This window comes from Atractosteus spatula, chromosome 10, assembly GCF_055471065.1.
Source record: "Atractosteus spatula isolate fAtrSpa1 chromosome 10, fAtrSpa1.hap1, whole genome shotgun sequence".
NCBI classification, from domain to species: domain Eukaryota; kingdom Metazoa; phylum Chordata; class Actinopteri; order Semionotiformes; family Lepisosteidae; genus Atractosteus; species Atractosteus spatula.
This window is the reverse complement of record NC_142715.1, coordinates 19,545,874-19,616,154: the sequence shown is the minus strand read 5'-3', so window position 1 is coordinate 19,616,154 and position 70,281 is coordinate 19,545,874. Positions and strand designations below refer to the sequence as shown.

The following is a 70,281-nucleotide window of genomic DNA, read 5'->3' as shown; positions in this document are numbered from 1 at the left end:
AGCTTACAGCACCTGGTATTCCCAGGCAGCCTCCCATCCAAGTACTAACCAGGCCCGTCCCTGCTTAACTTCCGAGATCAGGCATGCTCAAGGGGGTGTGGCCGTAAGTGAGAGCAGGGCTCACTGGCACCCTTCTTATAGAGAGGACAGCTCCGTCACTTCTTTTACGACGCTGCTTTTTTTGATTGTTTTGTGATTTTTTGCGATCTACCGGGTTGATTGCATACTTGATCTTGTGGTTTTCTGTGGTAAAACTGTGATTTCGTACTTAAAAGTAATACTCTTTTAAGTTTAACGATGGTTACTAAAAGGTCTGAATTCGAGTCGCTAGTAAGCATTCTCTCTAGCAGCGACAAGTCTGACCACGATCTCCGCCATATCTCCATCAGCAGAGAAGTTAGGAGAATAAACCTCCATTCTGTGAGAGAGCTAGCAAAGGACATGTAGAGATTTGACCCTGCAGTGTCAGAGAATAATATCGAGAGTTATATTCAGGACCTAAGAGAGTTATATGGCAGTACCTGCCAAACGCCACAGAACAGGAGAAAGTGTTTCTGGTCAGAAAAACTACCAGCAGAGCTGTACATGAGTGGATGGCTAGGCAGATGAAAGAAGTCTGTAATGACTTTGAACAGCTTTGTCATGCACTTATCGAGGAATACAGTGCGTTTATTGACCCGACTGCTGCGATAGCCACCGCCCTTAACATTAAGCAATATTACGAGAGACTTAGATGAACTTATTTTGCAGGACGAAATGATGAGGGTTGCGAGGAGAACACACATCTCAAGGGTTTATTCATCGCGAATCTCCACCCATCAGTCAGAAAGATGATCTTAATGCATACAGATGCACAGACCATGAAAATGACTGATATGAAGAGATTCGTGCAGAAAGCCTGGGAGTATGATGTCCAAAGTCGCTCTGAGCAAAAAGCTGCTAAAGCGACTGTGTTCGCCGTCAGAGCCAGCAGGGTTAACTCCCTCCTGCTCGAAGGAGCACAGGCTCCTGAGCTGGCTAAGCCCCGTTCCAAAGCGGGCACACAGGACCGCACCCAGCGCCCTAAGTGCCATGAGAACACCGGGGGAGGGAAAGGGCTAGATAAAGCTGAACAAAAGGATTCAGTAGCCGCCCGCCTGGCCAGGCTTGAACAAGCTTTATTAGGACAGGGACAACCACTCCCCAAGGCTGCCGGAAGCGTGAATGAGCTGATACTCTCCACTGGAGGAGGCGGAGACCCGCCCCCTCTCCCTCCCTCAGTCAATCTGATTGAGCGGAAGGGTTCCTGCCTGGATGAAGTCAGTCACTCCCAAGCGAGTGCTGACTCCACCCCTGAAGTCACAGAGCAGGCAGTAAAACACAGAGGAAAAGCAGGAAGCTTTTACCTCAAGGCTGCCATGGGAGATGTCTTACCCAGTGAGACACTGATTGACACTGAGGTTGAAAGGTGTTTGATGTCACACGGCAAGCTCAAACGGGTAGAAAAAGAAAAGGGTATGCGACTCAGAGTGGAACCTTTGGTGGATCGCCAGAAAGGCAAAGTGTGGAAACAGGTCAAGGCTCCTAAGCCTTCTGTACAGAAGGAAAGGGGGGCCAAGAGGCAGACTGTGCTCACACAGTGCCCACCGAACACAGAAGCCTATGTGAAGATTCCTTCTGTTCCCTCTGGACAAGAAATAAAAATATTTCCTTGTTCCCCGGATATACAAGGAAGTCGTGTCCCGGCTGAGGTCACAACAGCCTCCATGCCACAGGAGCGGTGCTCCAAGCAGCCGCCTGATCCACCAGGTAAAGCAAACCCCTTTTACATCCCTAAAGAGGAGCTGATCTCCTCCCCTGTTGATGAAAAGTAGTTTTCCCTGTGCACCTTGGCACCCAAGAGGGGTCAGGACCACCACCCCGCAGTGGTGGAAGGGATCCAGATGGCAGGAGAGCAGGTTGGTGATGTAGCCCTCACCCTTAGCCCTGAGAGATCCTCTATCAGTGAGGATCTGCTTGAGCAGCTGTCACAGGGCCACCACCAGGTGCCCCTGGTGCAACATTCACAGGTTAGACAGGAGGTCCAGCTGGACGCTGAGACTACTGCGCTGTGGACACACCTGATCCCAGATGCCGATTCCCTCTGCTGTGACCCAGGGAACCTGCAGTCAGGAAACATTATTTCTCACAACTACCGGGTAGTGAGTGAGACTGACCTGATTGTTCCTGCCTCAACGGCAGGGTTTCCAACACACCCAGTCCCCAGGAAGGGACAGGGAATGAAAGCCGAGCCGGTTTTCTTACAGCCACCAGCCCAGTCTGTCGGTCTGAGTCTGACCAACAGTGGTTCAGCCAGACTGGAGCTGGATGGTCAAGCCACCCGCCTGCCAGTGCAGGACATCGCAAAGAGGGGTGTCAGAATCCCCGCCTGCACTGACATTGGCCTGGTGGGTGATAGTAAGTTCAAAGACAGTGAACTAGCTATCCCACTGCTGGGGCAGCTCCCTGAACCCCTAGCGAGGGAAGGGGGGAGCGAGCAGGTGTCCTACACCCATGCCCAGCGAATGATTGTAAACATGCCGATAGAGGGATTCCTCAATCAGGAAGTGCGCAGGGTGGACCTGAACAGTGAGAATGGGGTAACAATCCCAGATCACTCAGGTGCTCCAGATGACCACTCAGCCGAGGGTCAGGCATGCTCCACCGCTGCACCACCCCCTGCAGGGTTCCTAGAGCACAGGCATGAACAAATCAAAAAAGCAGATGCCCTGGAAACGGAGGAGCAGCATCAGCAGCTGCGTCAGATCTCCCCAGATTTCCAGGATGGTGGTGCCCAGGATGTCACACGGCATACTGAGAAAGACACCATGTACATGCTGCGCCAGCTTAGAAAGGCGACAGTCACTCAGAAGGAGATGACTGAGATCAGCCACCGTAAAAGACTTTTGGGAGGACTGATTGCTGCCACCACTGTTGTGCATTTGCTCTTTTTGGTAGGTTTGTTTGTTACTGGCACTCTCACCCTGACTGCCCCAAGAAGGCAGGTGTCAGAGATGCCAGAGGTTAGTGACAGACTGTATCAACAGCAGCAAAAGTTGGAAAGCTTAGGTAAAACCCTACAGGCAACTTCCTATGCAACAGGGTTGAATCTTATTCCCCAACCAGTGGACATGATTGTTGGTGTTATACAGTGGGTTTATGCTTGTGTGCAACAGGCCAGAATGTTGACACAAAACCTGTTAAGGGAGTTTAGTGCCACTGTAGCCAGTCTAACCATGGCACAATTCCCAAACCACTTGATTCCACTCTTCTCAGTAGAGGAGTATGTGACATTAACCCCATCGCTCATAGCTCACCTAGAAGGCAATCCAAGATTGAATTTGGTTCCAAATCTTGAGATGGGTATGGCTACCAAAGCTATCCATTGGCTGTGTCTAACTGATCCATCAATGAAGGGTGTAAAGCTACTAATGGGCAGAGGGAGGTTAACGAACCCCATGAAGAGCAGGTGGGAAGTAAATGGCTGGTCAGCACACCACATTTAACTGTCACCATGACTTGTGACAGGCATGATACAGCTACCACAATGCAGCTACCTAACCAAACAGTTCCTGTAAGTTCCTGAGGAGGCCATAGTACAGCTTGGTGACTTAACACTGTACTGTCTAGAACCAGACAATATTAGACCAAACCTGAGGTCTTGGATGCCTTCAGAGGCCACACTATTGAATTGGATGGGAATCCAAGAAACAGTAAGCCCTGAAGGGGTACAGGTAGTTAGTTTGCTGTAATGGAACAAACCTCCAAACCACCCTAGCAGGTGCCCAACACAGGTGTCGTGGTTTATCGGGGGGCTGGGAACAGGAACTGTTGTTATTGTAACACTACTGCCAGGTAGCTGGATCATGACTGACAGTGTACTCTGAATGCTGTACTCTCACATCAAGATGTACTCTGGGTAGCATGAATGAGTCAAAGGTAGCATGTCAAAAGAAAGGAAGTTACTTCTTCCCAAATATCTACTATAGAGGTATGAGATGAACAGTGAACTTCCTGATGTGTAATTCCTAGACTGAGATGATGTCTCTTACCTTGTTTATACATACAGTACTCCAGATGTTGTTCATAATGTTTGTATCCAATGCTGGTTCCTGTATGAATTCTCGAGGAGTAATGTGGACATTTAAGGTTAATGTTCTAATGACAAGGGACATCACTTAACTCTGTTTTGTTTTGAAGGCAACAACGCCTCAGGACCTCGTGACCTTCAAAAAGGGGGGATATGTAGCGGCAATGCTTGTTAATAAGACAGAATTAAGTGTTGCTGTGCTTTCCCAAATGAGGCCCCATCTCCCTCTTCATCTCTGTGGTGCAGCCACAGAGAAGCTATTCATGCAGGCTGATTTAAGGATGTTTTCTTTCGATAAGGGACAGCTCCCAAATGGGGATGCACTTAGCTAAGCCTGGCTATCATGATCAATGGTCATCCATTGGCGCCTATCTGTCTAGGGAGTGCCAGATGGACATCTGGACTGCATTCCTAGGTGTCAGGAGTAAGTGACTCATATCTCACCTTGGTCAACCAATAAGGGACTGGTAGGGCCGAGTAACCCATGTGGAATTCTGATGCCCATGAAACTTTCAGCCAATGAACGAGCTGAAGTTCCTCCAGGTAAAAACAGGCAACACAGAGAGCCTGTAGTGGACTTTTCTGAAAAAGATAATTCTGAAGAATTCCAGGGCAGGACGGCCCAGGAGCAGAAGGCTCCCAAGGGCAGGACATTCTCACAGAGCGCCTCCTGACCATCCTGAGACTCAGCCCAGACAACCACGGAACGGCCAGTGTGTCCGAGTGCCAGAACTTTCCTTTGTTCTAAGAGTCTAGAGCAGAGGTTGCCAGAGAGTAACCAGAGGATCCACCCAAGGTTAGCATCAGCAGCAAGCCTCATGAACAGGTCAAAACTGTGGACAGCTGAATCACTATTCAGAACTTGCGCTTCATCAGGAACGAACCGGTCTTCTTCCTGACCTGCTGGGACCCACAGTCATCTTTTCTCCTGTGCACAAACTTTGCTAGTTAAAGCCAACACTAACTAACCAGTCAGTGAGCATCAGCAGAGCACCGTCGCAAGCAGCACAGCACAGCCTGGCACGGAGCCAGAGAGGCCGCAGGAGATCTGAATCCCCAGAGATTGGATGAGTATTCAACTTCAATGCATTACAGCTCGAGAATTCAATTATCCCAACCAGTTGATATCAATTTAATTCCTAAGAGTTATGTACTTGTTTTGAGTATCTAATGTAGAAGTTGTAACCAAGTTCAATTACGAAATGGTCTAATTGAATGATATACTGAACGTATGTCCTCTTGATATATGTAACTCTTGGTAACTGACTGAATATATACCCTTTGTATTCTGATAATCCTCTCGATAAGATCTGTTAGGTTTATATGCATATTTATGTATTAATAAATGTATCCTCGTGTATTAGTACCTGTGTGTGTGCATTGTTTGAGTTATATCGCATGGTTGGATTCTAAAGCCATTAAAAGAATCATTTTGTGATTTACTGCTACAATTAATAATTGTCCCAGTAAATGCCCAAACCCTACAGAACTGATGCCTTCAGAGGGCACACTACATAGTGATGACATCTTTCTGTATGATCAGGACAGGAGCTGCAGGTCTACTGTGTTGTGGCTGCAGTGCAGTTTTAGCTTATTATTACAATACTTTTTAACAGCGACAGATTCTTAAGATCACGAGGTGTTTATATTATTTCAGTATTAAGCTGTTACTACATTAGGAACTGTCCCATAGGATTCAGTGTTCCATTAGTTTGGCACGAAACTGCTTAGTCCATTGCAGGAATTGTACTTAGTCCTGTCCTGTAGTGTCCTCTAGAGGGCAGCAGCTGTTTCCTTGGGCTCATTGCAATTGGGAACATTGTGATTACTGAGCAGGAGACTAAAGTCAGCAGACGAGCGCGTTGCAAATCGGTAGTAATCTGGAGTACAGAGCTGCATGCTAATCTCTGGATCATCTCCAGTTAATGCGATGCTGTTCTTACCTTGCAATTGACACAATCTGACTACTGGCACCAACCCTGTTATTACAAAGAAACTTCTTGTGTACCTACCGTGATACATAAGTTTGGTGGAGAGGTTTGGCAGCCCATATTCAGTCAAAGATGTGTGTGCAGATCACTGTGATATATAGGCATCAACAAACTGACAAATACAATATTAAATGTTTAACTGATAAAACCCTAATGAACCAAACCTGTATAAATTAGTGGTGGAAAGGAGTCTTTTTATATAGCAAAAGGTCTCTGATCCTTTGGTAAGAATGATGGGTATATAACCCATTGTCCTCAATATTAGAAATGAATCCTTGAGCATTGCCGTTGTACCAACGATCCTCAAAAGTGCTGTCATTACCACTGTTCCATAAAAGCCTAACATTACCCTTTCTTGCATAAATTGTAGAACATGCTGTCACATTTCAGTTGCTTCTCAGTAGCAGTTTAATCTATTATCACCCTACTCCCCACATCATAACTTTCGCTCTTCTAATTCTAGTCTCCTAACTGTCCCCCAAGCCCGTCTACACTGTATGGGTGACAGGGCCTTCTGCTGTTATGCCCCCAAGCTCTGGAACTCTCTCCCCAAGGATACCCTGAAGAGCCTTTACTGAACTGGTTCTATTCTTTACCCCCCTGCTTCTACTTTTCTTAGTACCTTCATCCATGGTCTCCTCAGTCTATTGGAATTGTTTTATCCTGTGTATTCTTATTGTAATTCTGTCAAGTGCTTTGCGAAGCCACCTTCAGAACCATTATATAAAATAGTTTATTCTAAATCCTTGAAGCTTTAATACAGCACTGCAGTAGGGCTAAAAATTGACAGCCTTAGTGGGCCATCATGATTTGTGCAAATTATAGGTAGTCACAAAGGAAGACTAGGATTCACTTGAAATTCATGACATGGGACACTGAAACAGTGGAGAGGCTTTGTGTAGTAAGCGTTCAGTCTCAATCTACACAGTCTGTGCTGCTGGTAGAGGTAGTTGTGAACACCTTTCTTCGGGATCAAGTGCTGGGATCTCTAGTCTCAATCCTAATACTTCTCATGACTGTCCACTACCACTGCTGTGAAACCAACACCCATAAGACAAGACCTCCGAGATTCTAACTGTACCATTATTCACTGATGTTTGTGCACCAGTATCGTTCCTCTGCTAAGGAAGGGAAGGCCTACTTTACACCAAGCCCCTGTTGACAATTCCTTCCTTGTGTTTCTTTTAGTCAGGTTGTGCAGCCTAGAATAGGACACCAGATCTCACTCTTACTGGGCACTACAGTAGCAATTCACACTCCATAACCACTACCCCTCTCGGAAACGGGAGGATTTCCAGTATATTGAACACCTCTGTCTCTCCCACAGTAAAAAAAGTCACACTGCCCTGCCCAAGGAATAGTGCAGCCATCTTCCCCCAGTACAATGCTTTATTACTCCAGCCATTTTCAGTCCTCATTGGCAGCAATACAGGAAGCATTCTTGAAAGTGGAACCCCCACAAATACAGTACTTCCATTTATCAATGGGTCTCACTCCCCTTGAATTTCTCCACCCCATTCAAACCTATAAACCATAAAGAAACAAGGGCAGGCAGAGGAGTCTTTCACAGCTTTATTGAACTGTTGCCATTACAAGGCAGGTGGAGGCAGGAGAGTCACAAGGGCCAGGCTGGAGCCTTCATTCAGGCACCTGGGGAGGAAGAAGGAGAACAATCCAGCTGAACTGCAGGACACCCACCCCTACAGGAGCTCCTCCTGCCAGACCCTACCTGTCCACTGGCCAACATCTCCAAAGTCCTCTGCTCCCTCCACATCCTCACTGGTGCTCTGAGGGTCTCCCTCCTCATCCTCAGTCCAGTCAGCTCCCACATCCAGAGGAGCTTCTACTGGTGCCACAGCCACCCGACTGCTGGTCACCAGGCTCCTGGTACCTGTGGACAAGCAGCACCCAGGAGTGAGGGATCTGCTATACCCAGAGACCCACAGTCTACTCATCTAAACAGTCCCTTTGTTCAGCATGGGATCATCACAGCGCCCCCTGCAGGCAGGAGGAGCCACTTGCTCAAGGAGCTTACAGTTGGTGATGAGCAGGACAAAGCTGTGCTTGTTCTTCAGGTCCTTGAAGAAGGTCCTTCTCCTGGCCCACGTGGGGACATAGCCAACCTTGTAGGAGTAGTGGAACCTGCAGGACAGAGGGGATGAGGGGCTTCTGGACACTTTCCCAGCAGCTTCTCAGCAGCAGCAGAGCCCTGCCTACCTGTTGTAGGAGCACTTGACCGGCACAGAGAAGGGAATGAAGCAATGCACAGGCAGACTGGAAGAGGGCGGGGCATACCGGAGAGTGTTAGAGTACACCAGGCGGCCCTGGACAACCTGCAGGGACACAGAGGAAGGGATATTCCCAGGAAAGGCAACCCCGACACTAGCCCTACAGCTCACATCGCTACACTGCCTGTAGACGAAGACCCGCTTACCGATCGCTCGGTGCCACACTCATGAAGCCCATAGATGAAGTAGAAGTAACGGCGTGTGGTTCGGCTGACGCTGCAGTTGCCCAAGGTCGCCTCCGATGGCCGACAGCTGAAGCCGAACAGGAGCCGACTGACCCTCACGTACATCCTGCTGGAGTCGCACCACACAGCCACTCCTCGGGTGCCCCTGATGGCCGGGCGAGCCGGCTGCCGCCCTCGCTGGGGAGGAAACAGGACGCTCTTGATGTAGGCGGGTAAGGGGCGGCTGCCAGCTTCGGGCTTCATCTTCTCCTTGTAGAAGTAGGGCGAGTACGCGTCTCTGGACATGGGAAGGCGGCAGAAGTTGGGAGCCAAGGATTGTGAGTCGTTCTCGCTTGCAGACAGGTCTTCGGAGGGCGCATCTGCCAGGCTCAAGTCCTCCGACTGGGCTGCGTCTTCAGGAGCCGGGAGGTCGGCCTGGAGCGCTAATTCCCGAGAATCCCAGCCAGCCGGCCCGGCGGAGATCAGTGTGGGGAGCCCGGCCCCTGCGCACAGGCACAGCACAAAGAGAAACGAGCGCATCGCCAAATTGACGTCCCGCTAAACTGCTACAGGAGTAAGACAAGTAAACCACCAAACTGTGTTGAAGCAAGAGAACATAAAGTGTGAACGCAGTGAATAGGTTTTTATACTGGCAGGACCTGCTACCACACACCTGGTCACACTACCGCTCAATCAACACAATCAATTACACACAGAGACCCGGATTGTTCTCAGCGTCTAATTAGAACCTGCTTCCAGTCTGAGGCGGGACTCCGTGAAGCCGCCTGAACGCTTTCCTGTGTGTATCTGACCTCAGCAGAGGAGTTCCATGCAATTTAGACAGAATTAAATCACCCACACGTGTAGATTTGGCTCAGATGAATTTATTGTTCAATTAGTTTCTATTTTCCGAGGACAGTGTGTTAAACTCTCTGTCAGACAGAGTACGGAACATGCGACACGTCCGTCCATACTTTCCTTTATCGAGGGGGCTGTTCCATCAACATGTACCGCAATGAAAATAATTTTACTATTTTTCATGTGTAATTGCATGTCATATTAAAATGTGTAATACAAGCATTTCTTTGCTTCCCAGTAAAGAAATACTGATCAGCTTTTGACATGATCTGATAATAATTTGTCTGATATTTCAGAGATTGCTTTTGCTTCGCAGGACTGAGAACCTATGGAAGCCCGTTTCCGCCAGGGAGTAAAAAAAAAAAACCGCGCTATGGTATCACAGAATTGTGACTGAATTCCTTCAGTCTTAGAGAATTTGAAATTCAGTTGTTGGATTCCTTCAGGTCAGGATAAAGACTGAACCGCAAAATGCATTTTGAAAGTCCAAAAGAGTAGAAATCAAAATAACACAAACTGCTCAGTCCTGTTCTGACCCCTGTAGTGTGCTCTCTGAAGGCACCAGTTCTGTAGGGTTTGGGCATTTACTGGGACAATTATTAATTGTAGTAGTAAATCATAAATTGATTCTTTTGATGGCTTTAGAATCCAACCATGCGATATAACTCAAACAACGCACACACACAGGTACTAATACACGAGGATACATTTATTAATACATAGAATATGCATATAAACCTAACAGATCTTATCGAGAGGGTTATCAGAATACAAAAGGTATATATTCAGTCAGTTACGAAGTGTTACATATATCAAGAGGACATACGTTCAGTATATCATTCATTTAGACCGTTTCATAAAGTGAACTTGGTTACAACTTCTACATTAGATACTCAAAACAAGTACATAACTCTTAGGATTTAAATTGATATCAACTGGTTGGGATAACAATTGAATTCTCGAGCAGTAATGCAGTGAAGTTGAATACTCATCCAATCTCTGGGGATTCAGATCTCCTGCGGGCACAAAGAAACAGTTGCAGGCTGTTGCTGTCCAATCCGCGCTCTCTGGCTCGGTGCCAGGCTGTGCTGTGCGGCTTGCGACGGTGTGCTGCTGATGCTCACTGACCAGCTAGTTAGTGTTGGCTTTAACTAGCAAAGTTTGCGCACAGGAGAAAAGATGACTGTGGATCCCAGCAAGTCAGGAAGAGGACCGGTTCGTTCCTGATGAAGAGCTAGTTCTGAATAGTGATTCAGCTGTCCACAGTTCTGACCTGTTCACGAGGCCTGCTGCTGGTGCTAACCTCGGGTGGATCCTCTGGTTACTCTCTGGCAACCTCTGCTTAGAACAAAGGAAAGTTCTGGCACTCGGACACACTGGCCGTTCCGTGGTTGTCCGGGCTGAGTCTCAGGATGGTCAGGAGGCGCGCTGCGAGAATGTCCTGCCCTTGGGAGCCTTCTGCTCCTGGGCCGTCCTGCCCTGGAATTCTCCTTTGAACTCCCTTTAGAAAAGTCCACAGAATTCTTCTCAGGCTCTCTGTGTTGCCTGTTTTTACCTGGAGGAACTTCAGCTCGTTGATTGGCTGAAGGTTCCATGGGCATCAGACTCCCGCGTGGGTTACTCGGCCCTACCAGTCCCTGATTGGTTGATCAAGGTGATATATGAGTCACTTACTCCTGACACTTAGGAATGCAGTCCAGATGTCCATCTGGCACTCCCTAGACAGATAGGCGCCAATGGATGACCATTGATCATGATAGCCAGGCTTAGCTAAGTGTATCCCCCTTTGGGAGCTGTCCCTTATCAAAAGAAAACATCTTTAAATCAGCCTGCATGAATAGTTTCTCTGTGGCTGCACCACAGAGATGAACAGAGAGATGAGGCCTCATTTGGGAAAGCACAGCAACACTTAATTCTGTCTTATTAACAAGCATTGCCGCTACACCCCCAATATACTGCACCGACTCTCCTCATCACCCCTGCAGTCTGTGTCCATTGGAGACAACAGGACCAGAGTGTCCGTCTCCTGTCTCCTCAGTCACCTTGACACCAGGGACCTGAGGACAGACTCCATTCTGACTACCAGTTTCTGGTTGATCTGCTGGAGGACTGATTGCTGAGCTGCTGTCATTCGGGGCATCATCTCTCCTTGTCAGTTCATAGGTCCCGTCATTCCTGATCGTCGTCCTTGATCTCCTGATCCCGACCCATACTCCCAGGATTGCCAGGATGACTCCAGCAACACCAACACCAGTGACACCAGCGATCACTCCGACAGACCTGTGACGAAGATGGTCTGATGTAGGAAACACAGAGGAGACAAAACACAGCTCGTCACACCTTCAAGAAGACATGAGGAGTCTCTTCCGATAGAGATACTGACCAGCAGACACACCTCTGATCTCTCTCCACAGGATCAAGAACAGGAGAAACTCTTTACACTCGAGAATGTCCTGCGGTTAAAAACCTCAGACTGAGAACAAGTTAAGGGTTACAAGATTTGAGGAGTTCCTCTGCACCTCAGTCTAGTCTTACCCTCCACAGTGAGAGAGACAGTGCTGACGGCCTTCTGGATGTGTGAGAGCAAAACTGTATAGATCCCCTCATCAGACGCCCTCAGGTCCTGCAGTCTCAACTCCTGATTCTCCACTGACACTCTGTCTCTGTACTGGGGGACACAGCTGGCTGTGCTGTTCTGGACAGAGCACACTGAGGTCCAGTTTCCACCTCCTGCAGGATCAAACAGCACCTCCACTGGCTCTCCAGTGAGCAGAGGGACAGACAGAGAGGCTCCAGGCTGCAGGGTGACAGTGACTCTGTGAGCTGAAAGACAATCAGGACAGAGGATGATATAAGAACACACTCTGTCAAGAATACAGAGCCCTCTAGTGACCCTACTGTAGATCTGCTCACCTCCCACAGTGACTGTCACAGTGCTGATAGTGTTTCCCTGAAGGTCCCTCACTGTGTAGCTCCCCTGATCAGCTGGAGTGAGGGAGCGCAGTGTCAGAGAGCTGTTCTGCACTGACACTCTGTGTTCATACCCGGGGTCAGGGGGCCCTGCGCTGCTCAGTAAGACTCTGGAAGACTGGGTAGATCCTGCAGGATCAAACAGCACCTCCACTGGACCAGTAGTGTGGAGAGGGAGAGACAGAGAGGCTCCAGACTGATGGGTGACATTTTCTTCATGAGCTGAAAGCAGAGAGATGAACATCAGAATGTCAGCTGGGTTTGGATTATTTTAGTTTGCAGACTTTGAAAAGAACATTGAAAACAGCCTTGGAGTCTAATAAAGATGGACAGTGTAAGAACTGGGGAGAAGATTTTCCAGATGTGAACATTATCAGACACCTCCCACAGTGGGCTCAGCTGGACGCTGTTAAAACCGAGACTCGTGAGCTGTTACCTGTGACAGTGAGATAAGTGTCCTCCAGGAACTGCAGGTGGTCTCGCTCGGCTTCCCGATAGCACTCATACAGGCCCGTGTCGGAGAACGTCACAGCAGCGATGGTCAGGGAGTAATTTCCCTGTCTGGCCATGTCTCCGGACATCTGGGCTCTGTGCTCGAACCCGGGTCCAGAATGAAGTCTTCCACCTTCGACATACAGCACAGGTCTTCCTGTAGACAACACCCATTTTACAGCAGGCTGGTCCACAGGGGCTGGATCCTTGGAGATGCAGGGCAGTGTAGCCGAGTCCAAAAATCTCACAGTGACCGGGCCAGCACAGGACTCTGGGAAACAACAGACGCGGTTTCAGAGAGGCCTGGGGATCACCAAGGGGAGACATGCTACCCCCGTCCTCCCCCCAACCTGCTGTCAGCTCCAAGAAGTTACGCACGCACACTGAAACCCCCCGCGTTTACGGTGAGTTACACTAACGGATGGTGTAATTTCAGTGTCTTCCGGTGAGGATATTATCAATTAGCCATCTCATTTGAATACCGGTATTTCTGGGCTTTTATTGTGACCAGTCAAAATAATTGTCTCCTTATTCACAGTGTAACCACAAGAGCTGCCGATGTAACCACAACTGCACTGTTAAAATAGCATTAATTGGCAGGTCCGAACTTGGTAGCTGTGAGTTGTCTTTTTTTTTTAAGAAAACTGAAATAAAGTTTCAAATAGTTCAAATAAAGAGACAAGGGAGTCTCTCATTCTCATTTTGAATAAGCAGTTCAAGAATGTTTAAAAACATCAAACCAGCCTTCGAGCCACGTATTTATAAAGAATAAAGAATAAGAAACTGCTTCGCATTAAAAAACAAACAAACTGTACTATTTTAAAAGCAAATACAATAAACATGGAAAATACACAGAGAACTGGATTAAACAGGATGTTTTGCTTTGATAACCATGTACTAAGCTGCCCTAAGTGGTTTAATAACATATCAGCAAAACACTGGACACTCACCCATCCAGCCCCCACCTGGATGATGCAATGGCAGGCATAGTCCACCAATCCTCTCCCCACAAACCAGCTCTCAGTGGGGAGGAGAGCAGAGTGGTGAAGCCAGTTCAGAGATGGGGTTTATTAGGAGGCCATGATAGGTAAAGACCAGGGGGGGAATTTGGCCAGGACGCCGGGGTTACACCCCTACTCTTTCAGAGAAATGCCCTGGGATTGTTAATGGCCACAGAGAGTCAGACCTCGGTTTTACATCTCATCCAAAGGACGGCACCTTTTTACAGTCCAGTGTCACAGTCATTATACCAGGGCATCAGGACCCACACAGACCACAGGGTGAGCACCCCCTGCTGGCCCCACTAACACCTCTTCCAGCAGCAGCCTCAGCTTTCCCAGGAGTTTCCCCTCCAGGTACTGACCAGGCTTACACTAGCTGAGTTTCAGTGGGGGGAGGGGCTGCCAGCTGGGAGCTGCAGGGTGATACACCTGCTGGCTAAATGTAAGAACTGTTCCGGCGCCTCCGGGATCGTGTCGCGACGGTGGAGGAAACTGAACTCCAGCTGGAATCTGAAGGGAACTTGAATCGAAAGCCTGGAGCGTCACCCACCCGTGGTCCAGAGCACCAGTAAAAAGGCAGCAGGGATTGTCGGGAGCGCCATCCTGCCAGGAGGATCCCGGACGAGACTCGACTCTCCCAATCTGCAGCTGAAGCGACACTGAACGGTCGCTGCAAAGACCGCGCTGGTCTGTAAGGGGGGGAGATAAGAGATGTTTCAGCAAGAAAATTGTCATTGCCCCCTCCTGCCATAAGTGAATATAAACTGGGTAGAGAATACAAATGGAAAGACAGATTAACAGCTTGGATTCCCCCCCCAAGGCAAAAACAAAAATTGTGACTGGGCAGAAGGTAACATCTCAGATAAACAATGAAACACTACAACGCTGGTTCCACCCGCTCAGAAGACAAAAACAAATCAGTTGAGTCTGTGTCTTTTGCAGGAGGCTATGCCACAGAGTCCTGGGTCTCCTGAAAAAAAGGAAAGCGACCTGAAACTGCTCGGGAGCAACTTGCAACGGCACAAACCGGCACACACGCAGAGCCGTCGAGCGCGGTGGGTTTCACTGTGTGTAGGACGGGGGCGACTTCACGGATTTCAACCTGTTCTCAGCAGCAACCAAGTGTTTTCGGGGATCCGGGGCCTGGTGGCCCACAAACACACGCCTGGTGGTTTTGGGGTCCAGTCGAGCGCTCGGCTACATGGACGTCGTAAGGAGAGGGAACGGGTAAAGGTTTATTCCGCGCTGAAAAAAAAAAGAAAAGAGACAACATTTCGGCCTCGACTGCTGGAAGGGGAAATGAAATCTCACACGTGTATCTAGAAACTATCGCAAATATCGCCGCGAAGCGACTTCTTAGGGTCCCTTAGGGAGTGAAAACCAGGTCTGTGGAGGTCACCAGGTCCAGCGCTGGGGATCCCCGGTTTGACCAAGCGGGTGGGGGAAAGGAGCCTTTCCCCGCCATCTTTCACATTCCATACACCCCGTTGTTCTCGAATATTTTTAAAAAGGTCAAAGTGCTGTTAGGATGGAATATTTATTAACTCCGAGTTTATACCGACGCCAGACTTTCGCATTTAGATGCTGAATTTTAATACCTCTCAGAAATGCGAGATGACGCGTGTGTATACGCTCGGGCACAATTCTGTGAGTTTGGTCCAACTGAAACCTTTCGGGGATTTTTAACTCATTAAAAAGCCCATACAAATCTAGAATATTTCGAAGTGTACGAGGGAGTGTACGAGTGTAGCCTGCTTGGTCTCGGGAGGGTGTTAGAAGATGCTTTCAGCTGGCAAGAAAGCTCTATTTCCGCTTGGTGGTTTATGAACTGAAAGTCAGCAGTTTAGTGTGCTTAAAAAGATTTAAAACGGAGTTATGTCGACAGAAAAAGACTATCGGAGGTGAAGGGCTCCGTTAGGCTTGATAGAGTTCACGAGCCCTCTTCATCAACCTATTTTAACACCCTCCTGTCAGAACAAGGAAGAACAAAACCCTTTTATTTGTGCCGAGGTACAGTAGCGCATCCGCAGATCCACAAAACACGAAAACTCCGGCATGTCTACTCCACTTGAAGCACTTTCCCTTTACAAAACCCGACGCGTTTTAAACTTTTAAGCAAAGAGAGACGCGTATTTAAACGGAAAAGGACTAGTCCAAAAAGATTCTAAGCGAATGACGAGACGGCTAAAAAAAACAACCACGCACTTTCTAGTCGCCAAATACGTGTGTGCATTTTCTATCTAAAACTAGCAGGGGGACTGAGCATTTGGTTCACAGAAATCGAAAAATGGAGAGCTGCTCGCCTCCTTTCTAAATCCACTCCCGTCTGTCTGGAATGATGCAGCCTGCAGCAGTTAAAATCGAGCTCTTCCCACCTGAGGATCAGTCGCACCTCCGCGCTGAGGAAGGTGCCGGGATCAGCACACAGCTCTGTCCTGCAGCAACACGCTCGCCCGAGAGATTTCAGACTCATCCCGGCTGATATGCTATTTGCCCCCCCCCCCAGCAGTGATGTCTGAGGTCCTCGGACACTCACCTGCGTGTCCAGTCCGCCGGCTCTGTACTGCGTATCAGCTATTCTGCCATCCCGGCTTGTCTGCCGAGTTTCCGACAGTTTATATGCACATTACAGCGATACAAGTACCGCCTACTACGTGAGAATAAGATCAGAACAGCGAGGCTTTAGCTTCTACCCATAACTCCGCCCATTGCCACACCGATATCCGGGGGGATACCTGCGAAACTCTTTTAAATAGCAGACCCGTGACGAATTATACATATGGCAATCCGTTGGCTTTGGGCCTAATCAGAAACCTGATTTGCACGGGTCAGGGTGGAGAATGTGCCGTCGCCTCAGAGTGTCTCCGTGACTTTTCTTAGAACGAGCGACTACAGGATAGTTTAAGGCCATGCTTTAAAAATAATCAGATCCCGTAAATGAATGAGTGAAATAAACTGGCAGAATCCTGTTAGGTAATCTGCAGAAAAATGAAATACCCGCACGCGGGATACGACGAATACACGAGTCTCCCCCCTGTCAGTTGCTAAGAAGTTGCGTTTTGGCCTGCAGTTCTGCGCTAAACTTGAGTTGAAGTTCCTACGGTACTGCCCAGGGGTCTCTCCCACCTGTGAGCTTAATTAACCACGAGCAGACCCTGCTGCAGGAATCCGGTACCGACTATTAAACCGCTCGTCTACCGAGCAGGAAACTGAACAGGGGTTCGGAATCTCTGAATTATCCTGACCGGTTCACTGATCTGCGGGCCACTATCGATGTGCATTTATTAATCTGTCTAATGCACGTGATAATGTTGGGTTTTTAAGACAACTGCGTGTTGGCGCTGTATTTTTCCTTGATCAAACCACACTTAAGTCATACGGAGATACTTCAGACGCGTTAAGAGAACACATCGGTAATTTATTCATTTTGTTTTTTAAAGGCAAGCTGCATTTATGTGCACGAGCTAAATAAATACACGTAAATGTAAGCCTGATGCACCTGCATGAGCTAAGTGCGTTAGTTCTTTTGGGCGGGTTTTCTCATGTCAACGGCTAATATTTTAGCGTCCTCTAGAAGATATAAACTTGGGGTTTCTTCGCAAGTTCAGAACAGTTTTTAGTGCGGAGTTGGGAGACAAATTTCTGCGGGCAAGTTCATTGCAGTGCTTATGAACCTCGGGTACATTATTAACCAGCTACTAGTCCGTTATTTCTCCTAATTGCAATGGCACATTTAGGACACAAACAACCTACCCAGTAACACAAAAAGCAAAAGTCAGCGAAGGGACTGAAAGTCTCGTTTAGTAGCAGTGTCGAAGTCATTCTCGTGTCACGCCGTCGCCTCTGACCTGCGACGTGGGTTTAACGCGAGTGGGCACACGGGGTATCGCGTTGTCCGGTCGGGCGCACATTCTGTCATTTTTTAAAATACTGCCCCATCCTCGAGTCTGACTGGTCTCTACGGTCCGCTCTTGGAAAAAAGAAACGAGAGGCAAAACAGCGACCCCAAGCTCAAGCGCCGGCAGAGAACACTTCTTGAACCTCGTACGAAGCGGGAGGGGGGGAGAACGACAAAAAATGTCTTCGACCGTCCGAAGAAACTGGGTATGATTCATGTTGTGTAAAAATGCTGCCCCGCTTTGTTTCAATACGTTCAACCGCGTTTGAAACGCAACAACAACAACAACAGAAAAACAGAAACTCCCCCAAAGCAGAGTCCTTTGAACTAAGAATAGCGGGGGGAAATGTGTCATCGCCCCCCGGGGGGCTAAAAACTAAAAACAGCAACATTGCAAATCCTGGAGATTTCAGGGCGGCGCCGAGAACGAACAGAAACTCTCTCCTGAGACGCCTTCCAGCGATCCGGCAGCAGAGTGGGCGTCTCCGTCACCTGCTCTGTCATGCCGGGGGAACACGCAGACAACTGCAGCTGAGGGACAAGTTCGAGTTTTCTCGGGGCGAGCTGGAAGTGAACGAAGCGAGTATCGGAGAACAACTTAAGCCGAGGGTCGTTGCGGGTCCGAACCGGCCGGCTTCAAAGCGGGTGAAACTCTTCTTCTGCCGTCATCGCCGTCGTCATTATCAGCAGCAGCAGCAGGAAGGGGGTGAGTGACGAGCTCCGAGACAGAGGGGTTTTACAGATTCGTGGTCGATTTCTGGAGCTGAGAAAAGTGGGGGGATAGCGGGTGAGAACTGAGGCGTTAAAGAGTGGCCCGCGGAAGGGGGTCAAACCGGCAGTTTGCTGATGTGCGAAACGCCGGCAGGAAAACACAACCCAACAAAACAGAAACGCCGAGTTGTATCGTGACGCACCTGTCACCTGTCCCCCAGCAGGTTACAACCTGTTGGACAGCGGTATCGCCGAGACCTGTTGGAAGCCGCAGAAGATGGCTCATCTCCACCCCGACACGAGCAAAAACCGAGCGATCAGCCGGGGATAACCCAATCCCAAATGAGATGCGTCAAGGTAATGAACAACACTCATAGAACTCACATTTTAAAATGACTGGCGTTATATAATAATATTAGTAATAACACTTTATCTCAAAGCGCTTTACAGAATAACAACTGCAACAATAATAGGCTTATTAGTAAATCTGTATACATAGTATGTACGAAACATGATTTTAATTGAGAGTTTAATAATAAAAAAATGCATTGTACATAGCGAATGTAAAAACTGCACAGCTGATACGGGAGTGTAGCTCGGCGGTGATCATTTCCTTCGGGACGAAGCATTTGTAGGACATTTTGGTTACACGACCTAGCAGAAAAAAAAGATGTCGGACGAAAGGGGCAACTAATTGTAACAGTCAACTAAAATTGCGAACGAACCACAACACCACGGATCCCGTGTTCTAATGAGAGAGAAAGGTGACATCAGAACCACACTTTCAGGTACTCATTAACGCAGGGGCTGTAGTCCTGCGATGGTGATGTCTGAGATCGACTATTGAGAGAAATATCCCAGGGAGGAAAGCGAGCCGAAGTCTAGGCACACATCACTCGCGCTATCGCCGCCAAATCCAGTTCTCACTCGTTAAAACCCCAATGATGAGCCCCCCCCCCCCACCCAAATCGGACAGCACCGGAGCTCAGGCCCAGCTGAGCCGGGCCGATCCGAACTGAACCGAACCGGCCCACCTCACACGCCTGCAGGCCCCGGGACAGTAGCACAGCTCCGGTAATCCGGTCATTGTATCAATTCATTAGTTCACTTAATAAATCGGGCCAGAGGTTTTATTGCGAACGAACATCACCGCAGTCCTGATGACGGGTTTGTTTACGCCGGCAAAAAAACAACAAACAGCCGTCGGACACCAGGAGTGTCAATATTATCCCCAGTAGCTTGTAACCGCACCGACCCCCCTTCTCCTCACACACACCGACTCGGTAATTGACGGAGCTCTGTCGTACGGCTCAGAAAATGAGCTTCGGCGGGTCTCAGACGTCACGCAGCGGCGAGCGGAACCCGACCGGGAGAATAACGGCGCTGCCAGCCCCCGCCACCAGACGGCGCTCTCCCCGAAACCCACCCCTCAGTTAGTTAACAGTATTGATACCGCACAGCCGAGCTTCGCCATCTCAAATCAAGAGCTGCCGAAACTTGGCGTGGGAAGCGTCAGTTCACCAAATTACCCACAAGAGGGCGCCAGAGCTACATGTTTGAAGACCACAATCAGGCCAGATATCCATTAAGCACTTCGAATTGAGAAATAACGTCTTTGCAGTAAGACAATTTTCGTACTTACATTAAGTGTTTATTTATAAATTATAGAATAGACAGAGAAAAGTGACAATTAAAGGCACTTACAACACTACATATAACATGTTTACTACACAATTTAAGAGTACTGTGAAATTATTGTGCTCTAGAATACAAACTGCACTCAAACCACAAATAAATACATGCATGCATCCACCTAATAATAAACTTCCAGAAAAAGATTCCAAGTCCATGTTTTCATGATATCAGCATTTGTATTTTTTGTGCTCCAAGAATGCTTACAAATGAGGAATGTGGGCCGTTTGGCACTTCATACCAAATTCACCCAACAATCTCATTTTGAACCCAGATTCCAGTCCAGTTTTTGAAAAATCTTTGAATCTGTGGATAGAAGATCAAAGCAGGTCAATTTGTAGTACAAAATCAAGCTTATAAAGTCTGTCTATATTTTGAAAAACAGCTGCAGCTCTCAAAGCCACGCAGAGAGCTCTGCAAGACAGCAAAGCTGATCCTGCTCTGTAAAATACTGATCTACAGCACTGCCTTCAGACTGGACGGTTCAGTTCCTAGACACCAGAGGTTGTGTTTCCTTTCCACCGGCGATTCTTGGAGCCCAGGAGCCCAGAGATCAGAGCTAAGAAGAGCAGCAGGAAGGGAGGGATCAGCTGGAGGAAAAGAATTGGAGAATTCCCTCCAGCGTCGAGATCTGCAATAATAGAGAGATTGTATTAATCCATCCATTTTCAATCATCATCTAAAGGTCATGGGGAAGCCCCAGATCTCTCCATCTCACACTGTCCCTGCACGATGGACACACCTCTGATCTCTCCCTCTCACACTGCCCTGCACACTGGACACTCACACTCACACAATATTCAGAAACAAGTTTATTTTTCCATTACCACACATACCATTTTGACAAGAGCAGTGCACCTTTATAATGTTACAGAGAACTGAAATTGTCAGGAAACCTCTTACCTCCCACAGTGACTGTCACAGTGCTGATGGTGTTTCCCTGAAGGTCCCTCACTGTGTAGCTCCCCTGATCAGCTGGAGTGAGGGAGCGCAGTTTCAGAGAGCCGTCCCGCACCGACACTCTGTCTCTCTACTGGGGGACACAGCTGGCTGTGCTGTTCTGGATAGAACACACTGAGGTCGAGTCTCCAGCTCCTGCAGGGTGAAACCTCCAGTGAGCCGAGGGACAGACAGAGGGACAGACAGAGAGGCTCCAGGCTGCAGGGTGAGGACTTCTGAGTAAGCAGGGAAGAAAAAACAATCCAACTCAATCTTTCTGAAACAGGTGATGAGATTGAAAGATTTCTTTAGAATGACAAAAACAACTGGGTGGCACTGTGGCACAGTGTTTAGCATCGCTGCCTCACAGCACTAAGGCCCTGGGGCAAGTTCTTGGGGTGCTGTCTCTGTGGAGTTTGCATGTTCATGTGGGTTTCCTCCCACAGTCCAAAGACATGCTGGTGGGTTAACTGGCTTCTGGGAAAATTGGCCCTGGTGTGAGTGTCCTGTATGTGTCCTGTGTGATGGACCTGTCCAGGGTATGTGTGTCCTGTGTGTGTTCTGCCCAGGGTGAACCCTGCTTTATGCCCACTGATTGACAGAACAGGCTCCAGCTCCCAAAATAAAAACAGTTTATAAACAGATAAAACAGTTTCGTGTTAACCTTACAAACAAAATGTTGACATTCATGCTGAAGCAGGATCAATATTCACACTGCACATTTCCAGCTCTGCAATATCACTACCGAAACATACTGCAGAAGTCCGAGTGAGATCCCCAAGATCTGCTAACAAAGGCTATCTCAACATATGCGTTAGAGCATACAAAAGTGACTTGTACCAACGGCTGCAACAACACATGCCCGCTACATGTGTTAAAAGGGATAATAATAATAATGATGATGATAATAAAAATAATAATAATAAAAATAATTGCTTACACTTATATAGAGCTTTTCTGGACACTCCACTCAATGCGCTTTACAGGTAATGGGGAATCCCACTCCACCACCAATGTGCAGCCCCACCTGGATGATGCTCCAGTCCGCTCACCACACACCAGCTCTCAGTGGGGAGGAGAGCAGAGTGATGAAGCCAATTCATAGATGGGGATTATAAGGAGGCCATGATTGGTAAGGGCCAATGGGAAATTTGGCCAGGACGCCAGGGTTACACCCCTACATGGACATGTAACAAAATGCGATTTGACATGTTAAAAGTATGAAATATGACTTTTGTTTCTGGGCCTGTGTGCTGTATATAAGAACTCGGTACCCCTTGCATTGAGCGTGTCCGTTCTGCAGGACAGACCCAGCACATGTTGCTTTCCTTATTAATCTCAATAAACACTGAATCTGCACAAGACTGCGTCCTACTCCTCTGATGAAGAATTTTCCCACAGGACATGCTAATGACAAATGTAATGTTTTCCAGATTTTTCACTATCATTTCTTCAACAGCGTCTGTTAGGGATCTGTTCTATTATTGTGGGGCTGGAATTGGAGTCTCCCCCCGTCACACCTGTAAGGACTCTAGCAGCCAAGAGAGGGGGAAAGCGACCTGTCGCTGGAAGACGTGCAGGTAAACGTTCTTGGCATGATAACAAAGGTTGCCGGAGACTTGAAAGAAATGATGAGGGGCAATGCTCTGAGAGTTGAGACTTGAAAGAAATCTGCAGATTTTTTGGTTTAAAGAGGACGGCGATTTAAAAAAAGGAAGTAAAGGCTCTGAAGAGCAAGACAAGAAAATGAATGCTCTTAAACAAAGAGTCAGTGAAGCTGAAAGACCGACGCAGAAAGCTGTGCAGAGCAACAAAATGAAGACGTTGTTGCTAAAGTGCTGCCGGTCCAAGAGGAGGATTTCGTCTACTGACAGAGTCCAACGCATCAGGAGAGCCAACATGTGGACTTGCAAAGCCCAGAGCCATCATTATAGGATTCATCAGAAGGATGACGAGGGACATGCTGTGGCGAGCGGCCAGAGAGAACAAGTCTCTGAAGGCCAAAGACCTGAGGATTGCAGAGGATCTGTCTGCCGAGGACAGGCACACCAGGGACCAGCTGTGGGAAAGAGATCTGTGGCCAGTGACTGTCCAGCCCAAGAGATCTCCCTGTAGCGGTTATGAACACGGTTAATGCTGAACACGGTGGTGTTGTAATCACTTTTAAGGGTTTGAAACTCGCAGTTCAGTAGCTTTTTTTCCCCCCAAGAGTTTTTTTCTGTATTGTTTGTGTCTTTTTCCATTTTCTCTATTAACCCCAGAGGTATTAGGAATATAGTTAAAAGAAAGGCGATTTTTCCATTTTGAAAAAAGAAGAGAGCAGACTTTTATTTTTATTTTTTTTACAAGAAACGCCTTGTCACCAAAAGATCAGCCTGATTTTCAGTTTTGGAAAAGTCAATGGGGGGGATGACATTTGGATTTCTAGTGGTACTAATCATTCAGCGGGCGTTGCCATCTTAAAGGGGCACTTTAAAGGGAAAATTCTTTATTATAAGATAGTATGGATGCAGTCCGATGGCAAATCAGTTCAACGTCCGGGCTACAGGAATATGTCCAGGATTACACCATGTGTTGTGAACAAGCACCGCGAGACCCCCCTCCTTTCCTCTCGGTGGCATTTCTGTCTGCCTTCGAGTCCAGAATACAGTATGTTCCTGCAGCCACATCTCAGTCAAACACACGATACTGCATTCCCTATACTCCCTCCGCCTCCTCACCAGTGCTCCCAGCGCGTCCATCTTATAAGATAAGATCACTTTATTAGCCCTATACAATTTCTTGCATTAGGGATTCATCTTTTCACAGACCCCAGCTTGCTCTCCATGAGACACACAGACAGGGAGAGAGAAGCTGGGGGTCAGAGCGCAGGGTCAGCTATTTATACAGTGTCCCTGGAGCAGCTGGGGTTCAGGGCCTTGCTCAGGGGCCCAAAGGAGTAGGATTCCTCTGCCAGCCACGGGATTTGAACCAGCAACCCTCTAGCCGCAGATCCTGAGCCACAGAGCCACCGCACCGCCCTATTATTCGCTAAGGACCTCACGTTTCCCATAATGATCGAAGGAAGATAGGACTTAAATCTCCTTCTCTTCGCGTCGCACCGGGCCCTGCAGCCTCGGCGTTTCCTCCGGGACTGATGGCTTCTCCCTGGTTAGTAGAGCCGGACTGTGTTGGGGATGAGCCTTGACCCCATGGAGGTGGTGGCTGAGAGGAGAATGCTGACCAAGCTCACAGCCATTATGAACAACACCTCTCATCCGCTTCATGGGACTGTTACTGGGCAGCGGAGCACATTTACCAATAGACTGCTCCAGCAACGGTGTTCAAGGGAACGTTTCCGCAGGTCTTTCCTCCCGGCGGCTGTCAGGTTGTATAACGCTGCCTTAGGCTAGGACTGTTAGCCCTTCATTTGCTCCTCTATGGACAGCATGTTTACTCCATTGTACTTTTTGGACAATCAGTCTGTGTAAACCTATGCACATTTCGCACATATTTTATTGTTTTTTACAGTGACTATGATCAGCACATTTTCCACACACCTATGTATTTATTTATTTTTAATTATTTTGTTTGTCTTTTGTTTTATAACTATTCTGATGTCTGTTTTGCTTGTCTTGGGCTGGACTGCTGTAACACATCAATTTCCCTACGGGATTAATAAAGTATTATCTATCTATCTGTTCCTGCAGCCACATCTCAGTTAAACACACGATACTGCATGGTCTACACTCCCTCCGCTTCCTCACCAGTGCTCCCAGCGCGTCACGTGTGTAAACACTTACTCTGCAGCTATCTGCATTACAACCGGAAGCAAACAGTGGTCCGAGTAACAGCCAAAAAGTAGTATCTCGACTCCCTAGTATCCATCTTGTTGTGTGATCGGAAATCGAGCCGCCGGCAAAGAAAAGAAAGAAAAACACTAACACCAACCGAAAGAAAAGAAAAGACGACAAAAAAGAAACAGAGGTGCTGTAACAGGCAGGATGCCACCAGCACGCCTCCATCTCGAAAGAAATAAAAAAAAATACTCTTCGGATTATGGTCATCTTCCTTAGATAAAAGGACCGTTAACCTGCTGCTTGTCACTTCATGTGAGCTGCTTGCAACAATCGTTGTCCGTCTTCTTAATAAAACCATTTTACCATCTTGTGCGTTTTGGGCTGAATAGTAACACGCCACACACACACCCAGTGATCATAAAATCGGCGATCGGCCTCACAAAACGTTGATCGGTCCCTCTCTATAATGCTCCGAGCTCTTACATCTATTATTAAGTAACCTTATTTTTTAACTTTAATTTTGTGACTTGATCACATAATTTACTTCATTACGTCTGGCGGTTAAATGTTTGTTTTTTTTCCTCTTGTACCCGTTTCTGATCCTCTGGTTGTATTTGTAAAATAAGGTATAGGGCTTCTCTGGATTTATCCAATCACAATGCGGCCTACAGACTGTAGCTAGTGCGCGTAGTTAGCTTCTTCAAACCTGCAGCGAGTTTTGCTTCTCTCTGTCGGGGACTGATCCACCGGCACCTCGCTGCTGTCAGGCGTGAGATACATCGTCTTTATCGTCTAAACGCGTTGCTATTTCACTCGTTCAGTCGCAAAGTTCCTGTTTCTGTCGTCACACAGGTGAGTATTATTGATCCGTCCCGGCGTCTTCACCGGAGGTTTGGGGGGGGATGAGACTGAACGTGATCAGATGGAATTGAACTGAAAAATAAAACATAGTGTCGATTACAATAATATATTTTACTTTTTAATTTAATGAAAACGAACTTTTACCAGTTTAATTTTTAAATACATCGTAGTTACGTTCGTGATTTTTTTCCCTCGACAACATGATAGAAACTAGCGTGGAAGTTGAGTGCATCTTGGAGGAGTCGGATGTCCGACCAAAAACTTCCTTTAGTTTGGGTTGTGGGCTTCAGACAGGATGAATAGTTACTTTTCTCCTTGCGGCTTCAGGCAGCCCGTGCACGGAGGTTTAAAACTGGTGAAAAGTAGCGCGGTGACATTTAAAGCAACAGAGCAGAAGTAATGAGTAAAACAGAGCTGGTGTTGAGCGCTGGAGACCTGCAGCCGGGCAGGGAGGTGAGGCAGAGCGACACCTGTAGTTCTGTAGTTTATACTGACACGGAAAATGGACCAGTGTCAATGACAGAGTGTAGATATTTTACCAACCAGTCTCCGTACTTTGACAAATACGACGGTCTCTGTTTTAGACTCCAGTTTGTGGCGTCTGAATTCAACATTCTGCTGTTAAAATACGATAAACTCGTTGCATTCTTAGGGAGAGATGAGAATTCGTTAAAGGCGTCGCTCCTGGAAATCTCACAACATGGTGGTCACAGAACGGTTTTACATCACGACGTGTTTGATAAAATAAGCTTTAAGAATGAAATAATGCATAGATTCCTTCATAACCGAATCTCCAGGTGTGTTGCAGCAGAGCACAGATTTACAGAGAATTCAGATGGGATGGCTGTGTGGTCAGGCTCCGAGTGGGGATCTCTTATTTTCTGAGAAATCAAGAATATGCATTTGGAGGGTCTCCAGGGGGTTTCTTGGGATGGCACAGGACCTGAGTACTGCGTCTGGTAGCGGGGGACACCTGTGTTACACCTAGATTACCAGGCTACATTAAAGAGCAACTGCAGTCCCAGGTTCTCAGACAGGTTATTAAATCTCTGACAAAATAAATTAATTGTAGGTATAGAAACATTGTACAAATTTCAAAATACGGCACAGAATCGTGAACTTTGTGAAAGTACTGTAGGTCGCTATGTTGTGGCAAACCCCTGGTCTCGCCGTAGGCACGACTGAGAATCCCAACAAATTGTGATGTGGCCCTTCCTGCTCACTAGTCCCTGTGATGACAGATGTACTGATGTACGAGCGAATACGTCCAGGTTGTGCAGCAGACGTTTAACACAGAATTGTTCCATCATGATCTGCAGGCTGAGTTAAGAATTAAACATATTGGTGGGCAAATCCATTTGGAAGTCAAGAGCAGGATTTCTACTGGATTAAAAGAGACAGATCCACAAGCCTGAGTGGACAGTGTCACAGGGCCACTTCACCTCACTGGCAGTTGTATTTCCCTCGATTCATTCTGAATCACAGAACACTGCGGAGATTCAGTGTAAGTCAGGAAATTAGAGGTTTTATATGTTCCTGTTTTACATCAGCAAACAGTATCTTTCTAACCCTGATATATAAAAAAACACGGTAGTTCCCTCTTTAAGGTCCCTTGTCTCTTTCCCCAGGGTGAATCTTACGATGAGACTTCCTGTGTTGGTTTTCTTTCTTTTGCTTGCACTGACAGAGGGTGAGTATCAATTTCCATTCACAAATTTATATTTCCTGTTGATTTTCACTCTCAACAATTCACAAATCCCCTCTTGGCACACCTTACCTGTACTGACCAGAGGAGCCCCAGATCACAGAATCTCACACTGGACACCTCTGATCTCTCCCTCTCACACTGTCCCTGCACGCTGACCAAACCTCTGATCTCTCCCTCTCACACTGTCCCTGCACGCTGGACACAACTCCGATCTCTCCCTCTCACACTGTCCCTGCACGCTGGACACAACTCCGATCTCTCCCTCTCACACTGTCCCTGCACTACTGGACATGCCTCTGATCTCTCCCTCTCACACTGTCCCTGCATGCTGGACACACCTCTGATCTCTCACTCAGACTGGGCACTCTTTATTTTCCATAATCTCTTACAAAATAAGAATTTACCAGACTTGAACCTGTGAAAATATACATTTAATATTTAATAAGGTTTGGGGATAAATTCAGAATAATTTGTGTGCGAGAGGTGTATTTTTCAGCAGTGTATCGGTTTTAATTTTTTTTTTCTAAAAAATATTTATCCAGTTTCATTTGTGCCGCAGATAAAAATGTTTAAGGGATATCTGCATGTTTTAAAACCCTAAATGGTGTTGTGTAGAAGTTAATAGGATAGTAAATGAAATCACACATCTCATTTCTCATGATATTAAATAAATGACCATTAATATGACAATTATTAACTAAGAACTCCTTGAGAATCGGCTAATCAAACTTCACATTTGTTTTTGGTTGGTGAATATAAGTTTTTCAAAGATTTATCAGTATTCTTATTCTTATTGAAATAAATGAAATAATGTTGTTGACTATTGCCAGATACAGTGGAGGTGTGTTTGGGTTTGCCTTGATCTACACTGTTTCAGAGACTGAGCAGCAAAAACTGAAAATTGACACAAGTGCCTAGTCCAGCTTATCATAGATGCAACCTCTTCTGATATCCAGGGTTAGAAGAGATGGTAGTTCCCCAACACGGGGCAATATTATTGCACATACAGTACAATGAAATACACAGTATTAATATAGGAGGTGACATTGTTCACAAATTAACTATTGTGTTTAAACTGAATAACTTTCTCGTATAAATGAGTTAATTTTTTTTTCTCTGTGGCGCCAATAAGCTTCCATAGGAAACAAGACCCTGAATGAATTAATCCTAGTTTCATTCAAGAATTTTTCCAGTCGGTTAGAAATGGAGGTGAACAGTGTACCAGTTTCCCCTGATAAATTCAACCTCAATAAATTACATTCAATTGAACTAATTTTTATTTATTAAATGTAAAAAAATATATCTCAGGGCAGATTTCTATCGAAACACAATATGATCATTTACATTATATTTTTGGAAGAATGGGACACTTCATAAGCAGCTAGAGATGTTTTTTTTATGTCCTTCAGAGATCCTGGCAGGCATGAGCCTACCAACAATGAAGCTCTGAGTAAATGAACACAAGATTGGACTGGAATCGGGGTTAAAAATAAGACTCTTGGATCAAGTAGCTACAAACTGCCAAGCGGCTTCGTGACGTCAGTCCGGTCTGAAACCCGCAGAAGCTCATTATCTGAGCCGTCACGGCCGTAAGAGGACCCAGTTCGGCACAGGCTGTCTGGAGAGACCGGTTCCGTCTGGGTCTCGGCGGTACCAGTCAGTCGTCACTGGACTGGTAATGGGTTTTGCATGATTCTCTGGGCTCCTCATTACTTTTTTAACGCCTGATAACTAGGTCTCGATCTAGAATGTTTTTTTTTTTATTATTAAATCTGGCGCGTCGAGGTTGGACAGCAAATTATCTGCATGTGAACATTTGTAGGAGCAGAGCTCAACTCCTCTCTGGCTGCCGGAGAACTGACGTCACAAGAGCAGCGCTCTGAGGGGGGTGTGGCTGCGGGGGGCTGACCGACTCTCCTATTGGTCCATTTCTTTTATTTAAATAGGGGCGGTTACCCGTCCTGTGTGGGTGAAGTGACTGAGCCGTCCAATAGGAACAGCGGGTATAATTAGCCACGCGAGTTCGTCCAATCAAAACGCTGCGTTCGCGAAACCGAGACCCTCCTCCTCTGCCGCGGGTCAGTGGCCTCTCTCCGGTCAGGTGTCGCAGGACGCCAGTCGCCGGTAGCAAGCGGCGCCTGGCCGCGCGGAGAAAACTTTCGGCAACAGAAGACACGAGGGTTGTGACCGCAGGAGAGATTTAGGATGAAAACGATAAAGAGGAGTGGGGCGGTGTGAGTCGCACCGAGCTCAAGCAAGACGGCGCTGGAGATGGGTCTGTCGTTGCTCAAGGCGAACACACGTCGATTTGAGTTATTCTGTCGTCGATGGCTTACAGATCCATCAAGGATTCCTTTATTAATGTTAGAATTACACCCCCCGATATTCAGCCACATAACCGCCGCAGAATAAAAGAAGAGATATGAGAGAGATATTTAATACAAGTGACTGCTGACAGTTGGATGGGAGACCCAGAAGACACTGGGGCTCATTGGGAAGAGCTCTTGACTTGTAGCCCGGGAGCTGTGGGTTCCAGTCCTTGGTGATAGAGGAGGTTTATTTTCCATTCTTACTTGACATTCACACATGAGTCAATAAAGGTCGGGTGCTTTATTTGCTGTCCTATAGAGTAGTGCATAGGGAGGGATCTACACTCTTAGCTGATGCATCAGGGGTTCAAACGCTGGGAGTTATGTGAGCTTTGCTTTCAAGCTCAGGTGTACTAACACGTTGATCAATAAAGCGATACGTGATCAGGGTGCATGGCCCTATAGAGTAATGCCTAAGGTTCTGGACCTATGGCTGGATTGTTCTGGGTTCGAATCATGGGTGGATTTTGGTTTATGTTTAATGTGTCCTGACATGAACACACTGATAAATAAAAAGAGGGGACTGGGATGCACGTGGCCCTACAGAGTTGTGGTTAAAACTCCATGCTGCTAGCTAAAAGGTTGGAGGTTTGAATACCACGTCTTCCTTTTCACTTCAATTCTCTCAGACATCAACAGACTGATAAATAAAGAGATTGGGAGTATTGGCTGTGCAGCCCTTTAAGATAGTGGTTACAGCCCCAAGCTCAGGGAAGAGTGGTTGTGGGTTCAAATCCTGTCTGTGAGTCCTGCTTTAGTTCCATTTTAATTCTTACTTAAATGTCTTGTGGCTGTGTGACTCTATAGAAGAGAGGGCTTAGTCTCTAGGCTCATTACTTGTGGGTTTGAATCCTGTGGGGGCCTTAATAATTATTCCAATTCCATTCAAGCTTAGAGGAACACATTGAAAAGTGAAGCAAGTGGGTTGATGGTGGTGTGGTGGTGAAGAGTGTGAGGCTGCTTTCAAGGGTTGTGGGTTCAAGTCCTGCTTTGCACCCCTGGTTTCCTTTTCAGTTATATTCTCACAGACAGGGACACATTGATAAGGAAAGAGATTGGGGATGAGGCAGCGTGGCCCTATAGAGGGTTGGTAAAGGCTATAGGTCTGTAACTCTAGGAGTGTGGGTTCAAATCCTGCCTCAGACCAGGTGTTTCATTTCAATTACAGTCTTTATAAGAATAACACACTGATAAGGAAAGAGAGTGGGTCTATGTCTGGGTGCCTTTGTAGAGTAGAGGATAAGACTGGACTTGTGGCTGACTGGTTGTGGGTTTAAACCCTCTGTTAGACCTGTGGTCTGTTTTCAGTTTAATTCTTCCTGAAATATCAACACACTGATAAGTGTGAAGAGAGTGGCGCTGTGAGTGTGTTCCTCCATAGTGTGAAAGTTGAGGCGATGGGCTCACAGTCTGGTGGTTGTGGGTTCCAATCCTGCTGAAACAGGTCTGCTTGTAGTTTAGTCCTTCTTGACAGAAAGGTGTTGATAAGTCAGGGGAACTATAAGGGTGGGGGGGATCAATAGAAGAGAGGGTAAGAGACTGTTCTCCCAGGTTCAAGACCAGGCTGGGTGCTGAGCTCAGGAGTGAACTGTGACAGTGGCAGGGGCAGGTAACTGGGGAAGGAGGAGAGAGTGAGCAGGTACCAGGGAAAGAGCAGAGTAACTGGATGAGCCCAGGGTGAGAGGCTCTGGGGTTTACCTTTTACTGAAAATGTTCAAAAACTATCAAAATTTTCAGTAAAAGGTAAACCCCAGAGCCCCTCACCCTGGGCTCATCCAGTTACTCTGCTCTGTCCCTGGTACCTGCTCACTCTCTCCACCTTACAACCAGTCAGCCACAAGCCCAGACTCTTAACCTCTGGGCCTAAAAGCTCAACCCCTATCTGTTTACTTAGCAATGTGTTACTGTTGCTAAGAATTATACTGACAAACAACATGCAATCACAGCCAGGTTTTGAGCCCACACCCACACAGCCACAAGCCCAGAGTCCTAGCCTCTACTCTACAAAGACATACACTCACAGACCCATTCTCTTTACTTATCGGCGTGTTACTCTTATTAAGAGTGTAATTGAAAAGAAACCCCTGGTCCTGAGGCAGGATTTGAACCCACACTCCCAGAGTTACAAGCCCACAGCCTTTACTAACTAAAGGGCCAAACCAGGTCATCTCCAATATCTTTCCTTATCAATGTGCTCCTCTCTGGGAGACTGTAACTGAAAATGACACTTGGAGGTGTATTTGAACCCACAACCTGCCAAACATGAGCGCAAAGCCTTCACCCCTACTCTACAGAAATTGAAAGTCAAAAATTGAAAAGAAAGCTCCCTTTCTAACCAGGATTTGAGCCCACACCTTAACACCTATGAGCACAGAGGATTAAACTCCAAACCACAGCACCATGTTCCCCTGACCTCAGTGTCATTATTTATGAAGGTTCTGATATTTAAGTAAGAATAAAAATGAAGATCAGGGCTTAAATTGGATTTGAACCCACAGCCACCTACTTCTAAGTTTAGGGATGTAACCACTCTGCTACAAGCCTGCCCACATACAAGAGATCAATCTCTTTATTTATCAATGTGTTGATGTCATTCAGAATGAACTTGAAAACAGACAGGCTGCAGCATGCAAGACCAGAATCCCACATTTTAACCTCTCCTCTACAGACCCACCTTGACACAGACCCCCCTTTTGTTTATGTATGAACATGTCTTAACCCCCAACCCTATAGGCCCATATCACCACAGCACTGAACTCTTTACTTATTAATGTGTTACTATTAGTAAGAATTTGCTTGAAATGAAATCACAGGTCTCAGGTAGGATTTGAGGCTGCAACCACACATATAGGAGACGCACAGTCTAAACCTATACTCTATAAAGGCACACACACAGAAAGCCTAATCTTTTTATTTTTAATATCAGCAGGACCTGCAGACACAGGCAGGACATGAACCCCCCACCAGCTAATTCTTCCAGAACCAGAATCTTCTGATGATGCGTCTATCGGCTTGACTCCTACTCCACAGGATCACACATGCACACACACACTTACCATCTCCATCTATCTATCTATCGATGTGGAGATTTCAGTTAGCATTCAATTGAGGAAAAAAAAATAGATACTGCTATCACACCTCCAACTGATGAATCTAAGGTAGAGAGAGAGAGAGAGAGAGAGAGAGATCAGGCAGGAGCAGCTCAGTATATAGAGAAATGGAGGAGAAAGGTGATTAAACCAACCCATGTGGCCTCACACTTACTCAGCCCCTCAGTCCAGGGGGACAGCAGAGGACATCAGTGCCTTGTGAAGCTTCTGTCAGAGTTAGGGAGACAGACACACACACAGGTGGGGCTGGACAACACAGTATGTCAAAGCTGCCCATTCCCCATCCCCGCCACCCTTTGTCTGACTGGAGGATCTCATCCAGCTGTGTCTTGAGAGGCGCCAAGCGATTCTCTTCAACACCCTGGCTGGGCAGCTTGTTCCCCACCCCCGCCACCCTTTGTGTAAAGTAGCGCCAATCGTTCTCCTTTCCAAAACGCACACCCTCTGAGTGTCCACTTCTGCCTCCTGATTCCCGTTTCGCTGCTGTTTCTGGAGAACGACTAGCGAATCTCCACCAGGGGGCAGTGTACACACACACACAAACCCGTTTCATGTACAAGACCAGATCTTAATATTCGTCTAATTTCCCCCCCACGTATTCCTCTGCTGCAGGCAGCGAAGACCGCAGCAACCTCGGTCTTTCTATGACGGCAACATCCTGTTCACAGATGCCCCGGTACAGTGCAGAAGGTGCGTTCGTACACAAGGGTACCTGCTGCAAAAAACAAAACCATGCAATGTTCCATTTGCACGCCGCCATACTGTAGTTCACACCTTGGTTAGAATACTGCATACGATTTTAATCGAAAAGATACATAGGATACATTTCTGTGCTGAAAAGAAGGGATAAGTAACTGGATCTCTTTATTCTCAAACAGAGGAGAATGGGGGGAATGTGATACAAATTTTCCAAATCCTTAAAGGTCACTGGCCACGTCAGTCCAGCTGGCTTCTTCAGATTGAATACTGAATCATGGACCAGAGGGCACAAAGGAAGTGCATTTCAGACAGAGAGCAGGCGGTGCTACTTTGCACAAAGGGAGGTGGAGGTGGGGAACAAGCTGCCCAGCCCCGTGGTTGAAGCCGATACCCTGGCTTCTCTCCAGACACAGATGGATGAGACCCTCCAGTCAGGACAGGAGGCACATCTTTACACAGAGGGTGGTGGGGGTGTGGAACAAGCTTCCCAGCCCTGTGGCTGAACCCGATACCCTGGCTTAAGATGACTTCCTCCAGTCAGGACAGGAGGTGCTTCTTTACACAGAGGGTGGTGGGGGTGTGGAACAAGCTGCCCAGCCCTATGGTTGAAGCCCATACCCGGGCTTCTCTCAAGACACAGCTGGATGAGCCCCTGGAACCAATTAACCACTCACGACCCAACAAGACAGACAGGAATGATTTGTTGTTTGTTTTCTGCGCACAAGAAAGCCCATTTTGTTTACATACATCGGTCGTGTTTATTTTTCACGTTTTAATTGGAGGTTCAGTCCTTTTGCATTTCTGCGTGATAAGCGTTAAGGCAGGGGCGGTTTTGTTTTGGTACACGTCCGAACTACCCGTTTTCAGCCACAGATGAACACAGATAAACACGTGCTCCTTTTTTTCATATGACATCTTGCCACCGGGAATTGATTTTTTTTCCCTACGTCAAAAAGTAAGAAAAAGAAAGGAGCCCACAACAAGCGAGAACAATTACTGCAGACCCCCCGGAACAGCGCTTTAAAAACCGCAGAGTAGCATCCTGACTGCTTAGACCACGACAAAGCTCTTCCGCAGAGCGAAAGTCACCTACAGGCGGGTATTTTTTTTTTGTTTTAAACAGAACTAAAGCCCGTCTCTCCCGCAGCCGAGCCTGTCGCGACATGGGGTGTTTCATTTCACACGGAAGGAGCGCGTAGAATCAATAGAAAATACAGGAATCTTAGTAGTAGCATGTTATTGTGTTAAAAATAATCCCCCCCCTTTCCACCCAGCCCCAGAGCCCAGCGCAATAAACGGCTTGTGTTCAGATCCTTCTCTTTGGTTTTGCATTAGAAAAAGAAAGAAAACAGGTTCGCCGCCAGCCCTCTCTCTTACATGCTCTCGACTTCCAGTCAGCTCGCTGGTAAAGAAGAGGCATTTCCGGTGGGTGGGTGTGTGTGTGTGTGTCAGTCAGCCAGCAGGCATTGGGGGATATCATGCTGACCCGCAGCTCTGCGGGTTTTTGCCAGGGCGGATTATAGCGTAGAGGGTCCGGTGTGCCGAGTTCTGTCCGGGGTTCGGGGGCGTTGGGGGGTAGTTCAGGTCGTCTCAGGAAAAACAAATATCGACTGCCGAAGCTGGGATTCTCCCTCATACCTTTTAGGTTTGTCGTCCGCATTTTGCTGAAAAGACACAAACAGAAATAAAATGACTTATTTTTTTGGGTGTGGGGAGATTAAGACCTCCCTCTCACTTCGAGTTAACGTCTCTTTAAGTCTATACACAGAAGCGGGACCAAGCCAAACCACAAGCCAAACCACAAGCAGTGTGCCATGCAGCACGTCTTTACACAAAGGGTGGTGGGGGTGGGGAACAGGCTGCTCAGCCCTATGGTTGAAGCCGAAACCCCGGCTTCTCTCCAGACACAGCTGGATGAGCTCCTCCAGTCAGGACAGGAGGCACTTCTGTACATAAAGGGTGGTGGGGGTGGGGAACAAGCTGCCCAGCCATGTGTTTGAAGCCGACACCTTGGCTTCTCTCCAGACACAGCTGGATGAGCTCCTCCAGTCAGGACAGAAGACCTGTCTGTACATAAAGAGTGGTGGGGGTGTGGAACAAGCTGCTCAGCCATGTTGTTTTTAGGGTACAGCTGGGCAAGATCCTGACCTACTGAAGCCCCCCATTGGCTGATAATCCGCAGGGCGTCACCTGAATGGGGCAGACACAAAACGAAAAAAACGTTGCCACACCCCCTCTGAGGAAGACGCAGAAGACGCAGACTGAGGAGAGGAGGGCAGACAGAGGAGGAGCCGTCAGCAGGATCAGCAGGCAGGGAAGCTGCAGGCCCGGGCGAAGTGGGGCGCCGGGTCGGGTCGCGTTGCCGGCTTCTCCTCGCCCTTCGCTCGGAGCCGCTGCCTCTGAGCAAGGAAAACAGTAATATATGACCCGGCTTCGTCTTCATTAGCCGTCTCAACTCGTCTTTTAAATGAAATGTCCGTCCTCTTTTTAAAAAAAAAAACGCGCACAAATCCGCGTTGGAAATCGAAAACCTTCGGTCGCTCAAGCTAAAAAGATCAATAATGCCAGTGTCTGCGGTACTAATAGGAAAAAAAAAAAAAAACATCGACTGTCGGGCGCAGGCATAGATGGTGGGCCTGTCTTCCCAATCAGAGACATCGACACCAGAGGGCTGCAGTGGAAACTTCAGAGAAGAGTGTTGAAAACCGCTAACCCGAGGCTCTCCTTTACACAAAGGGTGGTGGGGGTGGGGAACAAGCTTCCCAGTCCATGTGGTTGAAACCGAAACTCCGGCTTCTCTCCAGGCACAGCTGAGTTGAGCTCCTCCAGTCAGCACAGGAGGCTCTTCTTTACACAGAGGGGGGTGGGGGTGTGGAACAAGTTGCCCAGTCCATGTGGTTGAAGCCGATACTCTGGCTTCTCTCCAGACACAGCTGGGTGAGCTCCTTCTAGTTAGGACAGGAGGTGCTTCTTTACACAGAGGGTTGTAGGAGCATGGCGCAAACCTCAGCAGGCTCTCAGCACCCTCTCCCCCACGCAACGCTGTCCCGCCTTTCGATAAATAAGAGCTTTTCTCACCCACGCAGACGAGCCTGGCTCCTCTCCCGATGCGAAACTGCCCCTTGTCTCTGTCGGCGCAGTAGTACAGGCCCTGGTCTGCCGGGGTGACCCGCTCGATGGTCAGGCTGGCGGCGCGGTCGGCCGAGGCGCTCGGCGCCAGCGCGTACCGCGGGTCCCGCCTCTCGACGTAGTGGAAGGCCTGGCTGCCGGGCCTCCTGCTGGCCGACACGGCCAGGGCCAGCGCGTCGCGCCGCTGGACGAACCACAGCGTCTCGTAGCGTGGCTCCAGGTCGCAGGGCAGGGCGGCGGCAGCGGCCCCGCCCGTGCAGGGGACCCGTGTGGGCACCGCGGGCCCCCCGTCTCCGCTGACTCTGGCCTCTCGGAACACGTCGCCTACAGCCGGGAGATGGGAGGAAGAGCTGAGGTCACGATTTTGGCGAAATAACTTCCTCCACAAGAGTCAAGGGTCCCAGCACTGCTCCCTCTTTTCATGCTTTTTAGGTAGGATTCCTTTATTTAAAAAAAATCGACCCTGTTAGAAATGTAAAGGATCAAAAGGCAGGGCCTACAATGGAAGATAGGTGAAAAAAACTGATTTTCAGCTTTTATCGTTGCGAACTGTCTCCTTTTTTTTGTATTTCTGGTGTTAAAATAAAAACTTTTTTTAAAGAGTCGCAAAAGGAGTTTTTAAAAAAAAACTTTATTAAACTTTTACTGGATATCACTTAACATGAACCTATGAAGCATTCAACTAAATCCAGTGTTAACACCGGTGTCCTGGCCAAATTTCCCCCCTGTCTTCACCCATTATGGCCTCCTAATAACCCCCGTCTCTGAACTGGCTCCATCACTCTGCTCTCCTGAGAGCTGCTGTGTGGGGAGAGGACTGGAGCATCATCCAGGTGGGGCTGCACACTGGTGGGGGTGGAGGGGATCCCCATGACCTGTGAAGAGCTCTGAGTGGAGTGTTCAGAAAATCGCTACAGATGTGTAAGGATTATTGATTATTGACTATTCTTGTTGTTATTTCAATACAAAACAAAACAGAAAAAGTATGTCGAAAAGTATAAGCGCACACACAAAACAACAACACGCAACACAATACGCCACCAGAGGTTGTTATTATTATAACAAATCCGAAAACCATAAGTTACAATGCTCTTTTTCGTTTGCCTAATGTTTATTTTTTAATGGGGTTGAAATAATATTGCATTTCCACCTCATCCACATGAAAGGACGGAGTAGCGGTGCACTATTTCGTTGTGTGAACGCGACATGTATCCACACGGGAGAAACAAATATAACATATGAATATAAACTATATAAACAAATCCTCTTTCTTTCCCACATTACGAAGTATTGCGAGGTATAACGTGATATCAAACTCCTTAAATCAAACACATTTACCTGCTTGAAGGTAAAGGTTTGCAAAACAGCGTTGTAAATGTTTCTGTTTTCGGCTCCACGGCCGAAAAGCTGTGTCTCTCTTCTATTTTCAGCACAGGAATCAACCTCTACTTCTTCCTCGGACGCAGCTCCTTGCTTGAACTTTGTATGTATATACAGTATACACACACAGCGCCGGTGCTCTTGTCCAGCCGAACAGAGCGCACAGACGTCACCTTGCTCACGCATTCATCCAGAAAGCTGGCCAGGTTTGAGGAGATACAATCCGTGAACGAGGAAAAGGACGGCAGGGGTCGGCGCTGGATCCGGAGGTCGAGCTCGTTAACGGGGCCGGAGGGTTGAACAGGTCGCTGGTGCGAACACATTCGCACGCTGGTAAAAATACACGATGATGTCTATGGCACCGCCTGGTTTAGTTTTTGGATTAAACAGTAAACTCTATTCTTACATCTGTTTTTTCCCCGTTTACAACTGTTTTTTTTGTGCAATAGATGCCAGGGACTTGTGCAATATATTTATAACGTGCAATACAACTTTTTTGTCTACTGTTCTGGTTTGTTCTTTGTATATTCTGGACTTGTGAGCGACTCTTCTTAGTGCACTTCTCACTGACAAGATTGATTGGATTGGAATGTTGTATTATTGGATCATTTCGTTGCACTGTCGCTGTGTTGACAGTGCTGCTGTCGCAGTGCAATTTCCCTCACGGGATCAATAAAGTATCTATCTATTATCACGTAACAGGTTTATATTCCCTGCTGAAAAGAGAAGAAAGAAAACACAACGTTTCGACCGTGGAGCCTACTTCAAGTTCGACTCGACTACAGACTCCACACAGTAGGATCGCCGACCAGTACTCGACCACTCGGAGAAGTGAAAACGGGTGGCGGCCGTAACACCCCCTGGTGACACGCCACACCGTCTCCGTCTGCGACTCGACCCCGCTCTTCCAGGCGGGCCGCCAATGAAAGCGTGTCGACGCGTTAGCGCGTTATCTTCCCGCACCGGTGCGAGCCGACCACTCCGGAAAATCTCTTCTGAAAAGTGTCAACACTTGAAGCCCGACGTTCAAACACGAAAAGTCCCTGCCGTGATCTATCGACAAGCGGCGCTCGGTGCGCTCGGCGGCCAGGGGCTCCGGCAGCGGTGACGGAAAAGCCGATCTGCTTCTTGGAAATGACGCGCCCACCCCCCTCCTGACCCGCTCTCCTGCTGCTCTTACCGCGTGTTACAACACGCAGCTCCGCGCCCCTGCGTGACCTCACATTTCCACCCCCTGCCTCGCCACGGGGCCAAGCGCCGTCCGTCACGTCGTCAACCAGAGTTCCGGAGTGCAGCGAGTCCCAGCTCCTCGTCACGCCTTGTGAACTGGAACTGGCACTTTCTGGCCACAGGTAACCTGGTACCTGTACTGGTGCAATGGAATTCTTACGGACAGAAAGTCTCTCGATTGTTAAAAAAAGGTGTGAAAAAACAAAGTGCAGAAACGTGTTCGTTCTCTCTTTGTTGGGCTTATTCGCTTTCCCCACCCGAGCGACTGGGAGCGGACTGATCAGCGCAGCAGTATCGATTATTATTATGATTATTTTAGTCTTTTCTTTTCCCTCGCGGCTAGGCGGGCCAGCTCGAACTCTGACCCCCGGTCGAACTGGGTGTCCGAGCTCGCCAGGGGGGAGACGGGAGACGGCGTCAAACTCACAGAGCAGCCACAGCACGGCGACCCCCGTCTTCAGCACCTCCATCCCTGCTGGGGGGTCCCACGAACACGGCTTGCGGCGGGATGTGTGTGTCCAGCGCGGAGCGGCCTAAACACACGCAGTGAGCGAGTTAGACCCAGCGGTTCAAAGCCCAGAATCACCGTGCTGGGTGCAGTTTTGTTTTATTTTGATGAAAAACAGTAAATGGCAAAGAAAACGATCCGAGATCCGTCAACCCAAATTCATACACACCCGCGAAGAAATCATTCCTATGAAGCGCTGGGCGCAGCCGGGACGGACTTTCAGGGCTGCAGTTACAATAAAAAGTTAAAAAATAAAAGAAACTCGAGACGCCTTTCTGACAGATTCTGAAAGGGGGAGATCTGAACTCATCTTCCACAGTCGGGCGTTGGACCTTGTCGACCATCTGCCCTTTTAAAAGCACTGGTAGGGAATGAACAGTTGGTCATCCAGGTTATTGCTTAAGTACCGCTCTTTCGCAGTCGTTATTGTTTTAAACATGGCCGATTTACCAGTCCCCGGGGTCGTTTCTTTGCCGATGGGACTCGCATATATGGTGAACCTCCAGTACGTATGAGGTAGGTCACGGTTTGATTCGGGAGTACTCACGGTATTGAGGGGTTCACTGCGCCAGAGCGCTTTCAGCTTCACGAAGCGTATCTCCAGGCCGTTCAATGACTGTGTTCCGAGGCGTCGATATTCTTTTGTAACCTGACTTACGCTCAGCCGCGCCTCTTTACAAAAAAGACTGCGGTTTCCTCTGCGGTCCGGACAGAGGAAACGACGTGCGTTGGTCGCCGAGCTGCCTTGTTAACCGTTCGTGCGCTTAATCTATGAATTGGCTTCATCTGCTCTCCTCCCCACTGATCGCTGCTGTGTGGGGAGCGTTCTGGCGCACTATGGCTTCCGTCGCATCATCCAGGTGGGGCTGCAGGAGAGACCCCATTACCTGTAAAGCGCTTTAAGAGCTATATAAGTGTAAGCAATTATTATTGAAAAGAATAGAGAGACACAGCTTTTCGGCCGTGGAGCCGAAAACAGAAACATTTACAACGCTGTTTTGCAAACCTTTACCTTCAAGCAGGTAAATGTGTTTGATTTAAGGAGTTTGATATCACGTTATACCTCGCAATACTTCGTAATGTGGGAAAGAAAGAGGATTTGTTTATATAGTTTATATTCATATGTTATATTTGTTTCTCCCGTGTGGATACATGTCGCGTTCACACAACGAAATAGTGCACCGCTACTCCGTCCTTTCATGTGGATGAGGTGGAAATGCAATATTATTTCAACCCCATTAAAAAATAAACATTAGGCAAACGAAAAAGAGCATTGTAACTTATGGTTTTCGGATTTGTTATAATAATAACAACCTCTGGTGGCGTATTGTGTTGCGTGTTGTTGTTTTGTGTGTGCGCTTATACTTTTCGACATACTTTTTCTGTTTTGTTTTGTATTGAAATAACAACAAGAATAGTCAATAATCAATAATCCTTACACATCTGTAGCGATTTTCTGAACACTCCACTCAGAGCTCTTCACAGGTCATGGGGATCCCCTCCACCCCCACCAGTGTGCAGCCCCACCTGGATGATGCTCCAGTCCTCTCCCCACACAGCAGCTCTCAGGAGAGCAGAGTGATGGAGCCAGTTCAGAGACGGGGGTTATTAGGAGGCCATAATGGGTAAAGACAGGGGGAAAATTTGGCCAGGACACCGGTGTTAACACTGGATTTAGTTGAATGCTTCATAGGTTCATGTTAGGTGATATCCAGTAAAAGTTTAATAAAGTTTTTTTTAAAAAAACTCCTTTTGCGACTCTTTAAAAAAAGTTTTTATTTTAACACCAGAAATACAAAAAAAAGGAGACAGTTCGCAACGATAAAAGCTGAAAATCAGTTTTTTTCACCTATCTTCCATTGTAGGCCCTGCCTTTTGATCCTTTACATTTCTAACAGGGTCGATTTTTTTTTAAATAAAGGAATCCTACCTAAAAAGCATGAAAAGAGGGAGCAGTGCTGGGACCCTTGACTCTTGTGGAGGAAGTTATTTCGCCAAAATCATGACCTCAGCTCTTCCTCCCATCTCCCGGCTGTAGGCGACGTGTTCCGAGAGGCCAGAGTCAGCGGAGACGGGGGGCCCGCGGCGCCCACACGGGTCCCCTGCACGGGCGGGGCCGCTGCCGCCGCCGCCGCCCTGCCCTGTGACCTGGAGCCACGCTACGAGACGCTGTGGTTCGTCCAGCGGTGCGACGCGCTGGCCCTGGCCGTGTCGGCCAGCAGGAGGCCCGGCAGCCAGGGCTTCCATTACGTCGAGAGGTGGGACCCGTGGTACGCGCTGGCGCCGGGCGGGTCACCCCGGCAGACCAGGGCCACTACTACTGCGCCGACAGAGACAAGGGGCGGTTTCACATCGGGAGAAGAGCCAGGCTCGTCTGCGTGGGTGAGAAAAGCTCTTATTTATCGAAAGGGGGGACAGCGTTGCGTGGTGGAGAGGGTGCTGAGAGCCTGCTGAGGTTGGCTCCACGCTCCTACAACCCTCTGTGTAAAGAAGCGGCTCCTGTCCTAACTAGAAGGAGCTCACCGAGCTGTGTCTGGAGAGAAGCCAGGGTATTGGCTTTAACAAAATGGGTGAGCAGCTTGTTCCACACCCCCACCACCCTTTGTGTAAAGGAGAGCCTCGAGTTTGCGGTTTTCAACACTCTTCTCTGAAGTTTCCACTGCGGCCCTCTGGTGTCAATGTCTCTGATTGGGAAGACAGGCCCACCGTCTATGCCTGCGCTCGACAGTCGATGTTTTTTTTATTTCCTATTAGTACCGCAGACGCTGGTGTCATTGATCTTTTTACCTTGAGTGACCGAAGGTTTTCGATATCCAATGCGGATTTGTGCTCGTTTAAAAAAAAAAGAGGACAGACATTTCATTTGGGCGGAGCGGTGTCTCTGTGGCTAAGGATCTGCGCCTGTGACTGGAAGGTTGCTGGTTCAAATCCCATGGCCGGTGGAGGAATCCTATTCTGTTGGGCCCCTGAGCAAGACCCTTAACCCCAACTGCTCCAGGGGCACTGTACAATAGCTGACCCTGTGCTCTGACCCCAAGCTTTTCTCCCTGTCTGTGTGTCTGTGTCTCATGGAGAGCTAGCTGGGGTATGTTAAAGAGATAATTTCCTAATGTGAGAAATTGTAAAGGGTTAATAAAATGATGCTATTTAAAAGATGAATTGTGACGGCTAATGAAGATGAAGCTGGGTCATATATTACTGTTTTTCTTGCTCAGAGGCAGCGGTGCAGAGCGAAGGGCGGGCCTGCAGCTCCCCTGCCTGCTGATCCTGTCTGCCCTCCTCTCCTCGGTCTGCGTCTTCTACGTCTTCCTCAGAGGGGGTAGGCAACGTTTTTTTCATTTTGTGTCTGCCCTGTTAAGGTCAGGATCTCGCCCAGCTGTGTCTGGAGAGAAGCCAGGGTTTCGGCTTTAACAACATGGCTGGGCGGCTTGTTCCCCCCTCCCACCCCCCTTTTTGTACAGAAGTGCCTCCTGTCCTGACTGGAGGATCTCATCCAGCTGTGTCTGGAGAGAAGCCGGGGTTTCGGCTTCAACCATAGGGCTGAGCAGCCTGTTCCCCACCCCCACCACCCTTTGTGTAAAGACGTGCTGCATGGCACACTGCTTGTGGTTTGGCTTGTGGTTTGGCTTGGTCCCGCTTCTGTGTATAGACTTAAAGAGACGTTAACTCGAAGCGAGAGGGAGGTCTTAATCTCCCCACACCCAAAAAAATAAGTCATTTTATTTCTGTTTGTGTCTTTTCAGCAAAATGCGGACGACAAACCTAAAAGGCATGAGGGAGAATCCCAGCTTCGGCAGTCGATATTTGTTTTTCCTGAGACGACCTGAACTACCTCCCAACGCCCCCGAACCTCGGACAGAACTCGGCACACCGGACCCTCTACACTATAATCCGCCCTGGCAAAAACCCACAGAGCTGTGGGTCAGCATGATATCCCCCCATGCCTGCTGGCTGACTGACACACACACACACCCAACCACCGGAAATGCCTCTTCTTTACCAGCGAGCTGACTGGAAGTCGAGAGCATGTAAGAGAGAGGGCTGGCGGCGAACCTGTTTTCTTTCTTTTTTTAATGCAAAACCAAAGAGAAGGATCTGAACACGAGCCGTTTATTGCGCTGGGCTCTGGGGCTGGGTGGAAAGGGGGGGATTATTTTTAACACAATAACGTGCTACTACTAAGATTCCTGTATTTTCTATTGATTCTACGCGCTCCTTCCATGTGAAATGAAACACCCCATGTCGCGACAGGCTCGGCTGCAGGAGAGAAGGGCTTTAGTTCTGTTTAAAACAAAAAAAAATTACCGCCTGTAGGTGACTTTCGCTCTGCAGAAGAGCTTTGTCATGGTCTAAGCAGTCAGGATGCTACTCTGCGGTTTTTAAAGCGCCGTTCCGGGGGGTCTGCAGTAATTGTTCTCGCTTGTTGTGGCCTCCTTCCTGTTTCTTACTTTTTGACGTCGGAAAAAAAAAATCAGTTCCCCCCCAGAGAATCGTTACGTCTTGTTACTTTTGAGCCGGTGGCAAGATGTCATATGAAAAAAGGAACACGTGTTTATCTATGGCTGAAAATGGGTAGTTTGGACGTGTACCAAAACAAAACCGCCCCTGCTTTCACGCTTATCACGCGGAAATGCAATAGGACTGAACCTCAAACAACAAATCACTCCTGTCTGTCTTGTTGGGTCGTGAGTGGTTAATTGGTTCCAGGGGCTCATCCAGCTGTGTCTTGAGAGAAGCCCGGGTATGGGCTTCAACCATAGGGCTGGGCAGCTTGTTCCACACCCCCACCACCCTCTGTGTAAAGAAGCACCTCCTGTCCTGACTGGAGGAAGTCATCTTAAGCCAGGGTATCGGGTTCAGCCACAGGGCTGGGCAGCTTGTTCCACACCCCCACCACCCTCTGTGTAAAGATGTGCCTCCTGTCCTGACTGGAGGGTCTCATCCATCTGTGTCTGGAGAGAAGCCAGGGTATCGGCTTCAACCACGGGGCTGGGCAGCTTGTTCCCCACCTCCACCTCCCTTTGTGCAAAGTAGCACCGCCTGCTCTCTGTCTGAAATGCACTTCCTTTGTGCCCTCTGGTCCATGATTCAGTATTCAATCTGAAGAAGCCAGCTGGACTGACGTGGCCAGTGACCTTTAAGGATTTGGAAAATTTGTATCACATTCCCCCCATTCTCCTCTGTTTGAGAATAAAGAGATCCAGTTACTTATCCCTTCTTTTCAGCACAGAAATGTATCCTATGTGGTCCCAGAGCAGCGATATCTTTTTGAGTAAAATCGTATGTGGCATTCTCACCAAGGTGTGAACTATGGCGGCGTGCAAATGGAACATTGCATGGTTTTGTTTTTTGCAGCAGGTACCCTTGTGTATGAACACACCTTCTGCACTGTACCGGGGCATCTGTGAACAGGATGTTGCCGTCATAGAATGACCGAGGTTGCTGCGGTCTTCGCTGCCTGCAGCAGAGGAATACGTGGGGGGGAAATTAGACGAATATTAAGATCTGGTCTTGTACATGAAACGGGTTTGTGTGTGTGTGTACACTGCCCCATGAAGGAGATTCGCTAGTCGTTCTCCAGAAACAGCAGTGAAACGGGGATCAGGGGGCAGGAGTGGACACTCAGAGGGTATGCGTTTTGGAAAGGAGAACGAGTGGCGCTACTTTACACAAAGGGTGGTGGGGGTGGGGAACAAGCTGCCCAGCCGGGGTGTTAAAGAGGATTGCCTGGTGCCCGTCAAGACCCAGCTGGATAAGATCCTCCAGTCAGGACAGGACAGGGAAGGCGCTTGTTTACACAAAGTGTGGCGGGGATGGGGAACGGGCAGCTTTAACATCCTGTGTTGTCCAGCCCCACCTGTGTGTGTTGGTCTCCCTGACTCTGACAGAAGCTTCGCAGGGCACTGATGTCCTCTGCTGTCCCCCTGGACTGAGGGGCTGAGTAAGTGTGAGGCCACATGGGTTGGTTTAATCACCTTTCTCCTCCATTTCTCTATATACTGAGCTGCTCCTGCCTGATCTCTCTCTCTCTCTCTCTCTCTCTCTCTACCTTAGATTCATCAGTTGGAGGTGTGATAGCAGTATCTATTTTTTTTTCCTCAATTGAATGCTAACTGAAATCTCCACATCAATAGATAGATAGATGGAGATGGTAAGTGTGTGTGTGCATGTGTGATCCTGTGGAGTAGGAGTCAAGCCGATAGACGCATCATCAGAAGATTCTGGTTCTGGAAGAATTAGCTGGTGGAGGGTTCATGTCCTGCCTGTGTCTGCAGGTCCTGCTGATATTAAAAATAAAAAGATTAGGCTTTCTGTGTGTGTGCCTTTATAGAGTATAGATTTAGACTGTGTGTCTCCTAGATGTGTGGTTGCAGCCTCAAATCCTACCTGAGACCTGTGATTTCATTTCAAGCAAATTCTTACTAATAGTAACACATTGATAAGTAAAGAGTTTAGTGCTGTGGTGATATGGGCCTATAGGGTTGGGGGTTAAGACATGTTCATACATAAACAAAAGGGGGGTCTGTGTCAAGGTGGCTCTGTAGAGGAGAGGTTAAGATGTGGGGTTCTGGTCTTGCATGCTGCAGCCTGTCTGTTTTCAAGTTCATTCTTAACGACATCAACACATTGATAAATAAAGAGATTGATCTCTTGTATGTGGGCAGGCTTGTAGCAGAGTGGTTACATCCCTAAACTCAGAAGTAGGTGGCTGTGGGTTCAAATCCAATTTAAGCCCTGATCTTCATTTTTATTCTTACTTAAATATCAGAACCTTCATAAATAATGACACTGAGGTCAGGGGAACATGGTGCTGTGGTTTGGAGTTTAATGCTCTGTGCTCATAGGTGTTAAGGTGTGGGCTCAAATCCTGGTTAGAAAGGGAGCTTTCTTTTCAATTTTTGACTTTCAATTTCTGTAGAGTAGGGGTGAAGGCTTCGCACTCATGTTTGGCAGGTTGTGGGTTCAAATACACCTCCAAGTGTCATTTTCAGTTACAGTCTCCCAGAGAGGGGCACATTGATAAGGAAAGATATTGGAGATGACCTGGTTTGGCCCTTTAGTTAGTAAAGGCTGTGGGCTTGTAACTCTGGGAGTGTGGGTTCAAATCCTGCCTCAGGACCAGGGGTTTCTTTTCAATTACACTCTTAATAAGAGTAACACGCCGATAAGTAAAGAGAATGGGTCTGTGAGTGTATGTCTTTGTAGAGTAGAGGCTAGGACTCTGGGCTTGTGGTTGCGTGGGTGTGGGCTCAAAACCTGGCTGTGATTGCATGTTGTTTGTCAGTATAATTCTTAGCAACAGTAACACATTGCTAAGTAAACAGATAGGGGTTGAGCTTTTAGGCCCAGAGGTTAAGAGTCTGGGCTTGTGGCTGACTGGTTGTAAGGTGGAGAGAGTGAGCAGGTACCAGGGACAGAGCAGAGTAACTAGATGAGCCCAGGGTGAGGGGCTCTGGGGTTTACCTTTTACTGAAAATTTTCAAAAACTATCAAAATTTTCAGTAGGTGAACCCCAGAGCCCCTCACCCTGGGCTCATCAGTTACTCTGCTCTGTCCCTGGTACCTGCTCACTCTCTCCTCCTTACACAGTTACCTGTCACTGCTCACTCCTGAGCTCAGCACCCAGCCTGGTCTTGAACCTGGGAGAACAGTCTCTTACCCTCTCTTCTATTGATCCCCCCACCCACCCTTATAGTTCCCCTGACTTATCAACACCTTTCTGTCAAGAAGGACTAAACTACAAGCAGACCTGTTTCAGCAGGATTGGAACCCACAACCACCAGACTGTGAGCCCATAGCCTCAACTTTCACACTATGGAGGAACACACTCACAGCGCCACTCTCTTCACACTTATCAGTGTGTTGATATTTCAGGAAGAATTAAACTGAAAACAGACCACAGGTCTAACAGAGGGTTTGAACCCACAACCAGTCAGCCACAAGTCCAGTCTTATCCTCTACTCTACAAAGGTACCCAGACATAGACCCACTCTCTTTCCTTATCAGTGTGTTATTCTTATAAAGACTGTAATTGAAATGAAACACCTGGTCTGAGGCAGGATTTGAACCCACACTCCTAGAGTTACAGACCTATAGCCTTTACCAACCCTCTATAGGGCCACGCTGCCTCATCCCCAATCTCTTTCCTTATCAATGTGTCCCTGTCTGTGAGAATATAACTGAAAAGGAAACCAGGGGTGCAAAGCAGGACTTGAACCCAAACCCTTGAAAGCAGCCTCACACTCTTCACCACCACACCACAGGGGCAGACAACCATCAACCCACTTGCTTCACTTTTCAATGTGTTCCTCTAAGCTTGAATGGAATTGGAAATAATCATTAAGGCCCCCACAGGATTCAAACCCACAAGTAATGAGCCTAGAGACTAAGCCCTCTCTTCTATAGAGTCACACAGCCACAAGACATTTAAGTAAGAATTAAAATGGAACTAAAGCAGGAGTCACAGACAGGATTTGAACCCACAACCACCCTTCCCTGAGCTTGGGGCTGTAACCACTATCTTAAAGGGCTGCACAGCCAATACTCCCAATCTCTTTATTTATCAGTCTGTTGATGTCTGAGAGAATTGAAGTGAAAAGGAAGACGTGGTATTCAAACCTCCAACCTTTTAGCTAGCAGCATGGAGTTTTATCCACAACTCTATAGGGCCACGTGCATCCCAGTCCCCTCTTTTTATTTATCAGTGTGTTCATGTCAGGACACATTAAACATAAACCAAAATCCACCCATGATTCGAACCCAGAACAATCCAGCCATAGGTCCAGAACCTTAGGCATTACTCTATAGGGCCATGCACCCTGATCACCTATCGCTTTATTGATCAACGTGTTAGTACACCTGAGCTTGAAAGCAAAGCTCACATAACTCCCAGCGTTTGAACCCCTGATGCATCAGCTAAGAGTGTAGATCCCTCCCTATGCACTACTCTATAGGACAGCAAATAAAGCACCCGACCTTTATTGACTCATGTGTGAATGTCAAGTAAGAATGGAAAATAAACCTCCTCTATCACCAAGGACTGGAACCCACAGCTCCCGGGCTACAAGTCAAGAGCTCTTCCCAATGAGCCCCAGTGTCTTCTGGGTCTCCCATCCAACTGTCAGCAGTCACTTGTATTAAATATCTCTCTCATATCTCTTCTTTTATTCTGCGGCGGTTATGTGGCTGAATATCGGGGGGTGTAATTCTAACATTAATAAAGGAATCCTTGATGGATCTGTAAGCCATCGACGACAGAATAACTCAAATCGACGTGTGTGTTCGCCTTGACAACGACAGACCCATCTCCAGCGCCGTCTTGCTTGAGCTCGGTGCGACTCACACCGCCCCACTCCTCTTTATCGTTTTCATCCTAAATCTCTCCTGCGGTCACAACCCTCGTGTCTTCTGTTGCCGAAAGTTTTCTCCGCGCGGCCAGGCGCCGCTTGCTACCGGCGACTGGCGTCCTGCGACACCTGACCGGAGAGAGGCCACTGACCCGCGGCAGAGGAGGAGGGTCTCGGTTTCGCGAACGCAGCGTTTTGATTGGACGAACTCGCGTGGCTAATTATACCCGCTGTTCCTATTGGACGGCTCAGTCACTTCACCCACACAGGACGGGTAACCGCCCCTATTTAAATAAAAGAAATGGACCAATAGGAGAGTCGGTCAGCCCCCCGCAGCCACACCCCCCTCAGAGCGCTGCTCTTGTGACGTCAGTTCTCCGGCAGCCAGAGAGGAGTTGAGCTCTGCTCCTACAAATGTTCACATGCAGATAATTTGCTGTCCAACCTCGACGCGCCAGATTTAATAATAAAAAAAAAACATTCTAGATCGAGACCTAGTTATCAGGCGTTAAAAAAGTAATGAGGAGCCCAGAGAATCATGCAAAACCCATTACCAGTCCAGTGACGACTGACTGGTACCGCCGAGACCCAGACGGAACCGGTCTCTCCAGACAGCCTGTGCCGAACTGGGTCCTCTTACGGCCGTGACGGCTCAGATAATGAGCTTCTGCGGGTTTCAGACCGGACTGACGTCACGAAGCGGCTTGTGGGACTGACTCAGGTGAACGAGCGGGTTTAGGAGAATAACTGCAATGACACTATCCCGGAATTCTGCCCTGAGTCACTGTTTACAGTGTTAATACACAGCCGCTCTTTGCGAAATAAATAAGATCAAGCTCAGTCTAGGAAACCTTACGCATTAAACCACAAGAGCGCGCCACAGGTGTAAAAGCAGACTAGTTTTCCCAATTACTGCATTTTCTATCGCAAAGACGTTTTTATATGTGCAGCCCAGAAAGATACAACTTTTTTCAAAACACACATTCATTAAAAAATAACAGTCGGGAATGGAAAAAGTCAGGATAAAGGCATATACAGCATGAGACACTTTCAAGAGTGAAATTATTTACTCTCAAGTACAAATTGTGCACATTTGACTAATAAAGTTCCATAAAAACATCGGAGGTCCGGATATTTTCGCGATCCTTATGGACAATTCTTCTTTGTGCTACAAGAATGGATACAAATTAGATCAGGAATATGGGCCGCTTGGCAGTTTGTAGCTACTTGATCCAAGAGTCTTATTTTTAACCCCGATTCCAGTCCAATCTTGTGTTCATTTACTCAGAGCTTCATTGTTGGTAGGCTCATGCCTGCCAGGATCTCTGAAGGACAAAAAAAAACCATCTCTAGCTGCTTATGAAGAGTCCCATTCTTCCAAAAATATAATGTAAACGATCATATTGTGTTTCGATAGAAATCTGCCCTGAGATATATTTTTTTACATTTAATAAATAAAAATTAGTTCAATTGAATGTAATTTACTGAGGTTGTGCTCTGCCATAGCGCCCATCCGCTTTCCAGATGAAAAGGAGCTGCTCTGGGGGGATTCCGGATGCAGGGGTCCCATCACAATGGAGAGTGACCTCGTCGCCGACTCTCACCGACACGTCCGCATTTGCAGACGATGCTGGGAGACAATCAGGAGGGAGCAACATCAACGAGAGACAAAGGCCCTTCAATCCAGTTTGAAAGAGTGTGATCATATGAAACACAGCGAGACACTCCTGTACACTATTCACAAGAAACTATGTCTTTTGACTCCAATTTAAAAGGGTGTGATCATGCTAAACACCAGAGACTCCAGGCAAAGCTTACACAGTGAGACACATATGTGAGACAACACATTTTTACTCCAGTTTAAAAGAGTGTGATCAGACAGATCAGGGGAAACTGGTACACTGTTCACCTCCATTTCTAACCGACTGGAAAAATTCTTGAATGAAACTAGGATTAATTCATTCAGGGTCTTGTTTCCTATGGAAGCTTATTGGCGCCACAGAGAAAAAAAATTAACTCATTTATACGAGAAAGTTATTCAGTTTAAACACAATAGTTAATTTGTGAACAATGTCACCTCCTATATTAATACTGTGTATTTCATTGTACTGTATGTGCAATAATATTGCCCCGTGTTGGGGAACTACCATCTCTTCTAACCCTGGATATCAGAAGCGGTTGCATCTATGATAAGCTGGACTAGGCACTTGTGTCAATTTTCAGTTTTTGCTGCTCAGTCTCTGAAACAGTGTAGATCAAGGCAAACCCAAACACACCTCCAGTGTATCTGGCAATAATCAACAACATTATTTCATTTATTTCAATAAGAATAAGAATACTTTAAATAAATCTTTGTAAAAACTTATATTCACCAACCAAAAACAAATGTGAAGTTTGATTAGCCGATTCTCAAGGAGTTCTTAGTTAATAATTGTCATATTAATGGTCATTTATTTAATATCATGAGAAATGAGATGTGTGATTTCATTGACTATCCTATAAACTTCTACACAACACCATTTAGGATTTTAAAACATGCAGATATCCCCTAAACATTTTTATCTGCGGCACAAATCCAACTGGATAAATATTTTTTAGAAAAAAAAATTAAAACCGATACACTGCTGAAAAATACACCTCTCGCACACAAATTATTCTGAATTTATCCCCAAACCTTATTAAATATTAAATGTATATTTTCACAGGTTCAAGTCTGGTAAATTCTTATTTTGTAAGAAATTATGGAAAATAAAGAGTGCCCAGTCTGAGTGAGAGATCAGAGGTGTGTGCAGCGTGCAGGGACAGTGTGAGAGGGAGAGATCAGAGGCATGTCCAGTAGTGCAGGGACAGTGTGAGAGGGAGAGATCAGAGGTGTATCCAGCATGCAGGGACAGTGTGAGAGGGAGAGATCGGAGTTGTGTCCAGCGTGCAGGGACAGTGTGAGAGGAAGTGATCGGAGGTGTGTCCAGCGTGCAGGGACAGTGTGAGAGGGAGAGATCGGAGGTTTGGTCAGCGTGCAGGGACAGTGTGAGAGGGAGAGATCGGAGGTTTGGTCAGCGTGCAGGGACAGTGTGAGGGAGAGATCAGAGGTGTCCAGTGTGAGATTCTGTGATCTGGGGCTCCTCTGCTCAGTACAGGTAAGGTGTGCCAAGAGGGGATTTGTGAATTGTTGAGAGTGAAAATCAACAGGAAATATAAATTTGTGAATGGAAATTGATACTCACCCTCTGTCAGTGCAAGCAAAAGAAAGAAAACCAACACAGGAAGTCTCATCGTAAGATTCACCCTGGGGAAAGAGACAAGGGACCTTAAAGAGGGAACTACCGTGTTTTTTTATATATCAGGGTTAGAAAGATACTGTTTGCTGATGTAAAACAGGAACATATAAAACCTCTAATTTCCTGACTTACACTGAATCTCCGCAGTGTTCTGTGATTCAGAATGAATCGAGGGAAATACAACTGCCAGTGAGGTGAAGTGGCCCTGTGACACTGTCCACTCAGGCTTGTGGATCTGTCTCTTTTAATCCAGTAGAAATCCTGCTCTTGACTTCCAAATGGATTTGCCCACCAATATGTTTAATTCTTAACTCAGCCTGCAGATCATGATGGAACAATTCTGTGTTAAACGTCTGCTGCACAACCTGGACGTATTCGCTCGTACATCAGTACATCTGTCATCACAGGGACTAGTGAGCAGGAAGGGCCACATCACAATTTGTTGGGATTCTCAGTCGTGCCTACGGCGAGACCAGGGGTTTGCCACAACATAGCGACCTACAGTACTTTCACAAAGTTCACGATTCTGTGCCGTATTTTGAAATTTGTACAATGTTTCTATACCTACAATTAATTTATTTTGTCAGAGATTTAATAACCTGTCTGAGAACCTGGGACTGCAGTTGCTCTTTAATGTAGCCTGGTAATCTAGGTGTAACACAGGTGTCCCCCGCTACCAGACGCAGTACTCAGGTCCTGTGCCATCCCAAGAAACCCCCTGGAGACCCTCCAAATGCATATTCTTGATTTCTCAGAAAATAAGAGATCCCCACTCGGAGCCTGACCACACAGCCATCCCATCTGAATTCTCTGTAAATCTGTGCTCTGCTGCAACACACCTGGAGATTCGGTTATGAAGGAATCTATGCATTATTTCATTCTTAAAGCTTATTTTATCAAACACGTCGTGATGTAAAACCGTTCTGTGACCACCATGTTGTGAGATTTCCAGGAGCGACGCCTTTAACGAATTCTCATCTCTCCCTAAGAATGCAACGAGTTTATCGTATTTTAACAGCAGAATGTTGAATTCAGACGCCACAAACTGGAGTCTAAAACAGAGACCGTCGTATTTGTCAAAGTACGGAGACTGGTTGGTAAAATATCTACACTCTGTCATTGACACTGGTCCATTTTCCGTGTCAGTATAAACTACAGAACTACAGGTGTCGCTCTGCCTCACCTCCCTGCCCGGCTGCAGGTCTCCAGCGCTCAACACCAGCTCTGTTTTACTCATTACTTCTGCTCTGTTGCTTTAAATGTCACCGCGCTACTTTTCACCAGTTTTAAACCTCCGTGCACGGGCTGCCTGAAGCCGCAAGGAGAAAAGTAACTATTCATCCTGTCTGAAGCCCACAACCCAAACTAAAGGAAGTTTTTGGTCGGACATCCGACTCCTCCAAGATGCACTCAACTTCCACGCTAGTTTCTATCATGTTGTCGAGGGAAAAAAATCACGAACGTAACTACGATGTATTTAAAAATTAAACTGGTAAAAGTTCGTTTTCATTAAATTAAAAAGTAAAATATATTATTGTAATCGACACTATGTTTTATTTTTCAGTTCAATTCCATCTGATCACGTTCAGTCTCATCCCCCCCCAAACCTCCGGTGAAGACGCCGGGACGGATCAATAATACTCACCTGTGTGACGACAGAAACAGGAACTTTGCGACTGAACGAGTGAAATAGCAACGCGTTTAGACGATAAAGACGATGTATCTCACGCCTGACAGCAGCGAGGTGCCGGTGGATCAGTCCCCGACAGAGAGAAGCAAAACTCGCTGCAGGTTTGAAGAAGCTAACTACGCGCACTAGCTACAGTCTGTAAACCGCATTGTGATTGGATAAATCCAGAGAAGCCCTATACCTCCGCCGCATTGTGATTGGATTAATCCAGACAAGCCCCAACACGAACATTGAGTAACCTTTAACTCGCTCTCTCTGCTCACGGAGATTAGAAATTGTACTAGAAAAAAAATGAGTATATGGAATTTCCCTCCCAAATTGTTTTTTTCATATAAACGTGATATGGAATTTGTGTTAAAATGTCACTTTGACATTAATAGAATTCCTCTTAAATTATCTAACTTTTTTAAACAAGTTCTATTGTGTTTGGATTTAATATATAAGCATAACTTTTCACCATATACATATTGTATTTGGAATCATAAGGATAGAGGGTATCAAAATAAAAGCATATTTTTTCCGACTTGGTATGATAACAAAATCTGGCTAGTGGCCCAATTGTGTTTTATCTGTATTTTGTAATAATGAGAAGGAATCTTTGTTACCTTTCTTTCTTAACTGCAGATATACAAAACTGTTTGGGATAGATTTGCTAAATGGTATTTTCCACAGAGGTCAATGGTCTAATACTGCCCCCTCTATTCATGCTTTTAAAGTTGAATTCCTTTTTTTAATTTAAATTCTATTAGAAATTTAAAGAATCAAAAGGGGAGACATACGATGGAAATATGTACGTAAAAAGTATCATGTTTTAGCTTTTACAATTGGGGATTCTTCTGGCTGTCAAGCGTCTATTTCTATTTTAAAATTCTGTCTCCTTTTTTTGTCTCCAGTCACTAGAAGCGTTGGCTGCCAAAATAATGTCAGCAGATCTTAAGAGTGTTTTGGATGAGGCAGTTAAAATAGTCAACTTCATAAAGAGCAGGCCTGTACAGTCACACTTACTTCGAGTGCTATGTGAAGAAATGGGAAGTGATCATGTTCAGCTTCTTTTGCACACCGAGGTTCGATGGCTTTCTCGGGGCAAGGTGCTTACTTGGCTTTTTGAGTTGCGTGATGAAGTAAGAATTTCTTTTATCCGACTCAGAATTTGAGCTCTCAAATCGTTTCAATGATTTCGAGCGGCTCGCTAAATTGGCTTATCTTGCGGAGATTTTCAGTCACTTAAATGGACTCATCCTTGGTCTTCACGTCCGAAGTTAAATAGAAGCCACAATAAAGAAACTGGAAATGCGGGCCAAACGTGTCGATCGGTCAAACTATGACTCATGTGAAAATGTGTCAGAATTTCTTACAAAAGAACAAATGCAGCTACCAGCCTCTGCCACAGAGTTAATTACAGAGCACCTACAAAGTTTGAGGACCCAACTGCGCGACTACTTCCCGGCTCTAGATGTTCGGTTCAGCTGGATTGAAAATCCTTTTGTGAATTTATGCGAAGTGCCCCTCGCAAGTCTGAGCACAAAGGAAAACAGTATATCTTTGACAGTGCTTTAAAATGGATTTTTTCACAGAAATTCTTAACCAAGTTTTGGCTTCATGTTACTTCGGAGTATCCTGGTCTTTCAGACAAAGCAGTGAAATTTTTGATGCCGTTTCTGACAACATATCTTTGTGAAACTGGAGTTTCTGCGGGGGTGGCACTAAAGACCGAATACAGGAGTAAGCTTAATGTTGAGCCAGACCTCTGCTTGCAGCTTTTCTCTCTGCCGCCCGACTTCCACCATTTGGTATCTGTCAAAGAGCACCAGCCCCCTCACTAAGCTAGCCAGAAAGAAGGCGCTCTTGAGTAATTGTTCTGATAGTTATGGTGCATATTTTTCTCTCAACGTCTTCATATGTTCATTGGCACAAACCGGCTACCCCGCACTTCTAGAAAAAATGTTGTTTTGTTTTTGACAAGGCTAACGTTTCATCATACCATTATGAGATTTCATCAAAAAAGAGCTGTACTGGTGCCTTAGTTTTTAAATTTTTTTATGTTATTTATTTGTGAGGTGCTGACTGGACTCCTTCTGTAATCAATAAACGGTCTTTGTAAAGCCATGTTTGTAGCTTGTATATGCGTATTTTCTCTGATTACTGGTGTCGATTAGGCTACTGCTGAGGTATAGAGCTAGCCCGTTTCAAAACGGTGAGGATGGGCTGGTCCTTGTGTGGGCCGCGTAAGTTTTTATGGCTGTAATAGGTTGGGAACCTCTGCTCTAGCGTATAGAAACGTATTGTAAAAATAGAAGAGCGGTCACGCCCTGTTGGCATGTAGTGGGGCTGCGGCGCCTGCGCAGTGGAGACGTGCGCCATTCCTGGTTGAGACGGGGGAGGTTCCCCGACTCCTCACTGGGTTTCTAGAAAACACCGAAGAAGGAACTGCTTCACAGCGGAGTGAGGGGAAAAAAAGAGAATATGAAGAAAGGGAAACGATCGACGGGGCTCAGGAACAGATGCCAAGCCGCAGAGATGCAAAGAGTTCGGGAGCTGCACAAACCAGCCTTCCGGGGTGTCTCTCACTCGTCCGAGTGCTTCTGGGGCTCTCCCAATTGTGGACGGCCCTTCATAACGGCCTTTACACATCTTGTGATGTTTTAACATTGGAGAAACTCCGTCCCCTCGGGGCAGGTAGGTCACCTTTCCTTTTCTTGGATTTGGTCAGGGTGCGTAGGCCCCAGACACTTGCACTCCGAAATGTTGCAAAAAGAGGGGTGAACGCTGCAGTGGCTTCCGAGATATCTCTTCCGTTGTTCTTGCGCATAACACGGGAGTCCAGGTCGACGGCATGATTTTATGACGAACAGAGCAACGTTTACTTGTAAGGTGGCGCTTGTATCCTTTTTTAATATTAAACTATTAAATTATAAATAATTTACAAATACAACCAGAGGATCAGAAACGGGTACAAGAGGAAAAAAAACAAACATTTAACCGCCAGACGTAATGAAGTAAATTATGTGATCAAGTCACAAAATTAAAGTTAAAAAATAAGGTTACTTAATAATAGATGTAAGAGCTCGGAGCATTATAGAGAGGGACCGATCAACGTTTTGTGAGGCCGATCGCCGATTTTATGATCACTGGGTGTGTGTGTGGTGTGTTACTATTCAGCCCAAAACGCACAAGATGGTAAAATGGTTTTATTAACAAGACGGACAACGATTGTTGCAAGCAGCTCACATGAAGTGACAAGCAGCAGGTTAACGGTCCTTTTATCTAAGGAAGATGACCATAATCCGAAGAGTATTTTTTTTTATTTCTTTCGAGATGGAGGCGTGCTGGTGGCATCCTGCCTGTTACAGCACCTCTGTTTCTTTTTTGTCGTCTTTTCTTTTCTTTCGGTTGGTGTTAGTGTTTTTCTTTCTTTTCTTTGCCGGCGGCTCGATTTCCGATCACACAACAAGATGGATACTAGGGAGTCGAGATACTACTTTTTGGCTGTTACTCGGACCACTGTTTGCTTCCGGTTGTAATGCAGATAGCTGCAGAGTAAGTGTTTACACACGTGACGCGCTGGGAGCACTGGTGAGGAAGCGGAGGGAGTGTAGACCATGCAGTATCGTGTGTTTAACTGAGATGTGGCTGCAGGAACAGATAGATAGATAATACTTTATTAATCCCGTAGGGAAATTGATGTGTTACAGCAGTCCAGCCCAAGACAAGCAAAACAGACATCAGAATAGTTATAAAACAAAAGACAAACAAAATAATTAAAAATAAATAAATACATAGGTGTGTGGAAAATGTGCTGATCATAGTCACTGTAAAAAACAATAAAATATGTGCGAAATGTGCATAGGTTTACACAGACTGATTGTCCAAAAAGTACAATGGAGTAAACATGCTGTCCATAGAGGAGCAAATGAAGGGCTAACAGTCCTAGCCTAAGGCAGCGTTATACAACCTGACAGCCGCCGGGAGGAAAGACCTGCGGAAACGTTCCCTTGAACACCGTTGCTGGAGCAGTCTATTGGTAAATGTGCTCCGCTGCCCAGTAACAGTCCCATGAAGCGGATGAGAGGTGTTGTTCATAATGGCTGTGAGCTTGGTCAGCATTCTCCTCTCAGCCACCACCTCCATGGGGTCAAGGCTCATCCCCAACACAGTCCGGCTCTACTAACCAGGGAGAAGCCATCAGTCCCGGAGGAAACGCCGAGGCTGCAGGGCCCGGTGCGACGCGAAGAGAAGGAGATTTAAGTCCTATCTTCCTTCGATCATTATGGGAAACGTGAGGTCCTTAGCGAATAATAGGGCGGTGCGGTGGCTCTGTGGCTCAGGATCTGCGGCTAGAGGGTTGCTGGTTCAAATCCCGTGGCTGGCAGAGGAATCCTACTCCTTTGGGCCCCTGAGCAAGGCCCTGAACCCCAGCTGCTCCAGGGACACTGTATAAATAGCTGACCCTGCGCTCTGACCCCCAGCTTCTCTCTCCCTGTCTGTGTGTCTCATGGAGAGCAAGCTGGGGTCTGTGAAAAGATGAATCCCTAATGCAAGAAATTGTATAGGGCTAATAAAGTGATCTTATCTTATAAGATGGACGCGCTGGGAGCACTGGTGAGGAGGCGGAGGGAGTATAGGGAATGCAGTATCGTGTGTTTGACTGAGATGTGGCTGCAGGAACATACTGTATTCTGGACTCGAAGGCAGACAGAAATGCCACCGAGAGGAAAGGAGGGGGGTCTCGCGGTGCTTGTTCACAACACATGGTGTAATCCTGGACATATTCCTGTAGCCCGGCCGTTGAACTGATTTGCCATCGGACTGCATCCATACTATCTTATAATAAAGAATTTTCCCTTTAAAGTGCCCCTTTAAGATGGCAACGCCCGCTGAATGATTAGTACCACTAGAAATCCAAATGTCATCCCCCCCATTGACTTTTCCAAAACTGAAAATCAGGCTGATCTTTTGGTGACAAGGCGTTTCTTGTAAAAAAAATAAAAATAAAAGTCTGCTCTCTTCTTTTTTCAAAATGGAAAAATCGCCTTTCTTTTAACTATATTCCTAATACCTCTGGGGTTAATAGAGAAAATGGAAAAAGACACAAACAATACAGAAAAAAACTCTTGGGGGGAAAAAAAGCTACTGAACTGCGAGTTTCAAACCCTTAAAAGTGATTACAACACCACCGTGTTCAGCATTAACCGTGTTCATAACCGCTACAGGGAGATCTCTTGGGCTGGACAGTCACTGGCCACAGATCTCTTTCCCACAGCTGGTCCCTGGTGTGCCTGTCCTCGGCAGACAGATCCTCTGCAATCCTCAGGTCTTTGGCCTTCAGAGACTTGTTCTCTCTGGCCGCTCGCCACAGCATGTCCCTCGTCATCCTTCTGATGAATCCTATAATGATGGCTCTGGGCTTTGCAAGTCCACATGTTGGCTCTCCTGATGCGTTGGACTCTGTCAGTAGACGAAATCCTCCTCTTGGACCGGCAGCACTTTAGCAACAACGTCTTCATTTTGTTGCTCTGCACAGCTTTCTGCGTCGGTCTTTCAGCTTCACTGACTCTTTGTTTAAGAGCATTCATTTTCTTGTCTTGCTCTTCAGAGCCTTTACTTCCTTTTTTTAAATCGCCGTCCTCTTTAAACCAAAAAATCTGCAGATTTCTTTCAAGTCTCAACTCTCAGAGCATTGCCCCTCATCATTTCTTTCAAGTCTCCGGCAACCTTTGTTATCGTGCCAAGAACGTTTACCTGCACGTCTTCCAGCGACAGGTCGCTTTTCCCCTCTCTTGGCTGCTAGAGTCCTCACAGGTGTGACGGGGGGAGACTCCAATTCCAGCCCCACAATAATAGAACAGATCCCTAACAGACGCTGTTGAAGAAATGATAGTGAAAAATCTGGAAAACATTACATTTGTCATTAGCATGTCCTGTGGGAAAATTCTTCATCAGAGGAGTAGGACGCAGTCTTGTGCAGATTCAGTGTTTATTGAGATTAATAAGGAAAGCAACATGTGCTGGGTCTGTCCTGCAGAACGGACACGCTCAATGCAAGGGGTACTGAGTTCTTATATACAGCACACAGGCCCAGAAACAAAAGTCATATTTCATACTTTTAACATGTCAAATCGCATTTTGTTACATGTCCATGTAGGGGTGTAACCCTGGCGTCCTGGCCAAATTTCCCATTGGCCCTTACCAATCATGGCCTCCTTATAATCCCCATCTATGAATTGGCTTCATCACTCTGCTCTCCTCCCCACTGAGAGCTGGTGTGTGGTGAGCGGACTGGAGCATCATCCAGGTGGGGCTGCACATTGGTGGTGGAGTGGGATTCCCCATTACCTGTAAAGCGCATTGAGTGGAGTGTCCAGAAAAGCTCTATATAAGTGTAAGCAATTATTTTTATTATTATTATTTTTATTATCATCATCATTATTATTATTATCCCTTTTAACACATGTAGCGGGCATGTGTTGTTGCAGCCGTTGGTACAAGTCACTTTTGTATGCTCTAACGCATATGTTGAGATAGCCTTTGTTAGCAGATCTTGGGGATCTCACTCGGACTTCTGCAGTATGTTTCGGTAGTGATATTGCAGAGCTGGAAATGTGCAGTGTGAATATTGATCCTGCTTCAGCATGAATGTCAACATTTTGTTTGTAAGGTTAACACGAAACTGTTTTATCTGTTTATAAACTGTTTTTATTTTGGGAGCTGGAGCCTGTTCTGTCAATCAGTGGGCATAAAGCAGGGTTCACCCTGGGCAGAACACACACAGGACACACATACCCTGGACAGGTCCATCACACAGGACACATACAGGACACTCACACCAGGGCCAATTTTCCCAGAAGCCAGTTAACCCACCAGCATGTCTTTGGACTGTGGGAGGAAACCCACATGAACATGCAAACTCCACAGAGACAGCACCCCAGGAACTTGCCCCAGGGCCTTAGTGCTGTGAGGCAGCGATGCTAAACACTGTGCCACAGTGCCACCCAGTTGTTTTTGTCATTCTAAAGAAATCTTTCAATCTCATCACCTGTTTCAGAAAGATTGAGTTGGATTGTTTTTTCTTCCCTGCTTACTCAGAAGTCCTCACCCTGCAGCCTGGAGCCTCTCTGTCTGTCCCTCTGTCTGTCCCTCGGCTCACTGGAGGTTTCACCCTGCAGGAGCTGGAGACTCGACCTCAGTGTGTTCTATCCAGAACAGCACAGCCAGCTGTGTCCCCCAGTAGAGAGACAGAGTGTCGGTGCGGGACGGCTCTCTGAAACTGCGCTCCCTCACTCCAGCTGATCAGGGGAGCTACACAGTGAGGGACCTTCAGGGAAACACCATCAGCACTGTGACAGTCACTGTGGGAGGTAAGAGGTTTCCTGACAATTTCAGTTCTCTGTAACATTATAAAGGTGCACTGCTCTTGTCAAAATGGTATGTGTGGTAATGGAAAAATAAACTTGTTTCTGAATATTGTGTGAGTGTGAGTGTCCAGTGTGCAGGGCAGTGTGAGAGGGAGAGATCAGAGGTGTGTCCATCGTGCAGGGACAGTGTGAGATGGAGAGATCTGGGGCTTCCCCATGACCTTTAGATGATGATTGAAAATGGATGGATTAATACAATCTCTCTATTATTGCAGATCTCGACGCTGGAGGGAATTCTCCAATTCTTTTCCTCCAGCTGATCCCTCCCTTCCTGCTGCTCTTCTTAGCTCTGATCTCTGGGCTCCTGGGCTCCAAGAATCGCCGGTGGAAAGGAAACACAACCTCTGGTGTCTAGGAACTGAACCGTCCAGTCTGAAGGCAGTGCTGTAGATCAGTATTTTACAGAGCAGGATCAGCTTTGCTGTCTTGCAGAGCTCTCTGCGTGGCTTTGAGAGCTGCAGCTGTTTTTCAAAATATAGACAGACTTTATAAGCTTGATTTTGTACTACAAATTGACCTGCTTTGATCTTCTATCCACAGATTCAAAGATTTTTCAAAAACTGGACTGGAATCTGGGTTCAAAATGAGATTGTTGGGTGAATTTGGTATGAAGTGCCAAACGGCCCACATTCCTCATTTGTAAGCATTCTTGGAGCACAAAAAATACAAATGCTGATATCATGAAAACATGGACTTGGAATCTTTTTCTGGAAGTTTATTATTAGGTGGATGCATGCATGTATTTATTTGTGGTTTGAGTGCAGTTTGTATTCTAGAGCACAATAATTTCACAGTACTCTTAAATTGTGTAGTAAACATGTTATATGTAGTGTTGTAAGTGCCTTTAATTGTCACTTTTCTCTGTCTATTCTATAATTTATAAATAAACACTTAATGTAAGTACGAAAATTGTCTTACTGCAAAGACGTTATTTCTCAATTCGAAGTGCTTAATGGATATCTGGCCTGATTGTGGTCTTCAAACATGTAGCTCTGGCGCCCTCTTGTGGGTAATTTGGTGAACTGACGCTTCCCACGCCAAGTTTCGGCAGCTCTTGATTTGAGATGGCGAAGCTCGGCTGTGCGGTATCAATACTGTTAACTAACTGAGGGGTGGGTTTCGGGGAGAGCGCCGTCTGGTGGCGGGGGCTGGCAGCGCCGTTATTCTCCCGGTCGGGTTCCGCTCGCCGCTGCGTGACGTCTGAGACCCGCCGAAGCTCATTTTCTGAGCCGTACGACAGAGCTCCGTCAATTACCGAGTCGGTGTGTGTGAGGAGAAGGGGGGTCAGTGCGGTTACAAGCTACTGGGGATAATATTGACACTCCTGGTGTCCGACGGCTGTTTGTTGTTTTTTTGCCGGCGTAAACAAACCCGTCATCAGGACTGCGGTGATGTTCGTTCGCAATAAAACCTCTGGCCCGATTTATTAAGTGAACTAATGAATTGATACAATGACCGGATTACCGGAGCTGTGCTACTGTCCCGGGGCCTGCAGGCGTGTGAGGTGGGCCGGTTCGGTTCAGTTCGGATCGGCCCGGCTCAGCTGGGCCTGAGCTCCGGTGCTGTCCGATTTGGGTGGGGGGGGGGGGGCTCATCATTGGGGTTTTAACGAGTGAGAACTGGATTTGGCGGCGATAGCGCGAGTGATGTGTGCCTAGACTTCGGCTCGCTTTCCTCCCTGGGATATTTCTCTCAATAGTCGATCTCAGACATCACCATCGCAGGACTACAGCCCCTGCGTTAATGAGTACCTGAAAGTGTGGTTCTGATGTCACCTTTCTCTCTCATTAGAACACGGGATCCGTGGTGTTGTGGTTCGTTCGCAATTTTAGTTGACTGTTACAATTAGTTGCCCCTTTCGTCCGACATCTTTTTTTTCTGCTAGGTCGTGTAACCAAAATGTCCTACAAATGCTTCGTCCCGAAGGAAATGATCACCGCCGAGCTACACTCCCGTATCAGCTGTGCAGTTTTTACATTCGCTATGTACAATGCATTTTTTTATTATTAAACTCTCAATTAAAATCATGTTTCGTACATACTATGTATACAGATTTACTAATAAGCCTATTATTGTTGCAGTTGTTATTCTGTAAAGCGCTTTGAGATAAAGTGTTATTACTAATATTATTATATAACGCCAGTCATTTTAAAATGTGAGTTCTATGAGTGTTGTTCATTACCTTGACGCATCTCATTTGGGATTGGGTTATCCCCGGCTGATCGCTCGGTTTTTGCTCGTGTCGGGGTGGAGATGAGCCATCTTCTGCGGCTTCCAACAGGTCTCGGCGATACCGCTGTCCAACAGGTTGTAACCTGCTGGGGGACAGGTGACAGGTGCGTCACGATACAACTCGGCGTTTCTGTTTTGTTGGGTTGTGTTTTCCTGCCGGCGTTTCGCACATCAGCAAACTGCCGGTTTGACCCCCTTCCGCGGGCCACTCTTTAACGCCTCAGTTCTCACCCGCTATCCCCCCACTTTTCTCAGCTCCAGAAATCGACCACGAATCTGTAAAACCCCTCTGTCTCGGAGCTCGTCACTCACCCCCTTCCTGCTGCTGCTGCTGATAATGACGACGGCGATGACGGCAGAAGAAGAGTTTCACCCGCATTGAAACCGGCCGGTTCGGACCCGCAACGACCCTCGGCTTAAGTTGTTCTCCGATACTCGCTTCGTTCACTTCCAGCTCGCCCCGAGAAAACTCGAACTTGTCCCTCAGCTGCAGTTGTCTGCGTGTTCCCCCGGCATGACAGAGCAGGTGACGGAGACGCCCACTCTGCTGCCGGATCGCTGGAAGGCGTCTCAGGAGAGAGTTTCTGTTCGTTCTCGGCGCCGCCCTGAAATCTCCAGGATTTGCAATGTTGCTGTTTTTAGTTTTTAGCCCCCCGGGGGGCGATGACACATTTCCCCCCGCTATTCTTAGTTCAAAGGACTCTGCTTTGGGGGAGTTTCTGTTTTTCTGTTGTTGTTGTTGTTGCATTTCAAACGCGGTTGAACGTATTGAAACAAAGCGGGGCAGCATTTTTACACAACATGAATCATACCCAGTTTCTTCGGACGGTCGAAGACATTTTTTGTCGTTCTCCCCCCCTCCCGCTTCGTACGAGGTTCAAGAAGTGTTCTCTGCCGGCGCTTGAGCTTGGGGTCGCTGTTTTGCCTCTCGTTTCTTTTTTCCAAGAGCGGACCGTAGAGACCAGTCAGACTCGAGGATGGGGCAGTATTTTAAAAAATGACAGAATGTGCGCCCGACCGGACAACGCGATACCCCGTGTGCCCACTCGCGTTAAACCCACGTCGCAGGTCAGAGGCGACGGCGTGACACGAGAATGACTTCGACACTGCTACTAAACGAGACTTTCAGTCCCTTCGCTGACTTTTGCTTTTTGTGTTACTGGGTAGGTTGTTTGTGTCCTAAATGTGCCATTGCAATTAGGAGAAATAACGGACTAGTAGCTGGTTAATAATGTACCCGAGGTTCATAAGCACTGCAATGAACTTGCCCGCAGAAATTTGTCTCCCAACTCCGCACTAAAAACTGTTCTGAACTTGCGAAGAAACCCCAAGTTTATATCTTCTAGAGGACGCTAAAATATTAGCCGTTGACATGAGAAAACCCGCCCAAAAGAACTAACGCACTTAGCTCATGCAGGTGCATCAGGCTTACATTTACGTGTATTTATTTAGCTCGTGCACATAAATGCAGCTTGCCTTTAAAAAACAAAATGAATAAATTACCGATGTGTTCTCTTAACGCGTCTGAAGTATCTCCGTATGACTTAAGTGTGGTTTGATCAAGGAAAAATACAGCGCCAACACGCAGTTGTCTTAAAAACCCAACATTATCACGTGCATTAGACAGATTAATAAATGCACATCGATAGTGGCCCGCAGATCAGTGAACCGGTCAGGATAATTCAGAGATTCCGAACCCCTGTTCAGTTTCCTGCTCGGTAGACGAGCGGTTTAATAGTCGGTACCGGATTCCTGCAGCAGGGTCTGCTCGTGGTTAATTAAGCTCACAGGTGGGAGAGACCCCTGGGCAGTACCGTAGGAACTTCAACTCAAGTTTAGCGCAGAACTGCAGGCCAAAACGCAACTTCTTAGCAACTGACAGGGGGGAGACTCGTGTATTCGTCGTATCCCGCGTGCGGGTATTTCATTTTTCTGCAGATTACCTAACAGGATTCTGCCAGTTTATTTCACTCATTCATTTACGGGATCTGATTATTTTTAAAGCATGGCCTTAAACTATCCTGTAGTCGCTCGTTCTAAGAAAAGTCACGGAGACACTCTGAGGCGACGGCACATTCTCCACCCTGACCCGTGCAAATCAGGTTTCTGATTAGGCCCAAAGCCAACGGATTGCCATATGTATAATTCGTCACGGGTCTGCTATTTAAAAGAGTTTCGCAGGTATCCCCCCGGATATCGGTGTGGCAATGGGCGGAGTTATGGGTAGAAGCTAAAGCCTCGCTGTTCTGATCTTATTCTCACGTAGTAGGCGGTACTTGTATCGCTGTAATGTGCATATAAACTGTCGGAAACTCGGCAGACAAGCCGGGATGGCAGAATAGCTGATACGCAGTACAGAGCCGGCGGACTGGACACGCAGGTGAGTGTCCGAGGACCTCAGACATCACTGCTGGGGGGGGGGGCAAATAGCATATCAGCCGGGATGAGTCTGAAATCTCTCGGGCGAGCGTGTTGCTGCAGGACAGAGCTGTGTGCTGTTCCCGGCACCTTCCTCAGCGCGGAGGTGCGACTGATCCTCAGGTGGGAAGAGCTCGATTTTAACTGCTGCAGGCTGCATCATTCCAGACAGACGGGAGTGGATTTAGAAAGGAGGCGAGCAGCTCTCCTTTTTTCGATTTCTGTGAACCAAATGCTCAGTCCCCCTGCTAGTTTTAGATAGAAAATGCACACACGTATTTGGCGACTAGAAAGTGCGTGGTTGTTTTTTTTAGCCGTCTCGTCATTCGCTTAGAATCTTTTTGGACTAGTCCTTTTCCGTTTAAATACGCGTCTCTCTTTGCTTAAAAGTTTAAAACGCGTCGGGTTTTGTAAAGGGAAAGTGCTTCAAGTGGAGTAGACATGCCGGAGTTTTCGTGTTTTGCGGATCTGCGGATGCGCTACTGTACCTCGGCACAAATAAAAGGGTTTTGTTCTTCCTTGTTCTGACAGGAGGGTGTTAAAATAGGTTGATGAAGAGGGCTCGTGAACTCTATCAAGCCTAACGGAGCCCTTCACCTCCGATAGTCTTTTTCTGTCGACATAACTCCGTTTTAAATCTTTTTAAGCACACTAAACTGCTGACTTTCAGTTCATAAACCACCAAGCGGAAATAGAGCTTTCTTGCCAGCTGAAAGCATCTTCTAACACCCTCCCGAGACCAAGCAGGCTACACTCGTACACTCCCTCGTACACTTCGAAATATTCTAGATTTGTATGGGCTTTTTAATGAGTTAAAAATCCCCGAAAGGTTTCAGTTGGACCAAACTCACAGAATTGTGCCCGAGCGTATACACACGCGTCATCTCGCATTTCTGAGAGGTATTAAAATTCAGCATCTAAATGCGAAAGTCTGGCGTCGGTATAAACTCGGAGTTAATAAATATTCCATCCTAACAGCACTTTGACCTTTTTAAAAATATTCGAGAACAACGGGGTGTATGGAATGTGAAAGATGGCGGGGAAAGGCTCCTTTCCCCCACCCGCTTGGTCAAACCGGGGATCCCCAGCGCTGGACCTGGTGACCTCCACAGACCTGGTTTTCACTCCCTAAGGGACCCTAAGAAGTCGCTTCGCGGCGATATTTGCGATAGTTTCTAGATACACGTGTGAGATTTCATTTCCCCTTCCAGCAGTCGAGGCCGAAATGTTGTCTCTTTTCTTTTTTTTTTTCAGCGCGGAATAAACCTTTACCCGTTCCCTCTCCTTACGACGTCCATGTAGCCGAGCGCTCGACTGGACCCCAAAACCACCAGGCGTGTGTTTGTGGGCCACCAGGCCCCGGATCCCCGAAAACACTTGGTTGCTGCTGAGAACAGGTTGAAATCCGTGAAGTCGCCCCCGTCCTACACACAGTGAAACCCACCGCGCTCGACGGCTCTGCGTGTGTGCCGGTTCGTGCCGTTGCAAGTTGCTCCCGAGCAGTTTCAGGTCGCTTTCCTTTTTTTCAGGAGACCCAGGACTCTGTGGCATAGCCTCCTGCAAAAGACACAGACTCAACTGATTTGTTTTTGTCTTCTGAGCGGGTGGAACCAGCGTTGTAGTGTTTCATTGTTTATCTGAGATGTTACCTTCTGCCCAGTCACGATTTTTGTTTTTGCCTTGGGGGGGAATCCAAGCTGTTAATCTGTCTTTCCATTTGTATTCTCTACCCAGTTTATATTCACTTATGGCAGGAGGGGGCAATGACAATTTTCTTGCTGAAACATCTCTTATCTCCCCCCCTTACAGACCAGCGCGGTCTTTGCAGCGACCGTTCAGTGTCGCTTCAGCTGCAGATTGGGAGAGTCGAGTCTCGTCCGGGATCCTCCTGGCAGGATGGCGCTCCCGACAATCCCTGCTGCCTTTTTACTGGTGCTCTGGACCACGGGTGGGTGACGCTCCAGGCTTTCGATTCAAGTTCCCTTCAGATTCCAGCTGGAGTTCAGTTTCCTCCACCGTCGCGACACGATCCCGGAGGCGCCGGAACAGTTCTTACATTTAGCCAGCAGGTGTATCACCCTGCAGCTCCCAGCTGGCAGCCCCTCCCCCCACTGAAACTCAGCTAGTGTAAGCCTGGTCAGTACCTGGAGGGGAAACTCCTGGGAAAGCTGAGGCTGCTGCTGGAAGAGGTGTTAGTGGGGCCAGCAGGGGGTGCTCACCCTGTGGTCTGTGTGGGTCCTGATGCCCTGGTATAATGACTGTGACACTGGACTGTAAAAAGGTGCCGTCCTTTGGATGAGATGTAAAACCGAGGTCTGACTCTCTGTGGCCATTAACAATCCCAGGGCATTTCTCTGAAAGAGTAGGGGTGTAACCCCGGCGTCCTGGCCAAATTCCCCCCCTGGTCTTTACCTTTACAGCTACCGAGTTCGGACCTGCCAATTAATGCTATTTTAACAGTGCAGTTGTGGTTACATCGGCAGCTCTTGTGGTTACACTGTGAATAAGGAGACAATTATTTTGACTGGTCACAATAAAAGCCCAGAAATACCGGTATTCAAATGAGATGGCTAATTGATAATATCCTCACCGGAAGACACTGAAATTACACCATCCGTTAGTGTAACTCACCGTAAACGCGGGGGGTTTCAGTGTGCGTGCGTAACTTCTTGGAGCTGACAGCAGGTGGGGGGGAGGACGGGGGTAGCATGTCTCCCCTTGGTGATCCCCAGGCCTCTCTGAAACCGCGTCTGTTGTTTCCCAGAGTCCTGTGCTGGCCCGGTCACTGTGAGATTTTTGGACTCGGCTACACTGCCCTGCATCTCCAAGGATCCAGCCCCTGTGGACCAGCCTGCTGTAAAATGGGTGTTGTCTACAGGAAGACCTGTGCTGTATGTCGAAGGTGGAAGACTTCATTCTGGACCCGGGTTCGAGCACAGAGCCCAGATGTCCGGAGACATGGCCAGACAGGGAAATTACTCCCTGACCATCGCTGCTGTGACGTTCTCCGACACGGGCCTGTATGAGTGCTATCGGGAAGCCGAGCGAGACCACCTGCAGTTCCTGGAGGACACTTATCTCACTGTCACAGGTAACAGCTCACGAGTCTCGGTTTTAACAGCGTCCAGCTGAGCCCACTGTGGGAGGTGTCTGATAATGTTCACATCTGGAAAATCTTCTCCCCAGTTCTTACACTGTCCATCTTTATTAGACTCCAAGGCTGTTTTCAATGTTCTTTTCAAAGTCTGCAAACTAAAATAATCCAAACCCAGCTGACATTCTGATGTTCATCTCTCTGCTTTCAGCTCATGAAGAAAATGTCACCCATCAGTCTGGAGCCTCTCTGTCTCTCCCTCTCCACACTACTGGTCCAGTGGAGGTGCTGTTTGATCCTGCAGGATCTACCCAGTCTTCCAGAGTCTTACTGAGCAGCGCAGGGCCCCCTGACCCCGGGTATGAACACAGAGTGTCAGTGCAGAACAGCTCTCTGACACTGCGCTCCCTCACTCCAGCTGATCAGGGGAGCTACACAGTGAGGGACCTTCAGGGAAACACTATCAGCACTGTGACAGTCACTGTGGGAGGTGAGCAGATCTACAGTAGGGTCACTAGAGGGCTCTGTATTCTTGACAGAGTGTGTTCTTATATCATCCTCTGTCCTGATTGTCTTTCAGCTCACAGAGTCACTGTCACCCTGCAGCCTGGAGCCTCTCTGTCTGTCCCTCTGCTCACTGGAGAGCCAGTGGAGGTGCTGTTTGATCCTGCAGGAGGTGGAAACTGGACCTCAGTGTGCTCTGTCCAGAACAGCACAGCCAGCTGTGTCCCCCAGTACAGAGACAGAGTGTCAGTGGAGAATCAGGAGTTGAGACTGCAGGACCTGAGGGCGTCTGATGAGGGGATCTATACAGTTTTGCTCTCACACATCCAGAAGGCCGTCAGCACTGTCTCTCTCACTGTGGAGGGTAAGACTAGACTGAGGTGCAGAGGAACTCCTCAAATCTTGTAACCCTTAACTTCTT

At 47.3% G+C, this 70,281-nt stretch overlaps 3 protein-coding genes, 3 long non-coding RNA genes and 1 pseudogene across 6 annotated transcripts in view; 2 read left to right on the top strand and 5 right to left on the bottom strand.

Annotated features, from left to right (window-relative positions):
• On the bottom strand, nucleotides 1-109 carry LOC148825673 (5S ribosomal RNA; annotated as a pseudogene).
• Nucleotides 110-11,382: 11,273 nt separating this feature from the next.
• Nucleotides 11,383-14,474, bottom strand: LOC148825672 (uncharacterized). The gene is made up of 5 exons (XM_088926225.1): nucleotides 14,423-14,474; nucleotides 12,816-13,142; nucleotides 12,323-12,601; nucleotides 11,945-12,232; nucleotides 11,383-11,705 (listed from the first exon to the last, which is right to left on the bottom strand). The coding sequence occupies exons 1-5, from the start codon at nucleotides 14,472-14,474 to the stop codon at nucleotides 11,383-11,385; spliced, it is 1,269 nt and encodes a 422-aa protein (XP_088782351.1).
• Nucleotides 14,475-20,118: 5,644 nt separating this feature from the next.
• Nucleotides 20,119-21,485, bottom strand: LOC148825671 (uncharacterized). Its single transcript, XR_016091775.1, has 2 exons — nucleotides 21,077-21,485; nucleotides 20,119-20,804 (listed from the first exon to the last, which is right to left on the bottom strand). It is a non-coding gene; the product is annotated as an uncharacterized LOC148825671 (long non-coding RNA).
• A 12,886-nt stretch (nucleotides 21,486-34,371) lies between these two features.
• Nucleotides 34,372-40,507, bottom strand: LOC148825670 (uncharacterized). The gene is made up of 5 exons (XM_088926242.1): nucleotides 40,433-40,507; nucleotides 39,805-39,910; nucleotides 36,717-37,091; nucleotides 35,870-36,037; nucleotides 34,372-35,302 (listed from the first exon to the last, which is right to left on the bottom strand). Exons 2-5 carry the CDS (start codon nucleotides 39,845-39,847, stop codon nucleotides 35,280-35,282), a joined length of 609 nt encoding a protein of 202 aa, XP_088782368.1. The 5' UTR covers nucleotides 39,848-39,910; nucleotides 40,433-40,507; the 3' UTR covers nucleotides 34,372-35,279.
• A 9,932-nt stretch (nucleotides 40,508-50,439) lies between these two features.
• On the bottom strand, nucleotides 50,440-52,517 carry LOC148825669 (uncharacterized). The gene is made up of 3 exons (XR_016091778.1): nucleotides 52,457-52,517; nucleotides 50,718-50,862; nucleotides 50,440-50,557 (listed from the first exon to the last, which is right to left on the bottom strand). It is a non-coding gene; the product is annotated as an uncharacterized LOC148825669 (long non-coding RNA).
• A 4,028-nt stretch (nucleotides 52,518-56,545) lies between these two features.
• On the top strand, nucleotides 56,546-62,521 carry LOC148825668 (uncharacterized). The gene is made up of 3 exons (XR_016091771.1): nucleotides 56,546-56,876; nucleotides 61,284-61,555; nucleotides 61,828-62,521. It is a non-coding gene; the product is annotated as an uncharacterized LOC148825668 (long non-coding RNA).
• Nucleotides 62,522-68,158: 5,637 nt separating this feature from the next.
• The window catches only part of LOC148825667 (uncharacterized), a 2,631-nt gene continuing 508 nt past the window's right edge, over nucleotides 68,159-70,281 (top strand). Inside the window, exons 1-4 of the mRNA XM_088926224.1 lie at nucleotides 68,159-68,210; nucleotides 69,027-69,353; nucleotides 69,568-69,846; nucleotides 69,937-70,224. Coding sequence (XP_088782350.1) covers nucleotides 68,159-68,210; nucleotides 69,027-69,353; nucleotides 69,568-69,846; nucleotides 69,937-70,224 — 946 coding nt within the window. The remainder of the gene's footprint in view (nucleotides 68,211-69,026; nucleotides 69,354-69,567; nucleotides 69,847-69,936; nucleotides 70,225-70,281) is intronic.

What these genes read in the sequence shown, in the direction of transcription:
- LOC148825670 (XM_088926242.1), bottom strand. Translation starts at nt 39,847, where the DNA reads ATGGAGGTGCTGAAGACGGGGGTCGCCGTGCTGTGGCTGCTCT. An exon ending in CGCCGTGCTGTGGCTGCTCT is followed by an intron (nt 37,092 to 39,804) that starts GTGAGTTTGACG and finishes TCCCGGCTGTAG; the next exon opens with GCGACGTGTTCCGAGAGGCC. An exon ending in AGCCAGGCTCGTCTGCGTGG is followed by an intron (nt 36,038 to 36,716) that starts GTGAGAAAAGCT and finishes TTCCTTGCTCAG; the next exon opens with AGGCAGCGGCTCCGAGCGAA.
- LOC148825672 (XM_088926225.1), bottom strand. Translation starts at nt 14,474, where the DNA reads ATGGCGCTCCCGACAATCCCTGCTGCCTTTTTACTGGTGCTCTGGACC. An exon ending in TGTGACAGTCACTGTGGGAG is followed by an intron (nt 12,233 to 12,322) that starts GTGAGCAGATCT and finishes ATTGTCTTTCAG; the next exon opens with CTCACAGAGTCACTGTCACC. An exon ending in TGTCTCTCTCACTGTGGAGG is followed by an intron (nt 11,706 to 11,944) that starts GTAAGACTAGAC and finishes TTCCTACATCAG; the next exon opens with ACCATCTTCGTCACAGGTCT.